Source organism: Ammospiza caudacuta, chromosome 5 (genome assembly GCF_027887145.1).
Source record: "Ammospiza caudacuta isolate bAmmCau1 chromosome 5, bAmmCau1.pri, whole genome shotgun sequence".
In the NCBI taxonomy this organism is placed as follows: domain Eukaryota; kingdom Metazoa; phylum Chordata; class Aves; order Passeriformes; family Passerellidae; genus Ammospiza; species Ammospiza caudacuta.
This window is the reverse complement of record NC_080597.1, coordinates 67728861-67800949: the sequence shown is the minus strand read 5'-3', so window position 1 is coordinate 67800949 and position 72089 is coordinate 67728861. Positions and strand designations below refer to the sequence as shown.

At 37.5% G+C, this 72089-nt stretch overlaps 1 protein-coding gene across 1 annotated transcript; it reads left to right on the top strand.

Moving 5' to 3' along the window:
* The first annotated feature begins 14120 nt into the window (after window positions 1–14120).
* Window positions 14121–58446, top strand: HGF (hepatocyte growth factor). The gene is made up of 18 exons (XM_058805963.1): window positions 14121–14163; window positions 14989–15154; window positions 19831–19943; window positions 20544–20658; window positions 24297–24439; window positions 26281–26401; window positions 31216–31334; window positions 39926–40100; window positions 41553–41680; window positions 43081–43183; window positions 44970–45109; window positions 47128–47166; window positions 47635–47731; window positions 50375–50449; window positions 51047–51193; window positions 51878–51984; window positions 53858–54003; window positions 56111–58446. The coding sequence occupies exons 1-18, from the start codon at window positions 14121–14123 to the stop codon at window positions 56279–56281; spliced, it is 2148 nt and encodes a 715-aa protein (XP_058661946.1). The 3' UTR covers window positions 56282–58446.
* The last annotated feature ends 13643 nt before the right edge of the window (window positions 58447–72089 follow it).

Here is a 72089-nt window from a genome sequence, read left to right as displayed (position 1 = left end):
CAAGAAGTAAAAAGCAAATATTTTGAGCAAAAGTGTTGCTTCACATGAAAGATGCTGTTTCATTAAAAAAAAAAATTATTTGAAGCTAATGGTGACTTAATATTATTTTGTATACATGTAAGGATTCCTGCCCAAACTGTGAATATCTAGCATTTCTGAACAACAAGTTACATCTGAAAAACAGATTCAACTGTGGTTATGGTCAGAAAAGAGAATATAAAAATAGCAGTTTCCATGTGTTTGGTCATGTCTGCTTACTTTTCCAACCAAAATAAAGTTTTTTGAAATTTTTCACTCATGTAGGCAGTCCAGAGCAAATACATCTTTGGTAAAGTGTGCAAGTAACTCTTTTCTTTTAAGATAACTTTTACAGAAATGTTATGTTACTTTCCTAATACAGAGCTGCACTGATTTGAAAGCCAGGTTATCAGAGCAAGTTTGCAGAGCTGCCAAAAAAATTAGAAAAAAAAATCTAACCAAAAAACCCAACAACCCAAAAATCCCCACTCTCAGATAAGCCCCAAATACGGAAATAGGGAAAGGATTTATAGGTCCAAAAACGTCCCCTCAAATGGTCAGAAAACAATATTCTTGCATAAAACCTACAACTTTTGAATGTTGTATTTTAATTTTTAGTTAGTCTATGTGTAGGCTGAAACAGAACACAGAATTCTTTCTGACAATTTATTTCATAAAAAATGAAATTTTTGCAGCTTTCCTTCATATTGAAAACTCATTTCAAGATAAAATTTGATTGAATTGATAAAATAATATGCTTCCACTGCAAAACAGATGGGGCATGAAGACGCAGAAAAAGGCTCATGCTACATTTTGCAGCGTATGATGTGGCACCATAAAGAATTTTCCTTTCACAGATCCAGATGCAAATCTCAGTCTTGACTGCCTACAAATAGAACATCTGAATACAGAATCTGTAGGATTGTCATGGTTTGTCAAACCACCACAAGGATCCTTCCTTTTCTAATGTACCTGCTGTCCCTGGCCCTCTAGTCCTTGTGTCCTGACCTCCTCTGAGGGGAGATATACAATGGCCTCTGTAAAAGGCAGAGGCATCCTCAAGCAGCTCCCCAGAACTGGACAAATGGAGAAGCAGGACTATGGAGTTACACCTGCCCAGCACAATATCTGCGGCTAAAGAAGCTCATGGCCAGCACTTCAGCTTTCTTAAAGAACTGAGACACATCATGAATAATCCACAAGATTATGTATTAATAATAGGATTCCATATAGCAGAATATTTCCTCCATTAAGGAGCACTCCAGACCTTAAGAGACACAACAGCAATCTTCCTAAAATTTAGGAGGGATGTGAGTACAGGCCAAATATTCTCCTCAGAGTAGTCAGTGGTAAAACACTCTACTTGACTTTAATGGTGCATGATTCTGCCCTCGGCAAAAAATGTCACTCAACACATGCATGGCCAAAAGTCAAATACATCTGGTTAGCAGAATGTGGCTATTTTGGGCTCAGAATGGTGATATGATTATTTTTGTTGCTTTTTGTTTATACTTATGTCTATCTTTGGCAGGGAGTAAAACAGAAAACAAAAACTGATAAATCCATGTTTTATCAGTTGCACTGAACAAGGATTCCACACAAGGTTGTTGGCCAGTGGAATATATGTTCTCTGTTTCTCAGGTAGTACATCTCCAAGAAATTCCTATAAACTAACATTTACTCTTAGGAGAAAAACGAGGACAGCAAAAAAAAAATCAACTAAAACCCCTAGAAATAATGCTCATTCTGAAACAGAAAGCATTTTTTCCACACAAATGTGTTTTTCCTGTAATACCAAATGTTCAAAATATTTTCTTAACAGACTGTCTTTCAACTGGCTTTTGTCACCTTACTTTCATTTAGTAAGGCAGTAATTCCTAAATGGAAATTTTAACTTTTGCCACTGAGCAAAGATAACTGGGTAAAAAGTCCCACTCATATATGTTGGAAATACTTGATCAAAAATTAATTGTGAATTGCGAAAAATCTATTTTTTAAATACCCGTTTCACTCTAATCATCAATATGGGCAAAGGAGTCCAGGCTGGGAAGGAGCCTGGACATTTTTCTGTCTCACATGGCACGGGGCCACATGTGGGTCTCTGGTTTTTCGTGGAAAATGGAGGGAAACAGTTTCCGCTGTTGTCACACACTCCTGCCCTAGATGGTAGGTGGATGCATGGGAGAAAGGAACAGTTTAAATTACAGCAAAACTTTTCCTCAAGTGTTTATTTTTGAACACTTGCATGTCACGAAGGCCGGTCTCATGACTTTAAACAAAACCCAATGTCATTGCTTCCGTGAGGTTAAAATGAAGTGCAAGAGAAAAATTACAATGACTTTGTCTGCAACAGAAGGAAGGTCAGGCATCACTTTGGACTGAAGATCGTCTCCGTGGAGCAGCGCCAGCAGCTGATACTTGACCTTTAAATTCCCCAGAGCTGCCACAATTTTGAGGAAGTGGCATTTGTCAGATGGCCAGAGAGGGTGATGGAAAGGCCAGGCTGGTGGCTGGGGGCGGCCATGCGCAGGTCAGAGGAAAGGTGTTTCCTTACAGCGAAACTGTCCGTGTGGTGGGAGAATCCCAGTGAAATGGCAATGGATGGAGGCGCTGTCTGGCGATGAGGCCAAGGGGCAGGTGCAGAAAGCGGGACGCCGTGAAGGGACAGGGAGGAGAGGTCTGTTCTGGCTGCAGGTGAGATGGCAGTGGGGACTGTGAGGGAACCCTGCCGCAGGAGCCACCAGCCCCGGGGCAAGACCTGAGGGACCTGGCCCGGCCCGGCTGCTCCTCCCGAGCTTCTGAGGGATGGAGAGAGGCGGGGGGAAGGAGGGGGGAAGGAGGGAGGGATGAGGCGGGGGAAGCCCTTTCCCTGGGCTGGTTGAGGGGTGGGAGGGAAGGGAGGCAACTCCTGAGGAGGGGAGGAGAAGAAGAGGCAGAGAGGGGATGTTGTTAAACAGTTTCTTACCGTAAGAGGGAGTTGGGACCCAGATCTTTCCAGTTAATCACACAACAAACTTAGATCATCGCAATAAAAAGCTCGGCTCACTCTGCCTCCTCGAGTGACCGGCGGTGCACGGGGTCCCTCCGAGGAGCCATCTCCCCTTCTCCTCCCCGCCAGCCACCGGGGGGGCCGCCAGCACCATGCGGGCCACCCACCTCCTGCCAGCCTTGCTGCTCCACCAGCTGCTGCTGCTGCCCACCGCCATCCCCGCGGCAGGTCAGTTCTTCTATCACTTCGCTAGCGACCCCCGGCCGCCTCGCAGCCGCAGCACGGCCCCTGTCCCCCGCTCCGCCGCGGCGGGGAGGGCGCTGGGGCGGCGCGCCGGGCGCTGCCCTCAGGTCTGAGCTCGCAGGTCTGAGCCCGCAGGTGGGGCTGGCAGCGCCTCGCCCTGCGTGTCCGGGCGGGCTGGCAGCGCCGCGGAGCCGAGCGGAGCCGGCCGGGACGAGGCGCGCAGCCCTGAGGGAGGCGGGTCCCGGCCCGGGGCTGCGGAGGGGCCGCCGCTCCCAGCGCCTGCACCGTGCGGGAGTGGGCGCGGGGCTCGCTCAGGACTGGCAGAGCTGGAAAGCGGGAGAGAGGGGAAAGCAAATCGCGTCCTTGCCCAGAGGTGCTCCCTGCCGTTATCAGGATGGGACCGTGTATCCTTAATTTCCAGTGGTAGAATAAATGTTAAATAACAGAAGTTGACAAGGAATACCCAAAGCATGGGATAGTGCATTGCTGAACGGGAATGTCCTTGCTGAAGTTCAACAGCATGAACGTGCTATTTCCAGACTGAAATACTTGTAATTTCATTAGATGTTCCCGCTGAAATCCGGGAGATGGAGGGGGGGGCAAGGAACGAACAATAAGTAATCAAGTGCTGGATGCTCTTTAGCTGAATTTCTTTCCTGAAGTGTCCCCCCTGGACTGATTTTCTGAAGAGCCAACTCTGTGCTTTCTATTGGCCCTCTGGGAAGACGTTTAAGGAAAAAAGTTTGTAAAGGTTTCTACAAACCTTTCCTTCCTTCCTGCAACATTGTTAGGGTCAGACCTTTGCACAGACAGAAACAAAGGACAGGCACAATTCAGGGAAAGAATCTGCCAGGAGCAGGCAAAGCAAGGGCAGGGAACTGTGGCAGCGGGTTCTGGGGCAATGTCTGAGGGCATCAGGCACAGTATGGCATGCTCATGCCTTCCAAGTCATAACTGCTTTCTAGTTAAAGAATAAATACTTTGAAATGGAATTTCAAAGTGGAATATTTTGTGATCTGAGTGGGCAAGTCAAAAACAGACTGGCAGCATCACGTGCAGTAAAACCTGTTGTTTTCCCCCTGCAAGGAAGAATGTGGTTCTGTAGGATGCTGAACAATCTCATTACGGCTTCTGTGCTCAGTCTGCTCACTGAGGATATTGTTTTCACAGGCATTCTTTAGCAGGTGACACAGAGATACAGACACTATGATACTATACTTTTCTGAACTCCTTTTCCATGTACATGGGAATTTCCAATTTTTGGACATGCAGCTTCTCTGAAAAGTGATGACTAGAGCTGGTTAGGAATTTTCTGAGAAAATGTTTTGGGTTTCTTTGACTGGAAAATGCTGATACATCAAAACTTTTCACAAAAATAATTCCTATTAAAGAGAAACTTTCCTGGGTTTGTTTCCCTCAAATCAAATGGCAGAGAAATAGGCAGCAGGAGACCTTGCCAATAGCTTGTAATTGCCAATAGTGGTAACCTGCTGTTGAGAAACCCTCACCTGTGACAGAAGCTCATCAACTGATGGGCTAGTTAAGAAAAAAAAAAAGAGCAAAATAAACACTGCAGACATAATCACACACACACTTTATTCCTTGGGCCAAAAGTACTCAACCAGTCCACAGTCAAGCTCATAATAAGCTAGGTCATGCTTTGTTTTCCTGGTAAGTCAGGGTGCTTTTCTTCAGTGAGAGTCCTTGTTGTCTCTGACCGTAGGCTCTTAGTGCTGGTCTGTGGTTTACCAACTTCAATGAATGTTGGATCTACTTAATATTTTGTGAGGGAGACTGAGACACCTTCTGTACTGCCTGTATCAGTACTGGGCTGATGAATAGGGTGGTGCCTTAACCAATGGCCTCTCCAGTTTGGGGGTGAATGGTTCACCTGGATGAGAAGAAAAATCAGATTTCCAAAACTTCATAGTTTTTAGAGTAGGACTTGTTTTCTGACCTGCTCTCGTGGTGACAGTATCTTGACAGCACTGCCTTTCTTAATTTTCCTCTCCCATCTTCCTTAATATTAATTAATCCTGTTGTTTGCCTTATTGACAAGAAAGATGACTCTTAGCACACAGTGCCATATTGCTTGCCTTGTTTTTGAAAGCACATGGTCTTCAAAAAGAATGTCTGTATATTTACATGTAGGCATGGGAAAGTTGTGCTACTTCTTTATGAAAATACAAATTTCTGGTCAATTTCTGTAAATGATTGCCTTGTAAACATATATATTGTCTTTGTTTGGGATGTTGGATCCTTTTTACTGGGATGTATTTAGGAAAGATTAGGATTTGCCTATATATGATTATTTTTGGATATGAAAAACAAGCTAAATGATGAAAATAGAATTAAAACACAAGAAGTCTTTTTTTAATGCACATCCATACTTCTAGTGCTGTTCTGTCAAATCTGATTTCAAATGTACATAAGGGTGAATTTAGTTTCTTCTGTGAATGAATATTCTGGGTTTGTAATCTCATGCCCTAAGTTCTATGGAAAGACAATGTCCTGTGTAACAGAAGTTGCTGACTAATGCAGTTGGGTTATATTAAGGGGTAAAGAAAAAGGAGGGTGAAGAAAACACAAGAAATTTAAATGTCAGCAAGCTGTCTATGCTATCACTTTCTGAGTTCCTTTTTAATATATAAAAGATAAGACTGTGATTGATGAGAGATAAATGTGCATGGTTCCTACAGACTGCTTGCCTAGTCATTATCAATATCCTGTAAGTCTCTGTCACTTGCACAAAGAAATTAATCTGTAGTTAATAACTTCATCAAGGAGTTTTCTTTCTTGATCAAATGCTCTTATTATTCAGTATTCTTGGGAAGAATCTCTTTAATAATGTTCATTTAGTGAAACTAAAAATGACTCTTTAATCAAAGCAACAAGTAGATTGGCATGTTGCAAAAGAGTGAATGTTAAAGATTTATTTAAATTAAAGATACATTTTTCTGTGAGAAGACTGTCAGCCAAGTGTGTTTATTCAAATTTATTTAAAGCACATTCTGTAGTTTGGATGATCTGAAGAAGTTGCTAATGAAGATGTGGGAGTTGCTCTTAGTTCCTATATATATTATCACTTAAAGAAAAAAAAAATCAAATCCCATAGCCATAATCAATTTTTGAGTGTTGTGTATTCCTGTGGTCTGCATAGCTAAGTATATTTTTAAAAATTAATGTGATTTATACTTTCCCATCCCAGCTGTAGATAATCATTATACTATATACTGTCAACAAAGTGCAATGATACTGTGCCAGTTGGAAGAGTGTATTCCTTCTGTTTAATGGAATCCTTTTGGTACTCAGTGCCAGGGGCTGCTTGTTTTGCTCTCACATGTAATACAGCTCTTACCCTGCTTAACAGATTTTCTGTTTCTATTAATGCCATTTTCATAACCAACATAGCAGGAGAATATAGAGTTGAAAGACATGAGATTAAAATGTTGCGTAAAACTCTGGAAAATTGACCACTGAAGTCAAGGAAAGGAAAGCCTCTTATTGGAGGAGCTCATCTGTCATTATTGTAATACTTCAACTGAGGCCAGGGTTGGAAGGGAAATGTGCAGTCTCCCTCAGAGAGCAGAATATCTCCCTTTTGGATCTTTATGCTGAACATTAGTTTGCCACTTATGCATTTCAGACTTTTCCAAGGAGGTTTAAAACCAGGATAACTGGGCCTCTTTTTGAGTAAAAGCATGATGTGGAACAAAAAAGCATCACCCTGGATGTTTGCAATTACTTGTACTGGATGAGTATGGAATTTCACTTTCTCCCCATCAGCACTAAGATGGGCTGGAATGGCAGGGACTGGAAGGCAGCACAGAGGTGACAATGGATTGATCATGGGGGTGAGAAAGGATTGCTCTCCATGCTTACTTGGGAAGCAAGGATAGTAGGACAACTGCCATAATGCAGGCAACATTTGAGCCTTGCTGGGCAAAGTATGGCAGCTAAAAACCCTGGGAAGAAGGGGTGGGGACATGCTCCCTGTTACCCCATCTTCTCCTGTCAGCTTTTGTGGCAGCGCCCAGAGGGTTTAGAGCTGTTCCCGAATGTGGTTAGTACCTCCATGCAAAGCAGCACTGTGGTGAAGCAGAGCTGGGAACATGCTCCAGATTAGTCAAACGTGTTGGCAAAATGTAGCTGTAGTTTTCAGTGGCTTGTGGGCCTCCACCCATGTGCTGTCTGGTGAGCCCAGCCGTGCCTGGCAGTGCTCGGTGCTGCTGGCCCAGCTGGGACTGGCTGCTCCCTCTGTCCCCCCTCAGCTCCAGCTTCTCCTATGACTCGCTGCCTTGGCCAGCAGCACTATTTTCATGTATACAACATGAAGCAAGGCTCTCATCACTCCTCACAGGGGCTGCTTTGCTGCTCTCAGCCATCTGGCATTCTTTGTTTTGCCCAGTGCCTGCCCTGCCTGCTTGTGCTTTTCTCCTTACCCCTTGCTGCATGCCCGGAATTCCGGTTGACTGGGACACCATCATAGGGTTTCCCAGTCCCACAACATGCTGGGTGCCTCAAAGGAGACACCAAGTGCTTGTAAAGATTGTGGAATGCAGTGGAAAATGGTGGGGATTTAATACATGTGCACAATGTGCAAGAGAGCAAATCTTACCAGGGAAAATCCTCTCAGTCATTTAGCCAGAGGTTAGATACAGTAAGTCAGAGTACAAACTGCTGCACATTTGTTACTGCCAGTGGGTTCCAGCATCCTGCTGAGCAGATAACCTTTTCTTGGAAGGAAAAGATCTGTCCATTTGCAGCTACCATCCAATTTTAGAACACACTATCAGTCGTTAGCATTACCCTTAGCTCCTTGAGTTTCCATGCTGACCATAGGAGTGGATTCCAAAGGCAGGACTTAGCATGAACATGAAGTTGGGTTCCCAGTTACCTGGCAGGCTTTGCAGTTGCTAATAAGGGGGTGTGGGTGTGTGGTGTGAGTTGCAATGTAAAGCCAAAAAGAAATATCTTTTTGCATTTCCTGAATCTGCTCAACAACTAGACTGAGAGCCAATGTAGAAATACGGAAACCATTATCTATTATATATAGATATTGTATGGATAGTTATATATATTTCAAACTACTTTCTAAAAATTGTGTGGTTTTTTTCCCCATAAGGCTCTTGTGCCAAGAAAATAAATGTCAGAAGTTAAAATATTCACATCATCCTCCAGGTACTTCTGAGAAACTGTTTAGTTTTGACAAGCTAGAGATGCCTCCTTGGACAGCTGCTTTTATTTTGGTGACTTTCCATCTCTACAGCTGACTGCAGATTTTCTGGGTATGCTTGATAAACTTCTTTTACGCCAAATTATTGTCTTACATAAATAACTGCATTAAACTTAATCTGGCATTTTAAGCCTATCCAATCTACAAAGTTGTTTTCTTGGGCACAGCTCAGATTGCTCCAGTTTCTCATGTTGGTCTGCCTTTCTTCCCTTATTTTTCCTTTTCCCTCAAATGAGAAGTCATTTGGAAAAGGTGTTCACTGTTTGCATTCTAGCCAGGAATCTGGATATTTATGATACTGAAACAGGCAGAAGGAAAAGTCAAAGTAAATGAAAGTAAGTTAAAAGTGTTGAGCACTAATTCTTTTTGTCAGAGTGATTCTGTTATGACTTGATTTGAGACAAAATTGCCTTGAATGTATTTATTGAAGAAGTGCTTTTGAATGGTTTGCACAGATTACAATCCTGTGATGACCCTATTTATGATGTTAGGATTAACATTCATCTTTAACATCCTTTCTTTTATTTCTGTGACCACACCGTTAACTTAAGCACGTTGTATCCAAAAGCATTTAGTAACACCTACTTTCACCATCTGGTGAAGATTTGGTTTGTTTATTTTTTCTTTCTTTCTTGATGAAGCCAGTATATTTACACTATCATACTGAGGAACACACCAGAATACAGTTTACCCCAATGTTTTATATCATTTAAGAAGCATTGTCTTGGAAAAACTTTATTAAAGCTATCCTTTCTATCATATTTTATAGACAAGTTAAACACCTCACTGTATTTGCATACTGGTTTCAACCCATGTATGATGAGAACTGTTGCTTTTTTTCAAACCCCACTCACTGATTTTTTTTTTGTTACACAAGTTCTGCCAAATTCTGTTTTATGTACATAAACATACTTTGTTTTTAATTTTCTTATTAAATCATCAATGTTTACACTGGGATAAGCATTCTGCTTTGATATATCTGACACTTTGATAATACATTGTTTTGCAGATTTTTGCTTTGCATTTTTTTTTCCCATTCAGAAACTTATGGATATAAATTACCATGCATTTTTTGTCCATTATACTGTCCCCTGAAAAAATGTTTGATATGTTTACTGTATTGAACTGTGCTTTCCTACATTTATTTCAGGTGTGTTTAAAGTTGAGGATTTTTTTTTTAATTAAAGATCTTTGATATGATGGTAGATTTCTGATTTCCCCCCACCCTGTGCCCAAGTTTTAAATCACATGATATTCCTCTCATAATTTTTTTTCCTAGCTCATTGGGAAAATCCAGTTTTCTTTATCTTGCAGTGATGATTATGATAAAAATTAAATTAATAACTAATCTCATTTTAGCATTCTGACCTGGTTATCAATTATAACATAAATAAGTCAATCTCTAATTAGTCCATCTGTTAACTTCTCAAGGTCAAGTGGCTTAATTTCATTGCAAACATGATGCAAAATATTAAACAGAGATCTAATATTCCAGTTGATACTAAAAACAGCACCTATGTCTGTTTTATATTTCTGATGTAATTGTGTCACTTTATATGACCATTTTTCTTCACTGGAATATATTTTGAATAATCAGCTTCTCTGTGCTTCCTGCACAGCATGTGGATAATTTCCCTATTTTAAATATTTCTCCTCATGTCATGTTGTTTTATCTTTCATTCTCCATTTGCAAGGACTGCAGTTGATTCCTGCAGTTCTCTGACAGCATCTGCTAGTCTAAGAAATTCAGGTATCTTAATTATCTTCATTTATTTTCCCATAGATTTAGTTTATTTCCAACATCTGACAAACAACAGTGATGATTTTAGGTGAGTGTTTATATTTCTTAAAAACTGGAAGTTATAAAAGGTCCCCGCACAGGTGAAAGTTTAGCTCAAAAAAGCAAATAAATATTAAAATGCTCAAGTTCTGCAAGTCTAAATAAACAGAAAAGGGAAATAAAACTCAATCACAAAGAACCAAGTTTTCATTAAGAACCTCAATTAAAACATAAACATTAATTTAAATGTATTTATCTTCCCATTTGGAAAACCTGTTGTTAAGTTTGGATGGTTTTGTTGTGTATAACAAAGTGGGATGTAAAATTAAAAAGAAACAAGAGGAATAAGTTTTCTTACATAATCAGGAAACTTCAAGATGTGTTTCTTTAAGAAAGTACCAACTTTTGCATAGACTAGAGGGAAATTTGAAAACCCTGGAGCTGACATGCTGAGTGCATCATAACTGATATTTAATAAAAGATTTCTAGAGCCTGCAACATGTCCATAGAAGTAGAAATTTTTCCAGGGGAAGCAGCCAGTATGCTCCAGTTGTGCTCTGTAATACCATAACTTTGCAGCCTAAAATGTACATCTTTATTAGAAAAAGCTGGAGTGGTGGAGGAAGGAGAAAGGGATTACCCATGAAGCAGATAAATTCAAGTAATCTCTTTGTAAAAAAAAGTAACACAAGTAATGTTTTGATCTCATTGTAATGAACAAAGATGATCTTTGGGCCTCATGACACCCTGTGTGCTATTTTGATTACCACAAAAGTGGTATTGTATTTGCTGTCGCAGGTTTTTTACTACTACATAGATAATGCAAAACCAAATACTTTTTGTGATCATACTAAGACCTGAGGGTGTAAAATGTGAGTTGCTTAGGTGTTTGAACTCTAAAAAACCTGGAACTACTGAATTTCTATACTCTCATATAGCTTAGTATCAGAACAGTTTTGTTCTGCAAGGTGTAAATTGGAATTTGAGACACAGAACATAATCAGGTGGTTACAGAACTGAGTGATGTGGTGCTTTGGGAAACCAGAGCCCTTTTTTGGTGTGGGACACATGGCCAGAAGGGAAAAAGCTATACTGCTGACATTTTTCTGTCAGCCCAGTGATTACAGAATACCTGGAGAGAAAGAGACATCAAAACACAAGCACCTTTGCTGATTCAAACCAGTTTCTCTTGTTAATCAAGAAACTTTCTTTCCTTGTCATTGCATACTGTGGCCTCCATTGCTCACAGTTCTCTAGGTTACTGGTTCTGTTTTGTATAAAGATAATTAAAATTACAGTGAAGCAGGTTCTAGAACACAGGCACTGGAACTTGCTGGTGAGTTTTCTTACAAAAATGCTGTAAAATGCCAGTTTTCTTTATCTCTGATTATTGAGACTATTTGACATGGACTGGAACTGCTCCAAGAAAAGGTATTGTTGGAAATCTTTCCTCCAGGTGCCCCATAGCAGTCTCAGTCAATGATTCTTATCTGAGAAGACTGTTCAGAAACTTCATTTGAAAATCTTATTAAGGGAACTGAAAGGTGAGTTCTTGTAGCTCCAAGGTAAATGTCTTTCCCTGTGAGGTACGTCTTAAGTAAATATTTAAAGTCTTTTATGAAAATGGAACACCAGCAGGGAGACTGGAAATCCCATATGAGGTTATGGAGCACTTGTCCAGTGCTGCATCCTACTAGAGCAGATGTGTAATTTCCAATTTCCTTGGGCACTGACTGAGCTTATCTCTTTTCTGTTCAACTTCATGTTAAGAAACACGAAAAAGGCACCATCCTCACCATTTTAAGATTTTTTTAAGTTGACTGGAGAAATATTTTTGGTTAGTGGTTGTTTCTGTTGAAGAAAAAAATGTTGGTTCATATTTGACTGGATTCCTTTGTGTTTGAATCAGCTGCTAATATTTTCAAATTTAAGTGGAATGTCAGACTTCCCTGGTAATGTGATATGAAACTACAGAAAACATCAGAGGACATGGCCCACAAAATGAGAAGAAATCCTGATTAATCAAAGTTTAAAAAATTGAAATGAATGGCAATCACCAATTAGTTGCATTGTATGCATGCTGCATACTAACCTTTAATGTGGGGCATGCCTAAGACACTGTTTGAGTTAACTTTTTATTAATAAAGGCACCTAATTTGACACAAAAAGAATATTGTTTTCATATATTTTGTTAGGAGAATTGTTAAAGTAGTGCTTTGCATTATTCTGATGTTTCTAACAGTCACACCACAGATGCACTTGGCCCTTTGCCTCTTGGATTATAGGCAAGACATAGAATGTTGTTGTTTGAAAGCTAAACTAAATCAGGCTGTTATGAATTGCTAAATGCAAGATCAAACCCATAATCCTCTTTGGACAACTGCTAGGAAAAGAAGGACAAAAAGAAAAAGCAGAACTCTGCACCATATTTTTCAGGCAGAACAGAATTTCTTGATTGTTTAAATCATATTCTTGCATGCTGGCTGGTGAGTTTAAGAAGCTGTTATCTTGGGAATTAAGATAATGACACTTATCAGTAGATGGGAAATGTTAGTATCAGGAACTGAAAGAAAACACTTTTTGATATTTCTCTACAGATTCTTACCACCACTTGACATAAAAGTCTTGACTGAGACAACATAAAAACTAACAAGTATGTCTTGGAAGATAATAGATTGAGAAATGCATCACAAAAGCTTTATGGAAGATTTGTTTTTCTGTGGTTGACTTAAGGGGTAAATGCAATTCTTTTTGAAGCACTTTGTTTCTATCACAGGTATAACAAAACAAAGAAAAAAAACAAACAGCTTCAATGTAGACACAACCATTTCCAGTAACAGGTTCAGGATCCTTAAGATGAGAACATTACCATAACATTTCTCTAAGCAGTGATTCATTTTGGGTGCATGTGCACTGCACATATAGAAGGCTGAAAATGCTTAAGAGAGCTGATAGGAGTCCCTAACACAACACCAAAATTATTAGCATTGGATTTTTTTATCAAAAGCATCTTCATATGATAATAATAGTTATATTTAAAGATAAATCAGTTATTTTCTTAACTTTTCTGTGATTGGGATTAAAATTGTGAGTTGTTAGATGCTGCGGAGTGGCATGGTTTACTTTCATCAGTTCAAAATGAAAGGAGGATGAGGGAAAGATTATTTTATAGGAATATTATAGCAGAGTTATTCTGCTCCTTTGTTTTTCTTCTTTTTTTAAAAGCTGAAAATTGATGAGGTCTAATGTAGATGTCTTTGTGATACTTCTAGATGTTTTAGGGATAACTCACCACTGAGAGGTGTGATTTAGCTGAATCCAATGCAAATGTGAACTCAGTGATCAGGATGGAAGTTCTGCAAAGGGAACACTCCTAAGGTCTCTTTGGGTTTCCATTACATGGGTCTGGCAGTGACTCCTGTAGAGCCTCAGCTATTGCTATTTGCATTTATTCTGGGCTTCTGCAGAGTGCACCAAGCAAAACTTTACTGGCCTAAGTGCACTCTGCATGTGCCTGAGGATCTGTTCAGAGCACTGGGCTGAGGTTATTGGAAAACCTCTGGTGAAATTTAATAAATTGAACCTGAGCATTTGTGTTCTATTATTGTTGCAGAGTCTGTAGAGAAAAATGAAAGGACAGCTGTGAATACAGTTACATGGGAAGAAGTTACGGAAAATAATATTATCTACTCTGTAAACTAAGGAGGAATTTATTCACCTAACCTTACGTGGATAAGCCATCTAATCCAAAAAGATCATCTGGGATCACTGAGTGAAATAGGAGAAATAGATCCACAGGGCAATTTATTCTCTCTATGTTACTCATCTGACAGAATAGGGACAGTTATCGCCAGATGTGCTCATCTGTCTTCAGAGACAATGGAATAGCCTTCACTGGTAGACTGGTTTTCATGGAATGTAAAGCAAAAATATAAATAAATATTGGGAAAATTCTGGAATTTTCTTGCAGATATCAAAGACCTTTCCACTTGCACTTTAGCCAAACATCTTTAGCCAATCTTCCTCCCTCCATTCGATACCTCTGCCTCTGGGCTTTTCAATAGAGACATGGAAACGAGATCATTGTGTTCATTTTTGCAGGAATCTTTGCAACACTACAGACTATTTCCATGCTATGGCCTCTGTCTGACCTTATAATCTTTTCTGTGAGCTACAATTCTAGATCAGTCACACTTATACTGGACACAACATTCACACTGAGACTTCACTGGAGCAGTGAGATGATTATTTTGTGTTACTTCCAGAATCCAATTTTTTCACAATTTGTGATAAGTGTATTGTTTTAAGAACTGCTTTTTGCATTCAGCAAGTGATGTTCTTTTTCACTTGAGCTTCTCATGGAAATATTTACAAGATCTCAGGTAATTATTTGGCATATTTTGCAGGTTCTGAAAAAAATTTACAAAGCATGAGAACTTTTCCTTTTACCCTTTTACAGCATTGTGCAAGTCTTATTTGAAACTGGTTTTGCTATATTTCCTACTATTTTGGTTTTTAAAATGGAAGTCATTGTCTAAAATAATCAATTCTTCTGCAGTATATACTTATACCCTATTTTTGTGAGATTGTCTATGCTTTAGGTTCTGAAGATAATTCCTAGAAAATATTATTCGTATCTAATGCCATCCTTAATCTCAGCATTCTTCTTAAGAATATTTTTTGTGGTTTTTTTTCTTCTTATTCTTTGTTTCTTTTTTTTAGAGGGCAAAGGCAAAAAGAGAAATCCTCTTCATGACTTCAAAAAAACAGGAGAGTTGATGCTCATTAAAGTAAACAAAACACTGGAAGTAAAAACGAAGCTGTTAAATACCACAGAGCAATGTGCAAAGAGATGCAGCAGGAACAAGGGCCTTTCCTTCACTTGCAAGTAAGTTATGTATCTCTTTTGTTTGTTTTTTTTTCCCTAAGGAAACAGGTATAACAGGCTTTGACCAAAGATCTCTCTGTGATTGTCATCAATGGTAGCTTGTACTGAGAACAACCTAGATTGTGATTTTTGATTTCAGTGACCTTGCTCTACCTGTCCAGAGAGTGTCAGTCTGAGGCTTTATCTGAGTTGTCTGTCTTCTTAGCTTGTCCAATCAGTAATCTTTTCCATAACATAGCTGACAAAATGTACTCATGTTAAGATGCTGATCACTTGGGCTGCAATGTAGCATTAGGTGAACATTTCTGAGATTTTCAGGTTTCTTATAAAGTAGTTATTGTCACGCATCATAGCTGAAGTGTTTCAGCACCACTTCAGACCATATTCTGTCTTCATTCTTTGCACATTACTCCTGCTGAAATCAATGAGACCCTCACACATGGAGCCCAGATACATGCCCTGCAGAAGTTCACTGGCAAGTACTGTGAATCTGATACAATGGAATCAAACCTGGGCTGTGGATGGCTATCCTTCAGCATCTGCTGTCTCTTAGAAACATATCATGCAGCTGATCACTTGTCTGCCTTTTACACACTCTCCACTATTTTTTGGAACAAATCAATATCATTTTTCTGACATATTAGACCTACATGATCCCCTGGCCTCTCTTAGTCTAGACCTTTAGCAGTCAATGAAAGGAATTGCAGAAGATCTTGGAGAGAGTGGATGACCTCTGTACTGGTGAGTACTGGGCTAAACGTGAGCCTGAACTTGAAATATAAAACAATTTTGACAATTGGCACAAATGGAAGCTAGATGAAATAAGACAACAAATATTCTTCCTTGGCAGAGAAGGTTCTCAACTGTGATTAAATCCTCCAGTAAACCTGTAATACCATTGTTGCAAGATCTCATTTGTATCATTCTGTACTCTGTTTATATGTGTAAATAATGAGCAGAGGTAACTTTTTTCAGATAGAAAATATTTTCCAGGCACTAACACTTTTCACCTGGTACACCTGGAGGCCCTATTGGCAGGGCTTCCACTGATGTCATTGCCAAAAGGATCAGGTTGTATTCAATACAGCAAAACATCCTTGAGTTCTGATGAGCAGCAGCAAGAAGTATTACAAAATTAAGTATCACAGTATAAAGCAAATTCTGAATAACTCCAAGAAAACAACAATTTTATATTCTAGCATCAGTTTAGGAAAACTGTCTCAAGCCAATTGTAGTTGCTCCAGATGCTATCTTTTGTGTTCTGAAAATAAAGAGCAAGTTAATATATGTGTCTAGTCTCTTTTACAATACAATTAATTTAGAGTCTCTCAGAATTTTTAAAATGTTTTCATGTTTTGTAGCTTTTTTTTTTTTTTACAAAGTGTCTGATGGATATCTCAGGGGGCAATTTCTCCCTTAATGAATCAATGCAACAACATAAAGGAGACATGAGGGACTTTGAGAGTACAGCTTGGAAAAGCCCTGCTCGCAGATAACAGAATGGCAATCTGTCATGCAATTATGTTACACTGAGTCTGGAGAAGAATTGCAGATCCTGATGACTTACTCTCTGAATTCCTGCTTTCCCTGGTGGGCTTTTAGCAGGGAAGGTGCTAAAAACCTGCTTTAGCAGAAGAGATGTAGGTGATGAGGTCTTGCCTGTGCTACCATTATGCACAGAGTGCATGGGATTTTCTTTACAGGGATTTCAGAACATTCTTGTGGTTTCCCTTTTGGCCCCATATGGATCCTTTTGCAGTGTGAACTGTTCTTTGATGCTACTGTAAACACATATTTTGCATGTGTTCCCTTTTAAAGGATCCAGTGTTTACTAATGTTTCCCCTTTATTTCTAGGATCCCAGTCTTTAACTTTATACCAGTACATGGTTATTACAAGGTGAAATTTGTTGCCAACTTAAATGAAAACCAATTAGCTTCCTGCCTGCTGTGGGAGCATTCTAAAATAAGAAGTAACACAAAATGACATTTTAAATGCTTGAAATATGAGACTTGAAACTTCCTATGTTTATTGACATTTTCATGGCTTGATTCTTATACTCCACATCTACACCACAGTTCTCCATCACTTGGGTCACAGCACTCATGTTTTATTTTCTGTGTGTAAGCTTTATGTAAGAATTAAAAATGGAACTGCTTTGTAACATAATTGGGACAGTAGTATTGGGAGCAACAACATCTGTGTCTGTGCACTGTGAGGTACACAAGCAGGAACAGTGTTAAGTTTCTTTTTTGCCAGAAAGTGGTAAAAGTAGCAGATTTCAGGCGCTACAGTCTTGTAAAGGTTCAGGTACTCCTTATTTTCTGGAGGAGGGGAGAAATTAAGACAACTTGCCATTTCTTCTTTATAAGTTTCTGTGTCACATGTAAGTAAATTTTGAGTATTTTATTGTTTAATCATTAATCCTTGATGATTTTAACTCTAACACTTTTTGTTGAAGCTAATATATGTAACTTTTGAGAACAGATACTTACTCTATTCCCTTTGCTGTCATGCTTACACAGATATTGTTCATTTCCAGCTGAGTTACCAGATCCTTATCTAGACTTGTTTCTTTTTCATAACATTATTCCTAAAATCCTCCATCAAAGAACTCCTGAGATTCACTTATACTGTGTTTTTGACTTCATAAATCTCTGAGCCTTTTTTTCTGCCTTCCCTATCAGTTTTCTCAAGCTGCTGCTGAACTGTTCTATTCCTTTGTTTCACCACCTTAGCAGTGAAGCTCCCTCTGTTTTCCTACAGTCATCCTTTAGGTTTTTCCCAAAACCTATGCCCTATGGATGAAACCTAAGCCCTATGGATGAAAAAAAATCACTACAGTTACTCTTTTATTTACTATACAGGTGACTTTTGCAGGTGTGTCCATTCCTTAGCTGCAAAGTTGTCACTGTCTTGTCCTTTGTTATCTGGTTATCTGCTTGGAGTGTCTGTATTTACCCAGGAAGGGATTTCAGTATAGACAACAGAATTTCAGCACCTGCAAGAAAATCTACATACTACCTCAGCACAAAGAGAAACCAAAAAACAAAAAAAATTGTTGTGATCGGCAGTATCAGTAGAAGAAAGTCCAAGAATTCGCTCAAATATGTTGACTTTGGAGGTATAAAAACCCTCCAGATTTGGGTCCAAGAAAAGATTGTTGCAAACTTTTATGTGCAGAACTGGTTGAAGCCAAACTGGAAAGAAACCAAACGGCAACTGAAAGGCAAAAACTGGAAGAATAGTTTGTAAACAGTGCATTCTGCATTCCCTCTTTAGGAGGGAGGAGCGGAAAAGAGAATGTAATTGGAAAGGCAGGAAAGGTCAAGGATATTTTTGTGAGTGATGGAGTTAGAGGCATTTGGATATGCTCGAATTTGAGAATCAGCCAGAAGAGAACAGAAGGCTGCACAAGGGCAGAGGGATGAAGGTTAGCAGGTTGGAAACATTTGGAGTCAACAGAGTAGAGAGAGCAGTTGGATGAAAAATCTGTTTGGTGATGGAAACGATAATGAAGAAGATGTTTGAAAGAGAGAAGACTGGGGAGATTGGATAGGACCTTGTAGCATTTTCAACTGAAGCCAGCAAGATCTCACACAGAAAGCTTGTATGGTGAATTAAATGAAGATCAAGGAACTTTTTGTTGAAGGATGCAGTGCTGAAGAATATGGCATAGCCGAAGTATGGATGAAGTGTAAAAAATCTGTGACTCTTGGATATTATCAAGTAGTGTTAAAATGCCTTCTCAGATCAGAATAAAATATCTCAGAAGGTATGGGATGAGTGACAAAAATGTAGAATTTATGGTAGACTAGAGGAAATAATGTCAGTTATTTTTTATTTTGTTCAAATGAAAAATTAAGGAAAAAAGTTGCCCCCTCCAAGGCGGTTAATTGTGGTTTTAATATCCTTTGAAATATTTTACCTCTAGTTAAAGACTATCCTTTCAAAACTGTTTTAGGAGAAAACGGTCAGCATTTTTAATTTCAAGTATTGAAATAAAGTGTTTTTACTCTGTGGTTTTGTTTGTCTTTCTTGCCCTCCCCCATATCTAGTCAATTAGGCACATATTGTATTCACTCCTGGAAAGCAGTTTGATAAAAAGAAAAAAAAAAAAAGAAAACAAAAGTGAGCAAGAAAAATTCTAGGTACCCTATCACAGTTTATTTGTTAAATAAAAATACAAATAAAAATAATCTTGTTTTTAAACAGCTCTGTTGTTCTAGGCAAGAAACAGATTCCTTATGTTGAATTTTCCTCAATCCATCAGTGTGAGATACTTTAACTATTTCAGAGGCATATTGTAAGGACAGCAAAGATAATGTTTGAGTCTTCACAGTTTTGGTTTTTTTCCCAGGGAGCAGCGTAACTGAGGACACAAATGCTGTCTCAGTCACATTTATCTAAGTTTTAAAATAAAGATCTTTAATGACAAGGGAACTCTTAGATTAGTGTGACAACCAAACTGGTATTTAATGTAATGACCACATCAATTTAATTTCTTTGTTTCTTTGCTCTTGTCAGCACAGTTGTGGGTTTAAATAGTAATTTGGACTGTTTCTCTGACTTTCCCAGTAAAAATAAATCTGATGTCATTGCATGCTCCTTGGCAGGCCATGTGTCATTATTATAAACCACACAGAGATTTTTTTCTCATCCAGATTTTCTTTGCAGGGCCTTTGCTTATGACAGAGTTACAAAACGGTGCCATTGGTTATCCTTCAACAGCTTGACAAATGGTGTGAGAAAGAAGCAAGACCATGCGTTTGATCTGTATGAAAAGAAGGGTAACTGATTTATTTACTGATTTTGTTTTCCCAGCTAGGGAGGGGAAAAAAAACCCCTGAGGTCAGTCAGTGATTTTTTGGCTGTAGGAACATCCTAGGCATGGATGCTTTCATGCATTTTGAAAGCTGCATCCTACAGTTTTATTTACACATATCCTGAGTTTGCTGTCATGCAAACTTGTCTATATACTTGCTGTTGGTACCAGTTTTCAAATCTATATATTTTCCTACTGTCATACATACTAGTTTCAGTTTTCTACTTCAGTTTGCTACTGAGCAGCTCAGTATGAGCTGGTATGAGTTACCATTTATTAGTTAATACTGCTCTTATGTACTAATGAGTAAAATACATAAGTCCTCAGACATGGAGTTTTTTTCCATCAGATACATTGGAAACTTTTCCAGAATTTTTTGGTGGTCAGATAGTGATCAATATTTGGGAAAAAAAAAAAAGATAGGCATCTATGTCAACAAATAAACAGTATTTTTAAGATTTAGGAAGGTAAATGGTAATAATTATTTTATGTGAAAGCAGAAGATGAGCTTTAGTTTTTCATACATAAACCAAATCCCTCATTTTCTTCTCTTTTATTTCAATAGATTATGTCAGAAATTGTATCATTGGAAAAGGAGCAGACTATAAAGGAACAATATCTGTTACCAAAAGTGGTATCCAGTGTCAGGCCTGGAATTCAATGATCCCCCATGAGCACAGGTAAGAGTTCAGGAGCAGAGACAATGGGAATAGTGCTCAGACAGCTTCCATAAAGCATAAGAATTTATGGGAAAACTAACATTAGAAAACAAAATCTCCTAGGTATATTCTTGCCTTTCTCCAAGAGATGCCATTCTCCAGATCCCAGAGAATCCCTATCTTGGACTTTCTCCAAAAAGTTCTCTCCTAATGCCAGCCTGTGTGTCTGTATCTCTTTTTTTCCTGTGTTGTTTTTTTTTTTTTTTAAGCTGTTTATATCCTTTTGATCTCTTAGCTACTGGCAGAAACAAAACATCTGCGTTATTTCAGCCCAGGGTCTGGAAGTTCATCACTGTCTACTAATCAACTCCCAAGGAATAAGCAATTTTGAAAACCACTTTATTAGGAAGCAGGGGATAGTAGATCACCTATTTGCTTAGTGTATTGTTAGTATATTTTGCATAGTTACTGTCAATTCTCTGTTATTTATGAAATATGTTAAACTCTATGAAGCACTTAGGCCAGGCAAAAATCCATGGAAAGGACTGAAGAGGTTTTTCAAATCCTTCCTTTCAGATTATACAAGCTAAACACTGAGGGAGCATGTACAGGACTTATCTTTTCAGAGTAGGATCTGGTACAGTGAGAAACTGAGGCCAAACTTACACCTTGAGAGTAAATCCAGTTGAACTCTATTGGCTAAGGAAAAAGAGAAGAAAGCCAAAACCTGAAGCCAGCAAGAGTAATGGTAAAAACAGACTCATCCCCAGCAAATGTTCCCGGAAACCAGTTAAAGGACTACAAAATACTGGTGTACTCTTGAACCACTCCTCTTTAAACTCTTTTGTACTGGCTTTAACCATGTAGATAATAAAACTTTAAGAGACAAAACCAAAATGTCCTTTCACCCATAAGTTTGCTATCCACATTGCCGCCTTTTGCTCCAGACTCCCAGGGTCAGCAGTTTGTTTAGGAGGAGCCAAACTGGAGATGGCTGCTGAGGAACTGGGCTGTGCACTGCTCAGTCCTGTCCTGACCAAATCAATCCAGTGTGCAAGAGGATATCTTGGAACAACATTAAAAGGCAAAGGATAGTTGAATTCTGTCCTCTTATGATGTGTTACAAAGCTGAGCCTCAGGCTTAGACTTACTGGACTTGGCTCTTACAGTATAGACAGCAGTGTCTGCTCCTCAGTTTGGGACCAGACCTGTTCTTAACTGGGAGCAAACCATAAATACCACCAGATCCCACAGCAATGACTTCTTGAGACTCAGCACCTTGAATTAGATATCTTCACATTTCAGAAGTGACAGAATTCTTAATCTTTATAACCTAAGCAAAAATGAGCATTTATTCTACATAATATACATGTGACTTTATATAATAAGAGAAAGGAAAGTGTCTAGATAGCACATATTATCACTAAATTGCATTTTAATACCCAGCATACACAGTTTTATCACATTCACAGTTGTATCCATTGCATTTGGACAGCCACTCTTCTATGATGAATTTTATGAGAGTGACTGTTCTCCTGCCTTGTGCAATGGGTTTAATTTTTAAAAGGTCACCGGATAAATGAGGTGGCTGCATGCTAATTTTGTTTTTCAACATCAGAAAATATGATTTCATCATCAGAGACATGAGGGAGGTGGAAAGAAGCAGACAGTAGTGATGTGTTTGGAACTTATTAGTACAAAAGGCTTAGCCTTGTAGGTTGGTTTTTCTCAACAGTTGATTATCACAAAGTGCCATTGGAAAATAAATTCCTTTTTCATATTTAAAGGAGAAATGTATTTTAATGATTTTGAATTATATTTCTAGGAAGAATGGAAACATCTTGAAACTTTAAACTTTTGCTTCAATCTAGCAAGTCATATTTTTATTTGTATTCCATCAGAACACAGAGATTCCCAGCAAAACTCTGCTTTCTATTATTGACATCTCTATCCTAGTACAAATTTAAGACTCTAAGAGAGTTTTAAATTGAAAAGTCCAATGTATAAAGGTCTAAAAGAGAAATGGTCAAAGAGCAGACCAATGCTTTGTAGACTCTTGGCTAGTTTCCATGGCTTTTGTGTGGTTGAATCTGTTTATACCATTACTCCTACTGGCTTCAGTTTTTGGCTTTTTTTATTTTCTTTCCTTACTTAATGGAGATGAACTAAATCATCAGTTTTAGGAGTGGCCCTTTCTTCCATTTCTGGGTAGATCTTTGCTGCAACTCATCCTTTCCTGTCTCAAGATCTTTGCTTCAGTACCTGTTGAAGCCATTTATATATCTGACCCATCTTGCATCCCTAGAGCTAATAATTTAGACTTTTTCTTTTTTTTAATGCTCTTACAGTATATCTGATGTAATTTGAGATGCCTTTTCCCTATATTTTCTAATGAGCAGAAAAGTTAAATAGAATAGTCTAATAGGCACTGACATACCACTTTAACCCATATGCAGGTGTGAATGTCTCATCAAAAATGTTCACCTGAGAGTCTTTAATTAAAAAAGTTTAAGATACTTTCATTATTAGGATACAGAGGAGAAAAAAGAAGCACCACTTTTATAGGCAGCAGGAATGACATAAAAATTAATCTATTCAAGCACCAAAAATAAAATAGCATCTTTATATGATGTTTCCATGCTGCATTGACTAGAACCTCAATGTAATTAAAAGTGGTATTTTTCACATCAGTGAGTTCAAGTATTTCATTAATGGGAATAAAACTTGAATAAAATGTCATGCCAAAATTTTCTTCTTAATTCTCTCTCCCAAAGCACTCCAAATAAAATATTAGATACTTCTAGAATAAAAGGTGCATTACTATATTATATGAAGTGTGTGTGTGTGTCACTGTATATGGCATGGTTTCTCTAGATGTAAGCACATACCTTCACAGATACCTGAGAAGAAACCACCTTGATCCTGGACATGTTAAGTCAGCTGGAGTTTTGTTAAATGCCTGAGGTGCAACAGTGTGGCAGAGTATGAAGGAACATGCTAAAAGAACATGAACATTTTTTAGCTAAGAACAGCTAAAATGGCATCTGGGGAAATCTCTTGTGCTGAAATACAAAGCAGTCCCTGGTTTCAGGCAGTGAAAGCCTCTCAGTGAGGTGTAGCACAGACTTGGTCACACTTGCATGCTGCTGATCAGTTCTTGCTGCTGCCTGACCAGGGATGCAAAGAGGTTTCTCTACTTGTGGGTTTCACATTGTAGGTGAGCTCTGAGCCCAGCTGGACCTGTTGTACGTGCCAGCATGCACAGGACAGACAGCCCTCGTGGTTACAGACCCAATCTGCCCCTATGCACCCAGAGCTCCTGAAGGAGAGCACAGTGCAGGCTGGCAGGGAGTGTGTGACTGCCTCTGGCTCTGCCCTAGATAGCTGTCTCTGGACAGCTGAGGGATGGGAGTAAAACTCTCTTGAGCACGCTATGGGCTAGACAAATTGTCCCAGATTTAGGCCATTTAGGTTGAGTAATCCCAACTGAAGATGTGTATTTGTGTACGGACAGATATTTGGGTGTGTGCATTTGCTTAGACAGGGTGGAGGGAGAAGGAAGCAGAGATGTGCTTGTTTCTAACTGTTTGTAAAAATAGTATGATTAACCCCAACCTTTGCATGCTCTTATACTGTAATGATTGTCATTTTAAAACTAGCTTTTTGCCTTCGAGCTATCGGGGAAAAGACCTGAGGGAAAACTACTGCCGGAACCCCCGAGGGGAAGAGGGGGGCCCGTGGTGCTTCACCACCAGCCCAGAGACGCGCCACGAAGTCTGTGACATCCCCCTGTGCTCAGAAGGTAACCCAGCACAGCTCCTGCAGAAAGCTGCCTCTGCTCAGAGCTCTCAGCAATCACTTGCTCACAGCCTTTAGAGAAAGAATGGGTGATTTCTCAGTGAGAGTAACTCACATAGCAAAAAAAGAAGTTGTTAGAGGAAGAGGAGATCTTGTGGAATTCCAGTGTGCTGGAAGGTTTCAGGCTCAGCAGCTTTATTCAGGTTATGGAGGAGCTTGAACAATGAAGTTGTGCTGATCACACAAATGTGATCCTTTTTTTTTTTTATCTGGTCTAGTCTATAGTGAATCCATTACAATTTCAGTATTACTATGTGATAAAATCATCTAGTGCCATTCCATGGTAAAATCAGCTTTTCGTCTTCTTTTCGATGAAAATATAGATACTGGATTACAAGATGAAAGCTTAAGATAAGCATGCATTTTGCTTTTTGAATAAATACTGTAAATAAGTATAACTCTTAGCAAATCCAACCCCATTTGACTTTCAAGTCAGAGAATTTGAAAGACACTTTATATGCACCGTTGCATTTGTTGACTTTTAAGTTCTGTTAACCTCCAAATTAAGCTCTTATATCTTGCTAATCAGCCAATTCAGTTCCAGTCAATCAACTTATTTAAATTTTCAAGATAGGATGCCTTTAATTTTCCTGCTAATGTGTTACATGCAATAGCTGTGCTGTCCTTAGGAAAGAAAGAGGAGAGGGAGGGAGAGAGGGAGACTGGATGGGAGAAAGAAAGAGAAGGAGGAATAGAATAATTTACACAGAGCTTGAGAATTTGCTAAAAATCTGTCATTTAAAGATAAACTTATGTGAACTGCAAATGGGATATTTGACCTGGAGCTCAATTTAGGATGAGGACTTTGGTAGCTGATGGTTTGTGATATCTGCAATTCCTTAAAATAGTATTTTCTAAATGATTCTCCCTTACAATTACTGTAATTAGGGAGTACGTGAGAAGTTTGTCTACAGTAAATTCTGGTGATTTTTTTTTTATATTTTCAGACCTTTCATTCTAAATTTTGTTCAACAATGCTTTCAAATTCCTTTGGTAACTTTTGACCACTCTCCCTCCATGCACCCTATCCTCTTTTCCACACTGAAAATGTACCTTAGTTTAAGCTGCCAAAAACCATAATCTTCAAAAAGATACAGTATCATACATAGCTGGAAGTGCTGGATATATAAAGAGACATACTTTACTGCACTAAAATTGGGATTTCGCCAATATTCTGCACTTAAACTTGTACTGCAATTATACTGTGACTTAGAGTGATTTAGAAAAATAATTAGGTGCTAATTAGGTAATATCACCTTTAAAAAATACTTTTTCCATAGCTATGTGTCTCTCTTACTAACTGTAAGTTTAGTAAAAGAATGGTAGGAGCATGAATGCCTCTAGTAGGTCCCCTCTACCTGCTTCAAAACTGGAAGTGTCCTAGAAAGTGATATAAAATTTAAGCATCTGTATTAACATTAAAACATAAAATTATATTCCGAAGGGCATTACACATACCAACCCAACAGAAAGATATACTTTTTTAGTACCTCTTTAGGTTGATATCATTATATAAAAGCAATGGCACATTGGGTTTTTTTATGCTGATTTCTTTGGTTTTGTTTTGGTTGTAGTTTTTTGTGGTTTTGTTTTTGGTTTTTTTTGGGGGGGATGGTTTGGTTTTAATTTGGTGGGGGGGTTTTTGGGGGGGGGGGTTGGTTTTTTTGTTGGTTTTTTTGCTGTTGTTTTTTTTTGGGGGGGGTTGTTTGTTTGTTTGTTTGTTTGTTTTTTTATGGTGTAAGCATTAGTGTAGTAAATGACTAGTGTCCATTTTTTTTGTCCTAGTTGAATGCATGACCTGCAATGGAGAGAGTTACAGGGGGCCAATGGATCACACCGAGACAGGCAAGGAGTGTCAGCGCTGGGATCTTCAGAGACCGCACAAGCACAAATTTCGTCCAGAGAGGTAACCTCTCCTGCCCCCAAGCAAGACCATGTGGTCATAATTTGAAAATTACACACATTCTGGAACCAGCTGAGCAAAACTAGCATTAGCTCAACTGAAATTTATGGAGTTCACCAGTTTTAGATGCTTGGGCTCATGGCCCCTGGTGTAGGCTGGCTACTGACACAATGGAGATGCAGGATGGAGAGTAGAGGCTGTTTTGTGCAGTTCTGGTTGCATCCTGTGCCTGACTAGTGTGCTAATGCTGCTACTTCTTTAATTGATCAAAAATTCCTCCCTAGTTCATTGACAGTAAATAAATAATTTCTGAATATTTCTGTATGTATTGGTATGCAGCTGCAGTCAGCTTAAATACCTTAATCACATAATAAATAATGATTTAAAGTAATAAATTTTTGTTAGATCTCTTAACACAATTGATGAATGTAAACTTCCAATATTGTCAAATAACAATATCCTCCCTTTTGCAATATAGAACAGCTTTAAAGCTGTAGGTGACCTTCCATAATAATCACATTTAAGTATCCAATTTGCTTGACTGAACTGTTTGACCATTACATCTGTTTATTCACCCTGGGAAAGGATTTAATCATTCTGTTTAGCACTTTATGAACATGGATTTCTTTATTAGACTTGTTTTCTTTTTTTTTTTTTTTTCCTTTTTAATTTAGGCACTGATTCACAGTGCCAAAAGCTGAGTCAGAAATAACAAGACAAATTTCATCCCTGTTAGCGTTTGTCCTACAGGGCCAAATTCATCCAACTACAAAGGGTCATCTATAATACACACTTCTGAAAGTATTGTGGGAGGGAGAGGCTGGGAAGGGGTTAGGCCACACAGGAGGGGGTCTCTGTTCATCTCAAACTGGGCTACAGTTTCATTTTAGTTTTATTCTGGATTTTGGATTAATTCAATTTATATATTGTTTTGAATAAACTTAAACTGCCAGACAAAGACTCCAAGAATCAACAACATCAGAATCATTAAGACCTTCCACTGAAAGTATCTTTTTAAATGTTAAAGTGTTTCACCAAATAAAGCATTATTTTTGTTCTAAAAGATATGGGTACTGGTGGGTTTTAGAAAGCCTGATTATTCAACAAAACATTGAGGATCTGGAGTTTTGGAGCTTATGTGGTATAATCTCTTTTTTCCCTTGGCTTGGATGATCTGTTTCATGAATAATAGCAGTCTATCCCATTGTTCTGCCACAATAAATATTTTGTATTAGCAGAGCAGGACTGAAGATAATCTGTTTCTGAGTTCTACCGTGCACTTACTGTGTATTCTAGAATAAGTCACAGAAACAGTTTTGTTCCTTTGGAGTGAAACATTTATAGAACTCATGGGTACAAACAATAATAATTTTACTGTCAGGAGGAAATTTCTTTTTTTCCATTAATTTCTGATTGTTTTGCAAAATGACTTTTCAGACTAACCACAGTCTTACGAACAATCGTATTCCTCTTTGAAATAATTCCTTCTGAACACATCTTCTTGAAAGTTTTCAGACAGTAATAAAGTGCTTTTGTTTTTTTTTTAATCAAAAAGCAACCCGTCCAGATTGAACTGACTTCAGTGAGCTTTCAGAAGAGTAATGTAGTCCAGCATATTTCTGATACACTGATGTTAATTAGCTCTATGAATGGTCACTAAAAGTAGCAGCAATTATACTTTAATTATACCACATTTTTAAAATGCTGAAGGTTTTGGTTTGCTGGGTTTTTGGTGGGTTTTTTTTTCGTAGTTGTATAAATTGAAAATAAGAGAAAAGGTCTGGAACAAATGACCCATTAAAATATACCAGTCTCTAGAGACACTTAGAATATATCATCCAGGTGTAATGTAAATAACCTGTAAACCAGGAAGGATTATCTGGACAGATTTAAACCTATTTTCATGTATGGATTCATCAGTTACAATGATGAAGAAAATTGGTAAAGATGGTAATGTTTCCAAATGCACAGGTCTGCATGCTGTTGGACAGTGCTTTTCCTCAGGGTAAATACAACTCTCTGTCACCTCAATGAATTGTTACACATTTGCTCCCCTCAGAGGTCAGTTACTGAAGATATTTACTCTCTGCTGAGATGTGATTGAAGCAAGCAGAAGGAATTCTCCCAAACAATTCCTGTATGGCCCATTTCCAGCTTTTAGTGGATGCAGAATTATATTCTGAAACTCCACTTCTCTTGTATTCTCCTCAGGATGGAAGGAAGACCACTGAGGATAATGTCTTAGGCATAGAGCATCATAAGGGGAAAACTTTTTTGTCCTTTTCTGCTCAAACATCCTGTGAAAATATCTACTACATGGAGGAAAGTAGGGTTGAAGTGTATCATAGGAGGTGAATAACTGCAGACATCACTTTATTATTACCCTGATGCTAATAATTTACACTAATTAATATCTCTTGTATGAAAATTTACTTTATAAAAAATCAAGTTTCCAGTCCTACATGTCTTAAAAATAAAACAAAACAAACCCCAAAAAAAACCAAACAAAAAGAAAAGCAAACAAAAAACCAACCAACCAAACAACAACAAAAGAGGACAAGAAATATTGGTGAAGAGCTTTAAATACTAAGTTTCATTTTATTTCCAGAAGAGCTGGAGATCAGCATCTGTGTCTTTAAAAAGAATAAATTTTATCTCTTTGGCTAATACTCTCCTCCCTTTTCTCAAGAAACAGAGAGAAAGTCTTAATTTTGACACCAGATATGTGTCTTGATGCTTCATTTCAGTTCTGGCAGTGAAGTATAGCTATTACTGTTTTAAGGGGAAAAAAACCCAGAAATATGTAGAGTTCTAGAAGGTCTCTCACACCTCAGGCTCTTTCTTAGGTCTAAGAAAGGGGTCTGTGCCCAAATATACTGGGGAGGGAGGAGTGTGTACAGCAGAGAGACAGCTCTGAGGGAATCCTGCATAGCCTCGCTGTTGAATTGTGTGGAACAGTTTGAAGCCCTGTTATTTATGTCATTGCTAATATTCGTTTCTTAAAGGCATTAGTTGGCCTTTTTTATAGCAATTGTTGCTTGCTGGGTATGAAGGAAGATAGAAGCTTCCCTTAATACTGGGGTAAGAACCATTGACTGGGAAGTCTAGTTTTGCTCTAGAAATGGACAAGTAGATCTAGTCAGTGAAAAAATTTGGCTCACAGGCACCACACTATCCCATGAAGACACTCACGGCTTGATCATGGAAGAACATCTCTACCTAAGTTTTAATTAGTAAATAACCTTTATTTGATATACTCTAGGAATAGGCCATATAATATTAGGAAGAATGGAGCATTCAGTGCAAAGAAAGATATTTGTATACTAGAACATGGGTTCTTGGCATCAAGAGCTGTTTGAAATGCTTTTTGTGAGCTGTGACTGCAGATACTTTGCCATTCCTGGACTCACCTTGGTTCTTGGGTGGTAACATGTACTTTCCATATCATTTGACATGGAATGTGTTCCACCAGCATCAAAGCTCATCACTGCATCTACTGGGAGGCCAAACCCATATAATTTTCATCTGTATTATTAGCCCATTAATTATTTATTTGGGAAATCCTTGGACATAACTTGTTCTTTACAGATTTTTTTACACCTAATAGAGAATAGGGTACTGCTGTTAGATCTGAAATTACTACCAGCTTCTTGACTACCATTGAATTACTAGTTTGGTGAGGTTTCTCCTTGGTGGTTTTGTTGTCATTTTTGTTTTCTTTATTTTGAATTCTACTTAAACCTTATCCTTGTCCCTTGTATAGTTGAAGGAACCTGGCTTTTCCTAAGAAATGGGAGATCAAGTTGCAAATGAGTCAAAATTAGTATGATCATTTGACAGAAAAAGCATCCTAGCAAAAACATGCACTTGTAAATCATATTTTCATCTGCTTGTGTGAAGCACATCTGCTTGCAGTTGTAAATGGATTCAGGTTCCCAAGTAGTTAACTTTATTGCTCTCTTACATACTTTTCAGGCTTTCCTCAGAGGCAAATCTACTTTTTGTTTCTTTTGCAAGCACGTTTCAATAAAACTGGAAGGCCATGACAATTTGTATTCTCTAGAGAAAAAAAAAAACCCAACCTGATGCATTTATCTCCTTCAAGTTTACAGATGTTAGTACCATGTGTTTATACAAAAAAACCCTACATACCTTGGATATCTGTCTGATAATCAGTGATGCTGTAGGAATGTGGAAGCATTTAAATATAGCACAATATTATCAAGTCTTAATGAGATAAAGAGAGACTGAATTTATTTACTTATTTTACTCCTTCTTTCTCCCAATGCTTGAAATGAGGGCATGACCAAAAATAAGCTCTGTTACAAAAATGGAGTTATCATTAATAGCAAAGCTGCTCAAAATATCTTCCAGTTTGAACCCAGGGCTGTTGCACTGAAGAACCTGTTTTCTTAATGAGTCCAGCATGGCAGGCAGTATTTAGATAATCCACATTTAATTGGTGTGTTTTAAAAAGAAAAGAGTGGCTTAAGTGTCTGGTCATGGGTTGACAGACACAAGAGCAAGAGTTTTGCAATTAGTGGAGTTTGCCTATCCGGTACCCTGTGCATTAGCCCAGCAGGGAGTCCCCTCAGTGGAGGTCTGACTCTGCTGCAGATTTGGAAAGTGTTTATAAGTTATTAACTTTTTAACAGCGTTAGAAGGGTATTTGCATCCATCCTACAGGATCAGACCCGAGGTTAATAGGAACCAGTTCTTGTTTGCCTCTGCTGAGTCTGTCCTTTAAGTACCTTGCAGAAGGCAGTGCAGTGTTGCCAGGAAGACTTCCCTGACGCGTTTCTCGTTGTGGTTTGCAGATATCCTGACAAGGGCTTTGATGATAATTACTGCCGCAATCCTGATGGCAAGCCGAGACCGTGGTGCTACACTCTTGACCCTAACACCCCCTGGGAGTTCTGTGCAATTAAAACGTGTGGTGAGTTCAAGCAAAATTTATTACTTCCTTTTCCTTTCCAAAATCTGGACACTGATATTTCAAGCAGCGTAGGACCACCGCTAGTTCATTCATTGCCCTTCATTGGCTTTTAAAACACAGCTTTCAAAGAGGGTCTCCTATAAACACTTTATATTCAATCTGGACAGAAGGAAAGAAGAGTTGTGTGTTACTTACCAGTGGAATATGTATGTCTTATGTACTGTAAATTGCATTAAAATGTATGAAAATCAAGAACTAAAAAAGTGAGGCTGCAAAATCATGAGGATCTCATGTACAGTATCAGTTTGGCCATGTTGGACATTTGTGTTATCATTTGAGAGTATCAAATATCATTTGGCGCACACACACAATCCCTCCTCAGTGTCCTCTGCTAACAACTTTTTACTGCTTTGCAGTTCTAGGCCTTGGGACCTGCACATTATTCACTCTTGTGCTGAAGATAGAGTTATTAATTTCTGCATGTGTCTCTCTGTGATATTCAGCACTTGATATCAAAGCAGTCCACAGGCAATGAATTTCTTTTCATTTATCGGTTACAAGATGGTGGCATTTGTTAACCATACTGTAGAGACAAGGAATTGAATCAAAGTGACATTGAGGCATACAGTTGTTGGATGCTCACTGTGAGATGCTCTTGTTCAGCATTTTGGAGCTTACTACAGCATGTTATGTCTACAAAGCTCAGATCATCTTAACTTTTCTGACAGCTCTGAAAGCTCTATTTTACTGATAATTAGATGTCTTAAATGAAAAGTAAAGGGACAATAAGGGAGGCAGAACTCTTGGTCATTCCTTAAAAACTTGAGCAAATCAATTTTTCTATACTTTCATGGTAATACTGGGGCTAAGACAGATGGCAGAATCAGTTTTACTGAGACTTGCTTTAAATATTGGGATGGGTGGCAGGGAAGAGGTAATAGCCCTGACATGAAACTATCTGTGTGCCATTGCTGCCTGAAGAGGGATTCTCCACCTTCACTTAGAATTCTTATTAAAAAAAATATGACATATATTCTGCCTGAATCACCAATAATTCAGAATTTTCTCTCCTTGGCTCTTCACAGCTTAGGCCAGTTCCAATGTCTTGGAGATTCAGTCTGGTCTAATAAATTTGTCCATTTTTGAAATTCAAGGGTTGAGTAAGAATATTCTGTACCACCTGATGTAGAGTAATTTAACTTGCTCTATCTCATGTCATTGTAATTCCAGTATAAGGTAGTTAAATTATCAAAAATATTTCACTGTAAAAAAGGCAAAGTTATTTTGATACTTTGGTTAATGTCTAATCAGGTTCTCCAGAGACAGAAGAAACTTGGTAGGATTGCTGCTTGTTTTGGGTCAGGCACCCATTAAGTCACATCCATTTCAACATCTTACCTGTGAAATTAATATCTTTGTATCTAGGCTTACTGATAATCTTTGATAAAGGGGAAAGCTCAGACTATCTCCTTTGTGAACATGTTGCTTATCTGCGCAACTGAATCATCTTTCAATTTTTTAGTTGCTCCATTAAGTAAGGAGCTGCTGCTTTGGATTTTTGGCCTGTGTTGGTTTGGGTTTTGTTTTGGTTTGTGGTTTGTTTTTTTAAACTAAACTGTGCTTCCTACACTCCTCCAATTATTAGATAACGTATGAATCATGTGTAGCATACTAGAACTGTTCTTTTCCCCTGTTACTATTATGAAAAAAAATATTCCTAAGTTACAGCTGACTGTTTCACAAATGCAACTTTTATAAACCTTTATCCTTTGGCATTTCCTGAGCTGATGTGTCAGTGTTCTGAGGATTCACATCTGGCTTTGTTGGTCACGTAAGCTTACGCCTCATGAAACTTCCAGTATCTACAGTCTGGCCTCAGCCTTATAACATAGTTAGGTGGGAAGTCTCCTGAAAACTACTGGATTATCACCTTTGTCTACCAAGTCATAGCAGAGCCCTGAAGAAAAGGTAAAGATCAACATGAAATTAAAAACAACTCCAAAACACAGTGTAATGATTTTCATATTGTGATGAAAGCCTTTTGTCTCATTTCTAGGCAAAAGTTCACTGAAGGAACTAGAAATTCTTTCCTTCAGTTAGAAACTCTATTAAAATCAGTGGAAATTTCACATGTAAAACTGTATTTCCCCTGCAGAATACTGTATCTCTTTTGAAATTAATAGTGCAATCTCTATGAGAAAAAAGTTTAAAAGTAAGGGTCATGAAAGCTTAATCCAGCAGATATTTTCAAAGGATTTTTTCTCACAGGCATATGACATTGCCCTCTATGTAAGATGCAATGGTGCTCAACGCTTTCGTTTATAACCCACTGAGGGAATTTATTGCTGATGCTACTGTTAAATCACCATCTTGATGGCCAGAATACTAAAAGAAATTATTTCAGTTTTCTGTCTTTCTTGAGGCTCATAAAAAAAACTGTTTTCCCACCTCCTAGCAGGGAGCCCAAAACACTTGGCTATTCTGGGTTTCGGTGGCTGCTCTGTGTTTCTGATGCTGGGGCTGTTTGCAATCTCAGAACACTAAAAAGAGAACATCATGAGTTATAGGTCTTTATAGCTTTGTGGTTTGGATTCTCACACAGGTTTTTAATTCCTATGCTGAGGACTGTTTGTTTAATTTACAAGAAATACTAATTAGGAAAAATGCTTTGCAAATCCAAGTCCTTGGACCATATACAAAAATGTAGGTGTCCTCTCTTTGGGGAGTGACCACAAGGCAGCATGCTGCTTGTGGCTTTTTGCTACATGCCGTGAGTGCTAGTGTGCTTTATAGCCAAAATGCTGACAACAGCTCATATACAAAATTTTCAGCAAAGAAGTTGGTGGAAGGAAGCACTTAGAAAATAAATATGGTTTTAAGACTGAAGAGAGAGAGGGCATTGTAATTTTACTTCCAAGCACAGAATGCAGCATAAAACATTGTGGCTTACAGCCAGGGCTGTGAGAAAGAGATGACAGGAGCAATTAGGAATTAGAGATGGCTCAAGCTGCAAAAACTGGATTTGGATTAAGACTTTGGGGACCCCAGGACTGGTTTGAAGTTGCTCACATATGTGTCTGTGGTTTTGGCTTGAGACAATTTTTAGTTAGAAGAGAGGATAAAAGGACAACTAACAGCAATGAAGAAGTGTAGGACGAAATGAAGAAATGGAAGCAATGCCAGCAAACATGAAAAAGGAAAATGACTGTTATTTTGGCATAAATGAGAAGATCGATTACAGGGAAGACAGGAGTAGGGAACTAATACTGATTTTTTTAAAGCCCTAACGGGTAGCAGCTCCTCTATGGACGAGCTTTAGAGAGGTGCTGAGACTCATAAAGGAAGCTACATATATCAGTCATTTGAGAACTGCAGAGCTTTTTGGAATTATTGTGTTAAGGACAGTGTTTCATTGATGCCCACCTGAATTACTGTGTTAAGGACAGTGTTTCATTGATGCCTACCTGATGTCCAGCCAGCCCAGATGCCTTTACTGTGGATTCAGCCTTTGCCGCCAGTAGTCACTGACAGTAGTCAGGGGTGACCAGAGCTTGAAAAGCTTTGAGAAAATCCAACAAAGATCTCAGCTGAATGGGAAAGAACAAGTAATGAAACACCAAAATTGAGACTCTAGATTTAAAAATGAACTGTTGCAGTGTGCCTACGGCTTTTGGGAAGGCAAAACCCCACTAATATTAAATTAGTCATTCTTTAGAAACAGAGATTTCAACTGTCCATTTGAATGCGCAGTTCTGATTAAAGAGTTATTTGCTGAATCATTGTATGTAAACAAATAAAAGTTAGACTCATTTAAATTTAATATTTGTGTAAGATAAAGAAGTTTGTAGAAAGAGGCAGGGAAAAGAGACTGATATTTAGAGGTTAGAAAGTGTTACCTTCCATCATGCTTTACAAGGAGACAAAGAATAGGTCCAGTGTTCACTGTTCATGCAACAGCTTAATCCATATTGCCTCTAAAAGGATCCTTCTCAAATACTTTCCATCATTTCTGTGATAATTTGAAAGTGAAATTTAGGAACTCTAAATGTGAGGAGACTTTTTTTTAATAGATTTTAATATAAACGTTTTGAATTTAAAGCCTTGTAGACACTGGAACAGCCTGGAAAGATCTCTCTGCTCACAGACAAATGAATTGTACGTGCGAAGGTTATAGGTGACAATGAGTCCTTCAGTTCTGTGATTCTTAAGCTTGGCTATAATTGTTTTCTTCACATTCTCACATGCTTTTCCTGAAAAAAAAGCAAAACACTGAAAACCAGTTGGGTTTTTCTTCCATTCTTGTACTATGCCATGGTACATTGAAGAAAACTGATCATGTAACTGAGCATGAGAAGCTTCAAAATGCCACTCAGCTTTCTTAATAACATTTCCAGGATTGCATGGATCACGTTTAGAATCCACTTTCTAAATTGTTTTGCTACAAATCAGAGCACATTTTCCTTCTGTTGACTGACACTGTAGAAGAGACATTGCCTGAATATAAGCAAGAACAGGTATTTTCCTCATGATAAAATTTAGGACTCTGCTTCTTTTTTCTTTTCCAACTGTGTCTTTTTCCACAAATACGTAGGTTGTGTTGTCATGAAAGATCATATATTCTCTAGCAAAATCTCTACCTTCTTTTGAGTCAGTGTGATTCTCACCATTCACCTAAAATTTGTGCAGGATTTTCTTCTGGGTCAGTGGGATTAAAGTGTGAAACAGCGTCTAGCTGGTTACTTCAGCTGTGGAATGACTCAAGGCCCCTGCTGATTCCCTCATGCTGGCGTTGCTGTGAGAACCAGAACTGAGAGGACTATCTGTGGCTTTACACATAAGGGTCTGGATGATAATTCATCCTTTTAAGATTCTATGAATGCATGAGCTGGCCCATATTCATAAAGTTATGTATTTTGAAGTATCAAAAAAAGAGGGTTTTTTGGAAAAAAAAAAAGGACATCTTTGCATTATTGCCCTTTGGTTGGGGACTTTGGAGTGAACATGTGAAGATAGAAATACTGCTAATGGGAAATCCCCTCATGTGGCTGTCTGAGTAACATGTTTAATCTTAGTCATCCAGAATTTAAAAAAAGAAAACAAAAACCCACAAAGTTCAAAAGCAGCAAAATACTGCTAACTACCAAATTCTTCCATTCATAATGAACTTTCCTACAGGAGTAAGAAGTGCCACTAAATCCATAAATTAGTAGTCTTTTATAAGGTGGAATTTTGTGTGATCTTTCTTTAACAGTACTTTTAATCTCGGTTCAGAACTGAAGAAATTTGAACTAAAGCAAAAAATTCTGGGAACTTCCATTGTGAAATATTAGTAAGTACTTCAAAGTAAGAATTGCTTGCTGATTTTAAATTAATCTAGCTAAATTCATATTGTCTTCCTCATTGGAACACTCCCTTGGATTTTCAGATCTTAATTTATATTTTAGAGGATTTACTGGGGTAAGGATGGGAACTCAATTTTATAGATTTTGATCTTGATCTTGATCTTGATTTTGCCTGTAAGAGAACTGGTGAGTGTGGTCTAAGGGCTCTTTCACCAATGCTCTGCACATGTGATGTTCATGCTCAGAGTTATTAAATTTAGTTAATTTGCTATGTGGGTGATGAGTAGTTAGCCTCAACAACAAGACCAGTACTGAATGGAGATGAGTATGTAAGTTGTAGGCTTGGACAGCCTGGGCAGTTCTTAGTTTGGCAAGTGCTGCATAATCTGCAGTGTCTGGTGATGCAGGCACTGCTCCTCAAGCTCTTGCCTGTTCCTGTGCACACCCAGCCCAACTTTCATTAACAGGAATAGGGAGACTGTTCCCATCATGCCTGTTTGTGGAATCAGCAGATGAATGAAGGATTTCTCAAGCCTTTGTTGGTAAGTTTTGAGCTTTCTGTGAGACTCAATAGCTAGAACGGGAATTGGTTCTGAGGGCTTGTGCCCTCAGAATATCAGAATTTAAGTTTGGAAATATTTTGGAGTCTCATTTTTCATGTTTCAAAATAAGACATTTGTAGTATATGCAGGTGGTGCAGCAAGAAGAATTTGGGGAGGGCTCTGTGGACCTTTTGGAACAATCAAACTGGTTTATTAGTTAAAATAAGAATATTTTACTGATCTCTCTCATTACTCGAATTCTTATTGAGAGCTGCTTCAAGTAATAGCAGATAATCATGTTACAGATTTGAAACAATTTTCTCTTAGTCATTATAGTGCAAGTCTTTCCAGAAGTGGCTTGGCTGTGCAAATATGTGAAAGTTAAGTTCTTCTGATGCCTTTACATCGTATATTTTGACACGGCCAAGTTGTAAAATCTGATCCACAGGTAGAGGTCACTGTCCAGACACATAATGTAAGGTTCAACAATTAACTGTGCATGTGCAGATGTACAAGAAGGAATGCTCTACAAAATTACTATGGCCTTGATTAAATCAACTGATGCATCACTTATTTCATTTCAGGCATCTGATTTAAAAAAAAAAACAAGCCCACATAATATATAAACACCAACCTAATTACTTTTCCTTTAGGATGACTGAGTACCCAGTAGATGCCCTATACAGTTAATTGCAGTTGAAAAAGTAACTTTTTGTGTATAGATAAGGTCTTTGCAACAGCTTATATTTGATTGATTTTTTGTACATTATTACTTAAGAAGACTTTTTGCTAGAGTTATGAAATTTTAATTTATTAATTTAGTTAGGAAATATTATGAAGCCAGGGTATATGCTGAAATTTATCATCTTAGGGAATTCTTCTACCCCTGCCCCTTGAGGTCTTTCCCCAGATCTCTTTCATTTGTATAAAAAGAGTGTGTATATTTGAAAAAGACTAATATGTATTTGGATGTTGCATAGCAATGTTCACTCTAATCAGCTTAGAAGCTATTTTAGAATATAACTTCATTAACTTCATTTGTTTTCATATATTACTTATAATGGAAAACAAAAATATTACAGCTATTTATTACTATAAGTTGTGTGAATTCATCTTTTTGTAGTCTTATTATTTAAAAAGTGATTTTTAAAGACTAAATATAAAGTTCCTAGCTGCACGAGTGTTTGATGAGTTCCCCTATAAAGAGTGAATTTGTCAGCCTGCAGAAACGTCCTTGTGATACTTGCAGTGCCATACCCTTTTGACTTTGGAATGAGCTTGGAACTCAAAACCCCGTTGAAACAGGACAACGTTTGCCTTGGGAAGGAGGGACAGGAAATGAATTTGACCATGAAACACTGACTTGAAAACATCAACCAGATGAAGAGCTAAAGGGATGCATGGATACATGTATAATTCAACTGCACAACTTGATGTTATCATCTGACAGGGAAATGATCTTTAACGTCAAAGATCAGTCAGCAAATCAGCCAAAACCATCTGTTATGACATTTGGTTTCCTTAAGATCCATATTTTCTCCAAGTTCATGGAACTGGCTCAAGTTACCAGGAGGGAACTACAATATGAGTAACACACAAATACTGTTCTATTCATTGGACCATTTGAAGAAAACTAAATAAAGAAGTTTATTGACATATTTTTTGCTGGCAACTAATACTTTTAAGATAATATGAATGTTTAAATCTAAATAAAATTAGTCTTGTGAACCATAGCAATTACCAACAGATATGCAGTTTCTTTTGAAATATTGTATTGGGAACTTTTGAGGATATTGAAGAAGAATTGCTCATACTGCAGTGTATTTAGTTTTTGTACTACTTTGTATATATCTGATGCAATATCTGTGCCATTAATCTGCAATTATGAAAATTGCATAAGAAATAAAAAGAGACTTTCAAGTTATGTGAATGAGTCATTTCAAAACCACTGTTTTTCTGAATTTAGTTCAAGACAGCCCACACCAGGGTGAGTGCAGAGTATATCAACATCTGTAAGAGATCTTGAGTCTGATGAATTTGTTAGTCTTTAAAACATTTTTCTCTCTGTAGAGAATACTAATCTTTGATTTCAAAAGCTAGGGGTTTTTTTCACTCTTTCAACCATATGAGGCATAAAAACCAAACCAAACCAAAACAACCTTCTAGAAGAATTTAGCACATTATCTTATAATAGTATCTATAGTTTTTTGTTACTGTTTTTTATCCGCATCTTTTTTTTCCTGTGACCTGATATTCTGGGAATTCTTTCGAGAAACCCAATTGTATTTTAATCCTACAAATATGTGTTACCATGTTTAACAGTGCACATGTGGGTGGCCACTTAGTTTTTTAAAGTTGAGGGAATGATGTTTGCTGAACTTGAAAAAGTAACCAGGAATATCTTCTAACCTCCAGTGGTGCAGCATAGGCCAGGTGTTTCACACAAGAAAATATTGCAGACTCTTTGCATGCAATTGGATAAAATAGCATTAAGTCTGGCACTTATTTTGATTTTGGATTTTTGGTGGATGTTGTAAGTATGAAGAGGAGAAAATTAATCACATTGGCAATTTCACCAATAAAACTGCAATTACCATGATTCGAACATCATGCAATCCATGACTCTTATCAATAATGTGGAGTTCAAACGTGACATCCTGAGCCATTCTTAAGAGAATGAAAGAGCCCTTCTTGTCTGGGTCTGCAGAGGAGAGCGTGGTGAACAGCACAGAGGCGGCAGCCGAGACCACAGCGTGCGTCCGGGGACAGGGCGAGGGCTACCGCGGCACCGTCAGCACCATATGGAGCGGGATCCCGTGCCAGAGGTGGGACTCCCAGTTTCCTCACCAGCACAACATCACTCCTGAGAACTTCAAATGCAAGTGAGTAGAGACTTGTGGTTATTATTACTGCAGTGGGAAAAGAGCTGAGGTTTAAAATGTTTAACAATTCATGCCATCAGGGCAGAGCATAGGGCTCTGTCCCTGCCCCTTGTTCTGATGCCTCCACTCTCCCTGCTGAGGCTCAAAACCATTTGGGCCTGGGAAAATCAGTCCTTGAGATCTCAAAGGAACAGTTCTAGATGAACTTGTGTGGAACCCTAGGGATTTTCATGAACCTCTCCTTCAAGCATCTATTCACCAATATGATTGTGAAGTGTCTGGATGTGTTCCAGGCTGGGACCTGAATCCCAACAGCATTGATACATTACCACTGGATTTTTTTTCATGGAACTAAAAACTCCTTCAGAGTTTGATTGCTGACTTTAATTTAATATGTCCTAAATATTACCTGAATGTAATCTTCTTTGTAATAATTAACACCCAAAATATTTGAAGACCCTTCTTTAATTTTTCATATTTTAAATCCTTTTTCTATCTCATCACTACATAGAGATACATCAATAGGACTGCTTTTACTTGACTGACCACTGGTCATCAAACCTTTCTGTATGGTTCATAAACTCCCAAGGTGGGAATAATCTGCTAGTTTTAGGCAGTTACCTTAGTAATGCTCATTCAGTCCTTTTTTAACTAAGCCTAGAGGAAACCTTGCTGACCAGATTGGAGCCACAGCCCAGTTTGCACCAAATATCTTTATTGATGGGTAAATATCAGTTAGAATTACAGTACTAGGCCCATTCTTTCAATAGTCTGTTATCAGCAAGTGCTGCAGATGTAAAAAATGCAGTGAAATATGGAGATGCACAGAACATGGCAACAACTGTCAGGAGACAGGGAAATAAAACTTACATTTAAGAGGTTTGAATATTTCATGCAAGCTGCAAAAGACATTTAAAGGTTTTCCCTTGTGACTAGCTTTTACTTTAAAGGTAACAGCTGTACGGAATTTCGAGATACACTTTTTTTTATTTTCCACAATTCAGCTTCTTAAGTGAGTTACTGATAGTCTAAAGCACTCTGTTTATCCAAACTCAGCAGAACCATTCAAAGTACTGGAAGTTTTTAGCACTTTGGTAATGTTTGTATTTAAAAGCACTTGTAATATATTGCAGGTGTATCCAATGTCAGTTGCATGCAAATTTTGATGGAGGATCCGGAATGAAAATATTGTTAATCTTCAAATGAAATCTCATATCCCATCAACACATGTGTCTGCTGAAAATTAACTTCCATAAACACATTTCTATTACAATATTTTTTCTTTTTCACACTGTGTTCTTACAGGCTTCTCATCTCCTTGCACTTGACACTGATCAGTAACACAGAGACCTGAGTGAGCCTGTATTTTTGTTGATTCATGACAAAAAACAATGGACCACATTGGTGGGTTTAGGTTATCCCTGCTGCGAGCTAACATATTTATTTTTACAGGGATTTGAGGGAGAACTACTGCCGAAATCCAGATGGGTCTGAATCACCCTGGTGCTTTACCACTGACCCAAACATCCGTATTGGTTATTGCTCCCAGATTCCTAAGTGTGATGTATCAAATGAACAAGGTAACAGAGGAAAGGGTGATAACAAGATTTCAAGTGAATGCCATACTGTTCCAAACATCAAGTAGACAGCCTTGAAAATTGGAGAAGCTGTGTCTGTATTACACCTATGTAACTCTGCTTTGGATTTATTGGCATTCTCGGGGTTCATTGTGGTGTAAATGAGATTCCTTTCTCACTTTGTTTGTAATTCCAGCAGGGAAAGCTGCAGCAAAGATTTTATTTGACTTGATTTTTTAGACAAGGCTTATTTATATATCTGCTCTACTGTCTTTACCTTTCTTAGTTTGAAAGGCCTTTTTCCACAGCTGAGATGATTTCCTTGTTTCACAGTCTTTTTATAATTGCATATCAGGCTACCAAAAGCAATTTTTCCTCTTTTTATTTTCTTGCAAATATCTCCTGGTCTAGAAGGGATTGATGCTCTGAGTTCTTACCTTTTCTGCCTGTGAGGTTCATTCTGAGTCTTCAGGGAAATGTTTTTCCCATGAGGTTTTGGTATTACTGTAAGGAGTGATGTTGCATCCTGAATGGATGTCAGTCGCAGCATAAACTGAGGCTAAGACCTCAGACCTATAACCCTACATCAAGCTGCATTAGCATCTCCATCTTTAAATTTTAGCCAATGTTAACGTAAATTTAAAAAAGTTGCAGTTGTAAGACTTATGCCAGAGAAAGGATTAAACTTTTACATTCATTCTGTGTTTCTTGTAAAGTATCAATTATCAAAAAGTAAAAATACTGATGAATATGAAATTAAGTGCTTTATGCAAAATGTCTTTATAGTACTGATAATTTTAAACAATTCTCTTGAAAAGTCTCAAAAAGGCTTGTGATAAAAGCTTATGAATTAAACATGACTTCTGCTGGAGCGAACAAGCAAGTTTTTGAATTACATTAAAATTAAAGTCATGATGATTTTTTGATTTTGCTGAAGTACTTAAGTCTAGAATTATATACTGTTGCCAATATCTTAAAACTACACAAAGCTAAACCAAATGCCTATTCTTTTGTGGAAGAAGGAATAGGGGACCATTTTTTCTTGGTTTTGTATAAACTAGCTTCTGACAACTTTTAGGATATTCTATGTGGCCCTTCTAAATAAATCATAAACCAACTATTTATGAAAGAAATTTTCCAAGTCCATGTAAGTAAGGCAAAATTTAAAATACTGCTGTATTGGGAATGAAGGTATCAAACAGGATATTATCTATGTAAATTTGAAAACTAATTTCCATTTTTCTTCTGGTCTGATTTGTGTAATTGTCTTATTAATAGTGTCTAGGATTTGCTTAAAAGAACACTTGTCTTTGGTGATTTGGATTACTGATGGAAAGGAAGAGTTTTCTTCTTAATGTTGCACAATCACCCTCCACTTTTTTGTCTCATCCTTCTTTTCTCAGATTGTTATCGTGGCAATGGCAAGAGTTACATGGGGAATCTGTCCAAGACAAGATTTGGGCTAACTTGCTCCACATGGGACAAAAATATTGAAGACTTACGTAGGTGTGTACATATGAAACAGAAAGAGATGGTTCAGTGAGTCCTGAATAAATACTGCCTCCAGATGGCAACTCTTTTTCATCTGCATTGATTCTAAAGTAGCCCCTTATGTCCTGGAGCTTTTAATATCTTTGTTTTCCTAACCTTTTTTTTTTTTCCTTTTCTTTGTGTTTAAATATATTGCACAACATGACTTTTTTCCAGGCTAACCAGTAATTGCAGGCTTTGAGATGTCTCTTAGTGTTTAGTTTACTGGCCTATTTTACCCTATCCTTGTCCTTGAAAGTTTGCTATAATGAGTTGATATCAGAAATAAGAGGAAATTGTTGTCTCATCAGCCTCATCTCATTGCTCATGCTGCTTCAAGGAGGAGATTGGACTTGAATCCACCTAATGTCCCTTGCAGCCTGAAATTGACTCTTTAGTCTACAATCTAGTGACACTGACTTCAAATGCCAATTAAAAGCCCTGCAATGTCTGTAGTTTATCATTACTTTGGCTTCATATTCAAGTAGTAGAAATGGCAAATTAATTTATTTGTTGAAGTAAAATGAACTATCAGGACTACATATAACATGAGGGATTCATAAAATGTTTTGCTGTGTATGAGATATCACACACACTGTAGTATGTGTCTGTGATGAAAATAGTTTCTCCTTCATTTTCCTTTAGTTTCTCAAGCTGATGCAAATGTGCCAATATTAGCTTTGATATTTGCTGTAGAGCCACAGTGCTGAGCATACAAGCCATTGTCCTTTGGAAGGACTGTGTAGGTCAGGAAGTCAGCCTTTGGGGAAGCTGAATTGCAAAAGGCAGACTTCAGTGGCCCTGTCTGGTATCATCAGCTGGACTATATGTGTTTCTTCCCACAGATGGGGACAGAGAGGATGCATATCCAGTGTGCTGCCCAGGGAAGGGAAGCAGAGGTTTAAGCTCATGCTGTCTGAGAAGCATGATAAGTCCTAGTTTGCTGTAACTGAGGCAGTATAAACCTACTGGATGCTTGATGCAATGGCATTCATCTAATAGAGCACAGATCAGCCTTTCTTTTCTTACTCCCACCCATTTTCCGTCTGGGAAGTTCTTTGAGGGGTTATCTGTCTCACTCTACCAGTTTCTCAGGTTATGGTTGTTCTAGAGGCAGCATGAGTGGTTGGTTATGAACTGAAGGAGAAGTACAGCTGTAACTAAAGAAGCCTGTATCCTTGTATCTGACAAGCCAGAAATAAACTTCTTCTGCTTCAGATTTTGGCCTCAAAATTTCACCTCTACAGTGCTTCACGTAGGCTTGCAGCTTAGGTGACCTATCACTGTGGTTTGTCTGAGCCATTCATCTTTCTCATGGCCTGCTGCTCTTCCTTGCTTGCTTTCTTAGTTTGTCTTTCTTTTGCCTTTGATTCAGCTTTGTAGATTCTATGCACCCTTGTGCTGTTAACCTGCAGGAGATTGAACCTGTGCTACCCAAAGGAGGAAGGCATCACAGGCACTCTTCTAATCAGTATAATGATCCCTCCTGAGGGTATCTAGAGATTTTAGCTTCAGTAGGAGATCTAGAAGCCTCCCAGCTTTCCAGTGGACACAGTGCTTAAAAAACAGAGGAAAGTTGGACCCAGATCCAGAAAATATTTGGGTCTCATCTTCCCTTTGATTTCAACCAGCCCTAAACCCTGACCTGTAGGCTTCTCAATCAGCTAATAATACAATGTGGAGCAAAGCAACATTTAACCTTTGAAAATGTGGGCTATAGTATAAAGCTTTTCAACACTTTGAATTTTTTTTTTCCCTGTAGGCATATACAAATATTCAGAGAACCAGATGTTAGTAAACTGAAGAAAAACTATTGCCGCAATCCAGATGATGATTTTCACGGTCCCTGGTGTTACACAGATGATCCTCTTGTGCCCTGGGATTACTGCCCTATTTCTCGATGTGAGTACTTGGCACGCTGCTGGCACTGTCAGCTGTGCAGTCCCAGGGAAGCCACGGTGTCACAGGCCTGTGCACACCTTCCTATTGTCACTTGTGGCTGCAAAAATGTGTGATTCTATCAAGAATCAATTGTGCGTGACTGAGAAGGAGCAGACAGAAGCTGCTTGTGCAATATATGAACAAGGGGTTCTTTTCCTTGACCAGCTTGGAAATTTCAAGACTTATTTATGCAGCAGGAGCACAAAGGGGCTATTACAGATGGTCAAACATTTTCCAACAGATCTAGCTATTGAATGAGGGCAGGATGGAGACAAAGAATTGTCTAGCGGTCATAATGCTGGCTGTGGCCTCAAGAAACCCAGGCAGAGTTATCTTCTGGGCTACAGGCTTCAGAGACTCTTTGTGTGATCTGTCTTTGCAATGTTAGGATACCTCACTATATATATGCTGAAGTGTGTATGTGCTATAGAGATTAGATTCTGCTTTTGGATGTTTATGGGATGATTTAACTCCTGGCAAGAATTAGGAAAACCATGCCTCCAGAGTTGAATGTTTAAATCTAAATAGCTTAAATAAACAGAATTAAGAATCCTAGGGAATTCAGCAATAAACTGATGACAAGTAGAAAAAGATAGTTTTATGCTGAAAAATGTGCAATTCACATTTATGTTCAAAATCTTTCTCTTCAACTCTTATTTCTAAGTTATTCTGCAGTATGTCCTGGGAGAGCACTTAAATGGTAAATCAGGCTTTTGAATGCATGTCTGTGATCTCCAGAGGTTAAGGATAATGTTACACTCATTCCTAGAGGCAATCTACTGCATTTCCTCACAGCCTGAACTCCAGCAGCTCTAAAAAGTGGTATTTGAAGTCTCAGGTGATATTTTGGCATCTATGTGAAGTGTAAACAAAACTGTGAAAAAGGTTATTTGTGTCAATATAAATGAAGAATAGCTGAAGAAATATACTTTTTATTCACTCATTCTGAGTTCATTATTTGGATCTATGAATTCCTAAGATGTACTCTCAGCAAACATTTTTAGGGCCCCCAGAACTGGTGAGTAATACATTTCTGCAAACACCAGAGTGGGAATATGCCAGTTTAATAATTGTAACTCATATGGACTAGTGTTACAGTACTGTATAAATACATATGCACATACATACAGTTATACATAGAAAATACGTATGTGTGCACACCTATGCATACATCTGTACACACACATTTGTGCATATGTGTGTACATGCACGTAGAAATTTCACTATGGATATAACAGCATCTGTATATATGAATGTACCTCTGTTTGTGTGGTGTATCTATATATTCACACATATATTTTCTTAATGATGGAAATCTATCTGGATGAGACTGTTTAAATTTTCCTTGGGCAAGTTTTCAGCAGCTACCCCTGTACCTCTAGTTCATAATGCTGGGTCACTCTGTACGTGTCACTGAAGGTAAATATTTAGAAACAAGTTTAAGCAAACTTATTGTAACTGTTTTTTAATTGGAATATATGGACGTACTGAACCAGATTTTGGGGATCATGTTTTGATAAGAGTAAGTTTTTGCTGATGGGAACCTCAAATGTCTTTCAAGGTTTTTTAAGGAATTGAAAATTTCTTTCAGTTTTCTTTGGATTTAATCACATGACTTCTATAGTTCCTAAAAGCTTATATAAAAGTGATAACTTCATTTTTCAGCATTTGCTTGTTTGAATGAAACATGTAAATTGAACATGATAGGCAGCCTGATGTCTCCAGGATTCAGCCAAGAAGAAAAATGCTTGACATCCCTGCTCCAAAATGTTTCTTTCTTATTTCATTCTGTCGGAATGAAATTCTGCCCCCTTGTTAAGCGTTGCCGAATACTACTTTTGCAGTGTACTGAAGAAATCATTGAAGTTTAAAACTTTGTGAACCATTAAACTTAACAATATGTCATTTGCTGTTGAAATGTAGTAAATTTTTAAATGTATTTTAATTTTGTATTATGACTATCTTGTGTGTCTGTCTAGGTGAAGGTGATACAACTCCTACTACAACCACCGTGGATGGTAAGTTTGTGTATGAACTGTGCAGTGCATGACTATCCTCTAAATCTAGACATTTCTTTCCAATTGGGAAACCAAATAAAGATTAGTAAAGTTATAAAAAACCCACCATACAAACTGAGCAAAATTAATTTTACAAGAGAAAAATGGGGAATAGCTTTGTTATATTTCTTTATCTGTTCTCACTGTCATGTCTTGCCAGTAGTGAGATTTGGTAATGAGCTTCAATGTTTGCTCTTTAACTATGTAAATCTCAAAAATCTATTTAAATTTATGTATTTCATATTCCCTATGGATATTTAAATAGACCTACTCAGCTTCACTGAAGTAGTTTTGATGGCCTAGAAAGATATTTCACTAGCAAAGGAAAGTTAATACATAATAAATATTGACCTTCTTGTGGTCCTTATGTGCAACTGTGCAGGTTTCCTACTGCTTTTAGTAAAATGTCATCTCTGGACCTGCTTTCAGATACTGCCATTCCTTGTGCCTCAACAAAACATTTGAGAGTTGTAAATGGAATCCCAACACAAACTAACGAAGGATGGGTGGTTAGTTTGACGTACAGGTAAATATCACTTTGATTAGAAGGGCAATGCAACTACTAGGATATTTGTTTTAGAACTGTAGAAAATGTTGACCATAATAACAATAAAAGAATATTTATACATTGCAGTTAAGTTCTGTAAAAGCAGAAAATTATCATTCCTCTGATGTCAGGTGATGCCGTAGTATTCACTCTGCTGGTAAAATGCTTTATATGTTCATTATAGCTAACGTATACACATGAACCTGCAAAGTATTCATAGTCTTCTGTTCTTCCATTTAACTACTGCAAACCTTTTCATAACATTGGCTTCACATTCAGCATGTGAAGAATTCAGATTGATAGAACTGAATTTCAGATCAATATTTTCACTTTGATGGCAAAGCATTTATTTGTGAAGCATAGGATTCAGGATTTATCCCTGTGTCAAAGAAAGCTGTCCCCTATGACATGGCATGGAATTAAAATTTATTTGGTATTAAAAAAATAAGTAAGTAGGAGCTATAAGGAAATCCTTTTCATTCTGTAAAACAAGATCCGAACATGTACAACTTTTGTATAACACATGTATTATATTATGGCAGATCTTTGCTGCTGTGTAAAAGCCAGAACACAGAATGGCTGTTTCCTATGCTCTTTTCTCTGGTTCATAACTCATCAGCTGCAAGTGTGAATCAATAATTTATAACAGGATATATCTCATGCATCAGCCCTGCTTCTTCTATCATGAAAAATAAAAGTTAAAAAAAAATCCTTTGTCTGCTGGCCCAGACTAAAGGGAAGCTCAATTCTATTAGCTTATGATTCATCATCTCATTTAAAACTATGCTGTAAAAGAGGTATTAAATGAAAAATATAAGTAAAGGAAAAGAAAAAATACATTCTCTAAATGTATTCTTATCCCTGTAACCTTGGTATTGTATGAGATCCATCAGATCAAAACCTTTTTGGGAGTGTATTGGATGGTTCAGAAAGACATTCCTAGAGGAAGATCACTATATTCCTTGACCAAATAACCAGATTTTTCCCTGGAAAAGTTAATCTTTGCACTGTTTTCAAAGTAGCCTTGATATTTGATGAACTTTTAGGCAGGCAAGGTGAATTACATCTGGGTGTCTAAAATTGAAATAGCTCTTGTTAGGGTAGTTGAACCTGGATTTTCTGCTATGCAATAAAATTCCATGAAACATGAGTGCAGATCCTTTTATGAATAAGGGATTCCTGGAATACTCCAGCAGCAAAATCTATCTTGAAATATTACACGTGGGCATAAAAATGTAGTTTTATTTTGTATTATAACCAAGGAAGCAAATAGAATATTGTCTGTAACAAAATCTTAATGACATCTGATCTTTCTGCAAGAAAGCCTAACTGTAAACTCCAAAATGGAATTGCTGTGACTGAATGATGAATGCCCAGGGAAACTTAGAAGTAATTCATATTTGGTAAACAAAGCCCATCTCTAAATCTTAAATTTATCCATGAAATTTTTGTGTATATCCAATTCAGATTCTGTAATCAAATGTATTTAAGTGTATTTAAATGGATTTCATCTGCTTCATGGAACCAGCTCTAAATTTGCCCCATATTTAAGTGAAGAATTAACCTTTCTATGTATCCCAATGAATCTTCTAACACAGATGATGAAAGTCTGTATTAAACAATAATAATGCAAACTTAACGTGGAAGAAGATATCTATACTCCTGATTGTGATATTTTTATAATAAAATAAGCTAGCACCTACATTTTGGAAGACTCCAGCCTTTTGGACCAGATATTTCGCTCCTCAACCAAAATATGATTAAAAAAAAAGTCAAAGCTCTGTGTTATCCTGCTGTCTGTGAACTCCATATATAGTCTGGTATCCATCCAGTAGTTCTTTGCAAAGCTTTGAACATTTGTGTGATTTGAATTTATAAATTGTGAGATTTTAAGCTTTTCCCAAATTGCTGACAATTCTGATTCACTTTCCAAAGAGCTACAGAAAATAAATGTGATTTTGGAGGCACAGAGAAGGAAACTAATTAATCAACATTCCACAGTAATTTTTTTTTTACTGTCATGCTTAATTGCTTTAATTTTACTTGATATATTATGCTTCAGGTTTTCTATAATCACATGTAGGATGTCATACACTGCAGATTGTTTCCAACTGAAGTATGTGGGGACACAAATCTCCTAGGGTTTGTAATCAAATAGGAACTCTGCACCTTGAGGTCAATGCTTTGAATAATACTTACATGAATAATGACCAGAAGTTGTTTACATCTGGTGGCAGTCTGGGGACTTGCTTGAAAGTTTCAATCCAGTTTCAATCAGTTACAAAGAATTGCCCCCCCCCCTTTTTTAATTTTTTTAATTTTAAATTAGGTGTCTTATTACAAATTCAGCTTTGAAACCACTAAATGGACTGAGCAACTGAATTTGTCTTTCTTTCTTGTTTTTTGCACATTGGAGTAAAGCTCTGCAAAGTCATGTTACTGTAAGTGTTGAAACTTTGGAGCAAAGGGACAGAGACAAGTTTTTGAATGCTGTTAGTCTGTCACTTTTCACCAGCAAATGTGTGGGAACAAAACATTCTTTTAACTTTTTGATTATGTAGAAACTAATATTAGTGGGATTTATTTTTTTTTAATCTTTTTCCTTTTCTTTTTTTCCTCCAGGAATAAGCATATCTGTGGTGGTACTTTGATAAAAGAAGAGTGGGTTCTTACAGCAAGGCAGTGTTTCCCTTCTCGGTACAGTAGTCTGGAACTTTGCAATATTAAATCCATCTATTTTCAGGAACTTATCAGCACGATGCTTCTTCAACTTGAATGCAGCAGTTTTTCCTCCTGTTTGGCTTTAACACTGCTTTTCTGATATAAAAGGCCTGTGGGACCTTGCTATTTTCTGCTATTATTGCTGTAAATCTAAATAGTCCTGGCTATTTTACATAGAAGCATAAATAGATTTTCCAAGTGTCATGGTTAGACAATTGCCTTTTTATGAGAATAATCTCTTGCTTCTGCTTAACTGGACAAAATAAAATAGAAAACTTGGGTAAAACTAAAAAAGTTCAAAGGTTCATACTGTCCAAGGATTTAAATGTTTGGATACTGTTATGAAAAAAAAAAAAAAAGATTTTAGTAACAGTTAAAGATAAAATTATGTAATGGATTCAGGCCAAAACCTTACATCCAAGCATGTTGATTTTGGAATAGCAGTTGGCAGCATGAAGCCATTTCTGCTAAGGAGCATTAGTTAAGATCTTCCAGCATAATCATATTAAGCAGAGTTTTTCTGTTATTTTATTATGCAGTCAGCAAAATCATAACCAAATTTGCCTCATTTAGGTACAAAGATCTGAAAGACTACAAAGCCTGGCTTGGAGTCCATAATATCAAAGGAAAGGGAGAGGAGAAGCGCAAACAAGTGCGGAACATCTCCCAGTTGGTATATGGCCCTGCAGGGTCAGATTTGGTCTTACTGAAACTCAGCAGGTTAGTAGCTGTTATTGTGAATTTACATCTCTTCACTTTCATCTGCTGGGTGAGATTCTTCCTAAATGAGATTTGCAAGTTCACTGCTCTACTATCTCCAGTACTACAGTTGCTGTCTCCATAGGGTGAACTTCCAACTGAAAGAAATTTTATTTGATACATGCAGAAATGCAGGTACATCAATGTTGCTCAGAAAACAGATGTCACTCCTGTGAAATCATACCTACATTATTCTTCCTGTTAACCTTGTTTAGGTTTGTTGGGAGATTTCAAGAAAACCCACTAAGTGCCCACATGGACTAGGATATGGTTTTAATTTATAGAATAAGCACCAGATTGTAGCTGAGATCTTTGTGTATATACAAGCTTTCAAAATTTCTCCATATGAATAAACCTATATATCCAAATGAAATGCCATCACTGCTTACTTTTAAGATTAAAACCCAAGTTAAATAGCATAAAAGTGGTGACAGCATTTCAAGAATTTTTTGACAGTTGGCAGCTGTAGTACAAAAAATAGGTAGAAGAATCCATCATATTCTTCAGAAACAGAAAATGAAAGGAAAAGAATTGGCACAGTTTTAAATTGCTGTGGTCTATAATAGACTTAATGTAATTTTAAAAACCCAGTTCAGAAGGTTAAGTAAAATCCATTATATCTATTTACTTTTTTCTTCATTTCAGACCTGCTATATTGACAAATTTTGTAGAAATAATCCGCTTGCCCATTTCTGGATGTACCATTCCAGAGAAGACCAGCTGCAGTGTTTATGGATGGGGATACACTGGATGTAAGAAACTATTTTTAAAAACTAAATGAATACGTTGACAACTTACTTCCTCTTGTCATTATAGGTGAGGCTGCGGGTATGGCCTGATGCCACGGTTGTCCAAAACTTCTTGTTAAAAAATAGAGTTGTTTTTTTTTCTAATTTTGTAAATCTTTGAGCCTTTTATCCAACTTAATTTAACATGAAATATTTTCCACTAGTCTCTCCTTATTTGTTGTTATTTCAGGGACAGGCAAAATAATTCAAACATTTCGAGGAGTGAATTAGAGAAAAATACCAATCTACATGTTAAAGAAAAAATAGTAAAATTTCTCTGCAGAAACAGTTAGTTAACAGGGTTTTTTGACAAATCTTTGTTCATCTACGTGAGTAGTCTCTTTCTGTAATCCAAAGCAGGGCCATGTGGAAAAACTAATACAGAAACATGTAATCAAAGACTTTATTAATATAACAATAACAGCGAACTAGGCATGCACAGGCAACCCTAAGTCTGGCATTTCCTAACTTTTGAGTACTTGACTTTGCAACCTTTCTAATGTTTATTAAACACAGTTTTGTGTGAAGAAAATACAAATATGTGGGAGAACAGACATTTATTTAGTCTAGTAAATGCTATATCTGGCTAATTATGTGTTGATAAAAAGTTAATAGCTGCCAGTTGACAATAATTACTCCAATATTTACTGCGCTCAAATGTTGTTTTGCCACAGACCCTGAGTAAGCAGCAGCAATACACTCACACTGTCCTGGAAGCAGAGCAGAAGCTAGGCTGGAATTCTGAGGCTGTCTTCCTTGTAGCCACTACTCTGCCATTTCTTTGTGGGTGGCAATTAATCTGTACCAGCCCTCTCCCAAATGACTGCCTTTGATGTTCCCAACATGTCCATATTAGCCATCCTCTAGGGGCATTGGCTGTCTGGGGGACAGGGACATCAGGCTGGAGCACAGCACAGCATCACAGGAAAGCTTAGCTTAAGAGAACTGATAGGGAATTTGCAATGTTGTGGAGTTATGTAATACAGTAAATACATAACATCTGTCATCCAAGGACTTTGTACTATATTTTTTGCACTACTTTATATAATCCTCACAGAATCCCGGTCAGGAAGAAGTGTTACATCCATTTTTTTTTAAGAAAACAGGATTATAAGTCAGTGGAGGGCAAGCTTGGCATTTTTTTTTGGATGGCTGTGCAGAGAACGGGCAGGTCCAGACCCTTTATTTATCTTTGCAGCTTGTACAGGCTTGTCTTTCGACATGTAGAACAAGAGTAAGCTCCACAGGGCTCCTGCTTCCTGACCTTCACACTGATGAATGGAGATTGCACAAGTCTGTGGCTCTGCCCTTGCAGGCACAAAGTCATTCAGGGTAGCTGAGCCAGCACAGATTGAGAAAAACTCCACTCTGCTACAGTATTTTTCAAGTCACACATCCTTCCCTAGGCCATGGCAGGCACTGTTACACATTAACTCATGTTTAAGGCAGGGAGCAGAATCCTCCCTCCACTGATGGGAGTGATAACATTTTCAGGCTCTTTTTCTGATTTCTTTGATGACTGGGCAATTTGGTGGTGAGCTGTAGAGTAAGCCCAGTTACAAAGCCCTTTATTCTAGTACTAAAAAACTTATCCAGATATTCTCAGAGAACTAAACAGACTTGAAAACCAAACAAATGTCTGGTAAAGCCCATTTTCAGAAAATAAAAGAAATCCGAAATAAAAAAGCAGGATAACAGTGGGGATAGACAAAAACGTGAGTTTTGGAGAGAAAGTACAATAACTGAAATTACATGAATAAGTTTATGTGGACTGTGTCTTGAAATACTTTCTTTCCCTTAAAATACAATAAAAATTTTATTTTCTTTTTAATTGTAGTAGCTAACTATGATGGCCTTCTCCAAGCAGCAAACCTGTTTATTTTGGGAAACGAGAAATGCAACCAATATCTCAAAGGAAAGATTACTGTGAATGAGTCTGAAATCTGTGCTGTGGCTGAAACCGCAGGTGCTGGGCCTTGTGAGGTAAATATTGCACTTCCTAATACATTTTGAGGACCCTGGCTATTTCTTTCCCAAAAAAAATAAATTACTGGAGGTTTTTAAACTTATTCTCATTGCGCTTAACTTTTGCGTTGGAAAATGATTTGTGTTACAAATCTTCTGTTTTATGTCAGAGTGCAGAAATTACTTCAATTTCGCTGTGCTACCACACCATTGAAAGATTTCCAGGAATCTTATATATACTCATACACTAAAACACCTTCACTAGACTGAGGCAAACCTGTGTTCTGTACACTAAGGACAAAGGTGGGCTCTGTGGTAGCAGTAGCTGTGTGTTTTGATTGAGTAGAAATCAAAGACTGGAGCAAATTTACATCCTTATTTAGATGAGGCATTGCAAGCAAAATACATAACAGTCAGTACTCAACAGAGGTGATAAAGTTATGAGGAAGGAGAAAGATCCAGAAATGTACTGAGGTTTTTATGAGTCAGAAGGCTTGAGCATTTTGCTCTTCTGAGCCTGAGCAACATATTGATGAGGACAGGAGAACTACTTCAGTGATCAAGTTTGGTACAGTTGGTTGGTACAGTTGTTTTGCTTAGCACTACTTTTGATGATGGAGAAAAGACATCTGAGGAGAAAAGCTGTAAATAATTTATTACAGGAAGATAAATATTTTTTGATGGAAAATCTGACTGCAGATATCTAGAAAGAGGGAAGTCATGAACATTATTAAGTATTTATTATCTGAAATAGGATTGTTGATTTCCTAATACCAATGTTAACTGTGTAATAAAATTTTCCCCACCCAAGGGTACTACCAAACCATGGGGAAAAGAGGTCATCTTCATAAAGCTGAGTCCTCTTCCATTTGTTATTAATAATCTATGGGATCATTTTTTGTTCCAAAGTATTTCTTCAAAATAAAATGTTTAATTGTAAATGAGGTCTTAGACTTGTCAAGACTTATAAATGAAACATCTGCATGGGAGTCTGCTGGGGATCCTGCACTTTGTTTTCCCCTGCAAGAAGAAATGGAATGAATTAATATTAGCAATCAGTCTTAATCACTGAGCAGTTTCCTGCTCCTTAAGTTCTCCTTTGAAGCTACTTTCCTCAGCAGAGAACAGGCAGAGGAACAAAATCAGATTGGCAGGTGAAACTCCACTCCTGAAAGTGTTTTATGAGCAGCTCTCATGGCTCTGGCATAGTTCATTGTTCATGTGGGAACTAGTCTGCCATCAGTCAGAAAAAATCCCAAACCAAATAAAGGTCAAGCATTGTTGTTTCTCTGGTGATCCAGAGAAAATGCAATGCTAATTGTCAGCTTTGCTTTTTTTAAAAAATAATTCACTGTCTGATATAAGAATTTGCTGTCTAGTTTTGCAGCAAGTTTCCAGGGTCCAGTCTACCTTTAGCCTTGGTAGAAGCTGCAGCATCTGTGTTCGAGTCCCAGATCTGTGTGATTGTATCTAACTCTGATCTCAGTGGGTCACACTCCAAATTTTCATGTAATTCATAAACTACTGTATAGGTGTCTCGTTCATTCAAAATAACAAAAAAAAAAAAAAATTTTAACAAGTTATGTCTCAAAATAGTGCTTAAAAAAGTATTACCTTTTATCATGCTTTTTATTCCTTCTGCCTATTAGTACATACAGATTCTCATCCTAGGGCCTTGCAAGATGATTGAAAGAAATATACTAACCTGACTTTGTCAATATGTTTGACGCAAAGCCTGTCATTATAACAAAAATGTTTATCTGTCAACTCACATTTAGCTCATCTGGTTTATATTCACATAAAAAATATTAGGCTTGCAGGTAGCTGAAAGAGGTGAATAAAATCTGGTGGTCTGAAGTCATTAGAATGACATGTAAAGATGGATCACAGAGCTTAATTTGCACAGAAGGAACAAAAGGTCAGAGGCCAACTCTGACATTGTTTGTCATAAGTTCTGGTTATGAAAAAAAAAGATATTGTAACTTGGTTTATGTCCTGTGGCAAGAACACTATTGCTTAGTGCATCTTGCCATCCCCAAAAGAAACCATTCAGTAGCAGGCAGGTGGGAGCTGTGTCTTGGAGCATTTTGAGAAGTGACACTCATGCTGTTTATTTTTTTCCCAGCGAGATTATGGTGGTCCTTTGGTTTGTGAACAAAACAGGCTGAAGATTGTAATTGGTGTCATTGTTCCTGGCCGTGGATGTGCCATTCGAAATCGTCCTGGGATTTTTGTTCGGGTCTCATATTATTCCCGGTGGATTCACAAGATTATGATGACCTACAGAAAACCCTGAAAAAGTCAACAACTCCCACTGAAAGATTCTGGACAGCCTGTAATTAATGTGTAATGTAAAGAACGACAATTTTTTAAGTACTTGATAGTCAAGTTTCTTGAGCTTCTTTTAATATTTATGGGTGTTTTTGGTGTTTTTGTCTATCAGTGTTGTTTTATAAATGTTGGAGTGACTTACAGTATATGCAAGTATGGTGACATATCTCCTGAAGATACTTGAATGGATAAACAATTTTGCAAAGACATTACTGGATGATAAATGGTTTTGTAGAAATAGATCATATGACCTCCTTGATGCTGCTCTTCAGATTATCTTAGGAGAAACAAGTTATAGTTCTACTTAACACATCTTATTCTTTCTATGAGCCATATATTTCTCTTCATATATAACAAAAGCGCTACTGAGAAATATATGCGTCTGTCAGGACAGCATTTATGATCATATTTCTCTTTCCCCCTTATAAGAGGTCAAAGATTTCAGTACTTTATAAAAAAATAATATCTTTAGTAAGCAATCTTTTCATTTTTGATGGATTTTGACAAACCTGCCATAAGCAGAGTTCTCGTAGAAGTCACTACCACTTTCTTTTACACAATGCTTACAGACTCCAGTTCTGCACTTGGTTCCTTCACTGTATATATGGTCCTCTAACAGATATCTCAAACCCCATTTTGGTTAGCAAACTCTTGATCATTCCTTTACAATCTTACCGAGAAATAACTGTGGATTTGCAATGCTAAAGACAGCATCTCATACAGTTTGAAAAAGTAATCCTGAGTAGCTATTGGAAGACTTTGGGCATTGAAAGAAATTTAAATCAAATATGCCCAAATCTTTCTAAACAGACAAGTATTTAAAGTTTGGTTGGTTCTAGTTATTTTATGGAACTCTGCATTTACAGCAAGAAAAAGAACAGTTGAATCTAGCGCCTGGCTGAGAGACTTAAGACTGGGAAAAGTAAGTTATACGTTAATAGTTTTTCAGAGCCATGAGAACTTTAATAAAACCTTAACTAGATTTGGAAAAAAGTCTATCTTTTGTATAATTCACTTCAATATAATAAAACAATTGCAGAGATTGATATGATCTTGTATTTAATATGGACAACATCACCAACAGTTTAGTTGCTTGTTTCCTGTCTATGTATGGGACAATCATTTTCCTTTTTGCTGATAGGGAAAGGGAACACAAAATCATCATCTATGAAAAGTGCTTGTTCTTCTGTAGGCATTTAGTTTTATGTCTGGAAATTTTGTACAAATATGTTGGTATAGGTGGCACTGATTACCATTTAATTTCTGGAAAATTGATATGACATATATCCAATGTTAGTTTTACTACTGTACATGTAATGGCATAAATAACAGCACTGTTGCTTCACTTGTGACTGTGTAAATTGTAAATGTTTCCAGTAGTGTTTGGTCTGTGTGTCATATGTAACTGCAGAGCCACGAATCTGGCCCCGTGGTGTGGATATTTCATCCAAAAGGACATTTCATGCAGAAGATGCAGGGTTGAATTCTGCCCTGTCAGAAAGCAACCACTTCAGGGGAGATGTCATGGGAGACAGGCCTCGTCTTGGCTCACCAAATTTTCTTCAGCAGTGCACTTTGACTTCAGTGGGACTCAGTATGCTTACATCTGGTGAGCTGGGATGAGTTTCAGCCTGTGCTTAAGAGGCTTGGCTCGCTGAGATTTGTGTCACATTTCCAGCGGATTCTACTGGCACATAGGGCAAAGTGTTTCAGCAAGCAGAGCTTCTGAAGTTCCTCCTGATGTAAATAATCTCTTTGGACAAGATGTGACTTCTCTGTGCAGCACATTCAAGGTTGTGGATGCTATGCAGACAGTCTGTCTCAATCTATTCTGGCCACCTCTGAAGGCTTCATGCTCCCTTTAGCCTCTCTTACTTACCAGGCCTAAAGAGGGCAGGATTTAGCCTATTGTATTTACACTTAATTATTGTCATGTAGGTGAAGAGTGTATTCGTACTAAGTATATACTGACCACATCTTATTGAAAGGATTACATTTTTAAGAAAGACTTTTAAAAAACTCCAAGTGAGTTTTGTTCTCAGCCACAAGTAGAATGTGGATAAAATATACAATTCCATGTTCACTCTTTGTATTCGAAGAACTGTCATGTGCTCACTGTATTATGTATTTGCAGGCATTTTGTTATGTCTATCTAAAAAATTTGAATCCTAAAATATTTTACTTATAAGCTTCTGCTGTGCAGAAGACTGTGATTTTTATATATATATATATATATATATATATCTCACACACACACACACACACATATATATGATAAAAAATACTGTTTTTTCTTAGACAACGTGTAAGGATTTTTACCTGTTTGTTCTGGGCAGTGCCTCAGTAAAATAAATTGTTCAGAGTTGATGCTCCAGAACTTAACAAGTTTGTATGCACTTGCTTACCAGGTATTTTTGCTCCCCCAATCTCAGAATGGAGGGCACCTGAGATCCTGAAGAGCAAGGGAAGAGAAGAATAATGATATGTGGTAATGAATCTGTACTTCATTTATTCCTGTGAATATTTCTTGTTGGTACCAATGGTACCGTACCAGGCAACTGTTATAACTACAGGACTCTCTTAAGAAAGGACACTCTATAGATATTTTTTCACTGTTCTAATATTTTTTTTCTCTCTGTTATAACAAGGGAACCTGATCTAGTGCCCATCTAAATGCTGAAAAGCCTCTAATTAACTTCACTAGGATCTGAATTTTACTTCATAGATGTGATTTTAATCAGATTAGAATAAAGGGTACAGAACTTAAATTCTTGTTAAGGACATTCTTAAACTCCATTTAATTTCATTCTCATTCTCTTTGCTGTAAAGAGAGTTAGTTTAACTTAATTACTATTTTCTTTGGGCATTAGAACTGGCTAACGCATCTTCATTTTATTAAAGAAAACATTTTTCCCTTAAAAACATTTTCCCCCTATCTCTTTTTCTCTCATAAACCTCATGACCCTCAGAAAAATGTAGCTCTCATTGGGAATGTACTGGTCTAGATTTTTGCTGCTACTGCTGAAATCTTCTTCTCTCATTTAAGATTAAAATTCTCTGAGGCATTCTGCAATCGCTTCCTGCAGGCAATGCCAATGTACTTGACAGAGCTACTCACTTGAGTTAGAGCTTTTCAGATGAGGGTCCAAATATATTTCTGGGGGTCAAAATCTACTCAGGCAAAATGTCCCTTGAATTCAGTGAATGAGATTGTCAAAAGAGCAGGGCCTAAGAGTTGTTCAGTGCTTTTCCACATGGATCCTTGTACACATTCTCAGCTCCAAGGCAACCTCAGCAGGAGTTGAGGCTTTGTCATCATCCTTCTGTAAAGCTGGTTGTAAACCAGTTGACCCCCATGGAGACTGTAGGAAGCCTATTAGGTTGGTTATTTAGCTTTGTCTCCTTACCAATTATTTTTTTCCTCCCTCATGTGCACTGGTATATTACTGTTTTTGAATGTTGGGGCTGCTGGCAGGAACTGACATGGCTTTTCACCCTAAAGTTTTCTGGTGTTCCTTTTCAAAAATACCCTTGGGCATTTATGTATGGTGTTTTCTTGCATGGGATCTAACTTCAGGGAGCTGCCTGTGGACTTCAGTGTATGATAAAAGAATTTTTTTTATTTAAGAGGGAAGAATAATGCTCCCATTAAGTACAACTTGATGAATGCCTAATGAAAAAGGAACACTCTGGTTATAACTTGTAATACAAATCTTCTGTAATTAACATGTTCATTAGTTAATAAAGTTGGTATTTTTGTAACCTTGTTTACTCTTATTATTCTTAATAAAGTATTTTATAAAAAACAACAAAACTTAATTAGCATTACATTTCTTATTGAAAGAACAAGGCCACAACCCCACTGCAAGTTTCCCAGTTCCAATTCCAGTGAGGGATTTTAATGTGCAAAGTAAGGAGGACTGGTGCTGTAAAGATCCTCTTGTGTCCAATTGCAGAATTGAAAATAAAATGAAAGAAAGAGCCAAATACATGGTGATCTTCTTGAGAGTTCCCAAGACCTTTCTAAATTATTTCTGCATTGAGAATGGTCTAAGCATATTACAGTGAGATATTAGCAGTGGAAAGGATGTTCTCAAGCTAAATATAAATATTTTCCTTGAAGTTTTAGTTCCTTAAAATTTTAGTATGAGAGGCTTGGAATTTTACTTACTTGAATAAATACACTTTACACTTCTGGAAAGGGCTCCCCTCTCAATATCACTTTGTACTGAGGTACAAAAAATGATGCAAAGGAGAGCAATAACTTGCAACAAACCTTGGTGCTGCTGCTGCTTATTACCACAACCAGCCAGCAGCTACCAGAAAAGGAAATAAGCAACACCCTTACTAACCCCACCAGATCAGTGCCAAGTATTGTCAAACTCCTGTAAAATCAGAGCATTCTGGTGAGTTCAAATAAGGGACAGTAATCTCATTACTTCTTTGTCGTTATTCAGCTAAAATTTCAAAGTTGTAAGCATTTCTGGTTGCACTGTGATTTCGATGATTTAAATATATATTTGCTCCAGCTATATCCACAGTGATTCATTTTTCAAATAGACTCATGTGCAGAGTGTTTGAAGTCAGATTCTGAGTTTTCCATGGCAAACATCACTTTTTTGTGTGTGTGTTTTTTCAAAAAGGGAGTTTTCTAATCAGTCCATAAAACCAATGGATTTTATCAGGAACTCCTGAAAGCACTGGGAAGCTTTCAGTAATTTCCACCATGCAGGAGTGCCTCCAAAGTTATTAAAAATCTGTAAATATTCCACATGTCAAAACAATACTTTGCTACAGTTTTACATTCAGCTTTCAGTATGTTCAGGTGACCTGTGTGTCTTCTGGGAACCGTGAGAATTAACTGCTTGTACAGAAATTTGCACCACAAAAATCTCTAATAGGATATTGCCTTCATATTATATTCTGTGGTGGCTTTATCTTTTGTAGCTGCAGGAACACTGTAATCTGCAGATGATCAATGATGGAAGCCCACATTGATGCTCACTGCTTGTGTTCTGCTCTGTGTTATTTAACAAGCCTCATGTAAACAGAGCAGGCCATTTAGCAGGGCTCGGCTGTGTATCTACTCTGCCTTCAAAAGCACCGATTTCTGGACAGCTACGTTCCAATAAAACCCACGTGCAATAAATAGGAAAGAAAACAGCTGGGAGGGAAAAGGCAGACCATAAAAAGGTTAATAACAAAATAAGCCCTAAAATAAAAAAGATTTTTTTTTTCATGTTGTCTCAGTTTTTATAACATAGGCTGTATGGTGTGAAAAGCTGCAGTAGAATAGCTTAATAGTTAAATCTACTTCACTTTGTTGAGAACACTTGGGAAGATGCAATGACTTCTCCATATGGTCACAGAAGATACAGGACAAGTTGTGCTTCTATGTCCAAAGTCCTGATCCTACTTGCATTGAAATCACTGTCAAAACACTATTTTAAAACATTATTTAGCCCAATCTAGAGCTAATAGATATGTCCCAAATCTTCCTTCAAAACCCCTCAGACTTTGTCTTGACATTGTTTCAGATCCTGTCTTGAAGAAGTGCTCAGGACGTGTTCCAGACTCTTAGTGAGTATCAGAGGGAGAAAATCTACATTTTATTTCAATGCTGAGCATCAAAGTTCAACTTCAGACTATCAAATTTGCTCAGAGACTGACTGAAGATGAGAATTGGTTAATTTTGTTACTATTCAGATATTGTTCATTAAATAATAATAGCAACAATAATTTTATCATTATAAATTATTAAGAAGAAGAGGAACAACAACAACAATCTTAAAACCCATGATGAATGCACTTGCTATTAATTTAGCTTTTATACAAAAAATAATAAACTCTTTAGGGAAAAACTCCCCACCAGAGCAAATAAATGTACCACTTCAGAGTCCAAGAGATGTCATTTACTTGAGATATCTCACATTTTATCTGTTGAAGCTAGTGCTGACCTCAATTGGAGTATTTAATGCATTCTACTGGAAGAAATATTGTGTAGAAGACAGTGCAATTCATAACAATTTATCAAAAATAAGGCAAGAAAGACAACATTAGAGGTATGCACTCGATTAAATGAGGCTAGTATAAAATACAAATAAGGATATAGTCCTTCTCTTCCACAGAGAGAAGTTTTGCCTTCAGCAAAATATGACTTTATAGTATTTAATTCAGTTCATATAATACTGACTAAAAAAAATCCAGATGGTTTTCTTTTCTTGAGGATTAATGTCAGCATTATACACACAATGAGCAAATATGCATTTACATCAACATTGCTGTTTCAAGCCATGTCAACAACAGTCTCGTGTCTTGGGCGTAAATATGCCATCTGCTGTTCAGCCTTGTGTTTAACAGGGCTCTCACTTCACAGAGCACTTACAAAACTGCCATCACAGAACTCCTTCTCCAATTTTTTAAATTTACTTTTTTAATTGTTTATTTTAAATTTTTTAAAATGAAATCACTGCAAATTTTCTGTTCATAGCAGTGTAAGTTGTGGAAGATTTGCATTAAGTGTTCACTTGAAAGTCCTGCTTTCCATTTCTGTGCATACTCACAAGACAGATGAGTCCAAATTATTGCCTTTTCCTTCAATTCTTTGTAACCTATATTTCTGTTGGTTAAGTCCACACATGGCCTCAATTTTTTTTCTGTTACATATATTCAGAAAAAGTCCTTAAAATACCTTTAGGAAGTGAAAACTCATTGCAGCCCAGCCTTCAGCTATGCCCTGATGTTCCCAACTTGCCATCAAGTATATTAACTCATGGAAAGGAATATTCTTGTGGGCTAGATGGCTTCTACACTTCCCACATCAGCAAAGCCTGGGGAGGTGCTCACAGCCATCCATACCAAACCATCCATACATTGCCAGAGGTCTGGTGTGGCTGAGCACCCCAAGCACACAAATTACACGTGGACGCAGAAACAAGTGCACATCACAGCCACCCAAATGCACATAAATGTCTTCACAGTGGTATATTTATTAATCTAGAATTAATAAATTCACAATCTACACACATACTTCAGGAAAAGGATTTTAACCTGGGGTTTTCCTTGTCCCAGTGCTGTGATAACTCAAGTGCCTTGGCACAGGAATACAAGAGCGTGCAAAGAGAGGTCGTCCTACCAGGACAACTTATCTCACTTTCAAACTAACCAAGAATAACATGGAGAAGCTTTATAGTGCCAGCCACAGATATGAATTTTTGATATCCTGATTTGGCACATTTGTGATGACAAACATCTGCAGTGTAAGCCTGAGCTAGAATAAAATCTTATATACCTCTTATCCTTTGGCCATGCTCTGGATTAGCTGGATGCAAACCAATCCGTTCAGGTCTGTAGTGATTGCATGTTTGCATGTGTCTTTGTGGATGTGTGTGCGTGCCCATGTGTGCAGAGACACATGTGTATCTATTCTTCCTGGCACAATGTACAAGCTCTAGGATTGCTTTTTATTGTTCTGGAAGCAGACAAAGTAGACTTGGCTAATTTTCAGCCATCTGTGATCTAGTTTTTATACATTGGTATAACTGTAACCTGCAAGTGAAAGCTACAATATTTAGAAGTTAAAAAAGTTCAGCCTTGGCCCTTAAGATGCTCAAATGCTTTAGGGAATTAGTGCTAACCACCTGTATTTACACTGTTAATTGAAAGAGTGCATGGGCCTTTGGAGATCCTTCTAGATGGTTTCTTTTTCCTTTTATTCCACTTTAATTTATGGTCGATATCACCAGAGGCTGGCCTTAATTTTAAAGCTGCCTTAAAAGTGAATATTCTTCCTGTAGAAACCTGCTTCCTTACCAGAGCTCTTTCTAGGCAGTTATCTTAATTAATTTAGTTAGGAGTCTTTTCTAAAGTCCTATTTTGTCAGGCTGGCTTCTCACTTTATTTTATTTTTTATTTAAGCAGGGACACCAGGCTGTATTTGCAAGCATTGTGTTTTTTAATCCCCTCTGATGTTACTTAGTGTTAACAACTTTTTGATTCATATAACTCCCTAGCACTAATCCCTGAGCATTAATTCCTCTGGCTTTCTTTGTAAGTTTTTTTAAGTCCTACCTTCCTGCCTGGTTTATACATATGGTTGGAAAATAAAAGAAAAAAAAAATAAAAGGCTTTTCAGTTTTCTTTAACTGGCCTTTGCGTGAATGCTGCTAAATTTTCTTATCGGTACTTTTTCCCATCACGACATGCAGATCTTACCAACTCAGTCTGCAGGAACATGTCAGTTTTATTGGTATGTTTGACAGAGACCAGGCTGGTTTCCAACTGAAATCCATTTGTTTTTCCTCCAGCATGCTTGCTACACCTCCCCAGGCTCACTCTCTGTGTGGCTTCCTCCAAAGAGGTATTTCCCTGCCTGTTTGGGTATGTATTGCACATTGCCTTTCAAAATTGGCAGCAGAGTTTCTTATCTTTCCTAAATTACCCTGTGGAGGGTGAACTTTTCTTCCCATTTCCCTGTCAAATTTTTTAAGAGAGTAAAATACTTCTTACCTTTAAAGCAATTTCCACTAAATGCAGGAAGGAATTGGTGAAGCTGATGCTATCTTGGACAGACAAAGCTTACAGGGAAACACCTCACTTGAGCACAAAGCAAAACCCCTGGATGTGCTTCCCTGTTAAATATTTAAATATAGTCTTGGGATGGCCATATTCCTCTGAATGGTTATTTCAGACACTCAAGAAGAGTTTTTGAATTCCTTTCTTGGATTGGACACGGTGAAGCAGGGGTGTTTGCACAGGCTGCTGCAAAGAGTGATCCAAGGAACTTCTCAGCACTGCTGTCAGACCAGGTCACCGATTCTTTTTCTTCTCTACTGGGTTTCCTTGCTTATTTTCTTGTTTGCCTTGTTTGTTTGTCTGGTACTTTATTATTCTATTCTAACGCTGACAGGAAGAAAATAAACAGGGAAGAGTAGGGCTGGTGGAAGTGTTGTGTTTGAACTGTCTTCTGGGTGAGATTTATGGTCTGCTAAGGACAGCTTTTTGGAAAGTTCTCTTCAATCCTCTCTTGGCAGTTTTCTCGGCCTCCTTTGCTGTCTGAATACACTTCACTTTCTCTGTTTGGAAAGTGCTTTGCTCATTATCTTCCCTGTAAGGGTGGAAGTGATGAAGTCACTTTGTGTCTCTCCCCCTTTCCCTGCCCCACGCCGCTATCTGTGTCCCTAGATGCCAACTCAGCAGCAGCACATTTTCCCTCTGCACTCCCTGCAGGACATTTTCCCTCTGCAAAATCCTGACCCAGGGACACTTGAGAAAACTTGTCTTGGAGAGCAAAATACAGGAAAGGCACGGAGCAGAGTGGCATTTCTACATTTGCCTCTCCAGAGACCATGTCTGTAACGACAACTGTGGTGTGTGAGAGTAGACAAAGAAAACTCACTCTGGAAAAGAGAAGAATTGTTAGAAAAGAGTGTTGCTCGCACAGAAGGCTTTTGATTGCTCTTCAAGATGCGCGTCTGCCTGCACATGAACAGTGAATGGATGCCTGGTGTGAAACAGAGACATTCTGCAGAGACAAATGCAAAGGTTAGGGGCTACCCTCCGGGAGCTTTAGGTGAGAGAAAGCAGCACAATAATTTTAGGTCCCAGCCCATAGGAGTGGCCACTGAGGAGCTTGGGAACCACATAGCTTCTGACCACAACTCATGAGCTGTATTGTTTTCAGGTCTCTTTCTTTGAAAGATAAATCTAAGAGGAGAAATTCAACTTTGAGGGAAAAAAATTCAGCAAGTTCTGCTGAAAAAAAAATAAGCAGCACACCACTGACTTCCCTGAGATCAGCTTTTTGCACATGGAGCTGGTTTGGTTTGGTTTGGTTTTTCTGTTTGCTATGGGCAAACTGAATAAGTGGCCTGAACTAGTTTATGTCTGAATCTGAATTTAGCCAGTCTTTTGAATCCAGCTCAGAAGATGAAGATCAAGGGAAGAAAAGTTGGTTTTTTTAAAATGTTCTTTTTCGGGCCACATCCTTCCTATCATTTTCCCAATTTCACACAATCATTAAAAGAAGAAATGTACTCATGCAGAAAACAAACCAAGCCCTCCAAGTGAGAACATATAGCAATTTCATTCAAAAATGCTTCTTTTAAGGCACAGAGTCTATAAAAACCACACCAAGGGAATACTGTACTCTGTGGTCATTTGTTAGTAAAGCTGACAGGAAATCAAAACTGAAAGGATTCTTCTGTAACTGCCAACTTGCTGTAATGGAAGCCAGGGGAAATATATTTATCTGTTTACTTGACTAAGAAGAAAGAAACCAAAACATATTTTCCTCCAATAGTAAAAGGAGATTAGGCTGTTACTAGTCACTTGTGTGCTAGACTTCCCTCCAGGCCTTTCCTAATGTTTTGTCTCGCATTCAAAACAAATAAAATATGAGCTCTGAGGAAAAGAAAACATTTCACAGATTATAGGAACTAAAAAGATCTTTAGGTACCTAACATTTCACCTTATAGCCTAAAGGATCTTGCCCAAAACTACACATTATTCAGAACCATAATTTTGTAGAATTTTTTTGGAAAGAGATTTCATGCCTGTCATGTGGTACAAAACTGCATCTGCAAAGAAGGACAAGACATTTAGAATATGACTCACTAGGTTTGGTTTTCCCTCCAAAAGTTATTTTTATTGCATTGAAATAAATAATATGAAATATAATGGATCTGGTTCTGTCACCTTGCTTAAGGCTTGATGATCTTAAAAGTTTTCTCTCAAAACAATTCTGAACTTCTTGTAATGGATGATAAATCAATTGAATCATAGGATGGAGGCTACTACCAATCTGATAATAATGTGATATCTACAGTTAAATCTTTGTAAAAAACAGTTTCACGATGATGTGAAGAATAAAAATAGTATTAAATATTCCAAGGTCAGACTCAGCAGTGGATTTTATCATTGTTACATGGCTCTTATGATGTAGAGCTGCCATAAATGTCTTCAATTAATGTATTTGCAGAACTTTTACTGCCATGTAGCAGTCAAAACCAGATGGCAAATCTTGTCACAGATATTTCATTTGATTAATTCTTCTGTCTGGGCAGATTCAGTGCAGTCTGTCAAACCATGAAGATAAATAAAAAATTAAGATGTTTTTCCTAGAGCCTGCTAGTTGGGTAAAGCTTTAATAGCTGGAAGATGGCAAGAATCAAATGGATTTTTTTTTTCTAAGTATGGATATTTACCCTAACAGGGTATCTTTGATGTGAATCTTAACATAACTCTTTTTAGGGTAGTTGCATGAGGGAAATCAATCAGTTTATAGCATGTAAGATAGTTCCTCAGATAAATAACACTTCTGGTTTTGCCCAAGTTTAAAAACCCACAGCAGGAACCATCATATTTGTAGCAAGAAATGAATCTGCACATGTTACCACCACATTTCACATCAACAAGTTTTGCTGTGGTTTTTTGGGCTATTCAAATTCTGTCATAATGTTCAAAGTGCTGAGGAAGAATCTCTTGCATAGACATTATTCCTAAACACTGAATATATCTATGGAAAATCAGTAAGAGTAGGTACACTGTAATTTATGATTTATTTAGCACCATAATAGGAATATGAACATATTATGCTGTAACAAAGCACTTAGGTCCTTATTTGGGACCATAATTAAACATATGCTTAACTTCAAGCACAGACTTAAGCCCCATTGACAAATGCCTGCCTTTGAAGATGCAAATAATCCAGTGAATTTATAAAGCATTGTGACTTTGGCTGAATGTGGGCAAAGACTCCATTTAGGGATGAGACTTGTTTATACAGTGCCTAAGACAGGAACACCATAAACTTAAAAAAAGACTTCCAAAACTGACATTAAAAATGTTAATGGTTCCTTTTAATTCCTCTTCTCCTTTCAAACTAAAACTTGAAATGACATTCAAAGGCTCAACGATGGCAGCTATATGGGAGAGAACACATTGAAATTTACTTCTGACTTAACCACAGCTTGTGTGTCTTCAGTGAAAATGTAGTGCCATGGTTTAGCCTTCTTTTTAGATGCCTTGTTTCATGTCTTTGTGCAGTTGAAAGGTAATGCAGGGAACACTTTAATATGGTTGCATTTTAATGACATTCCATCCAATTACTTCAGAATCTGTGGGGAGCACCTATAACCGGCCTGTGCTCTGGAGCTGAATTTAGATTTTATATCTCTTCAGCATCTATATTACTTGTCTAGACACATCTCTTAGGATTCAGAATTACAAATGACAGATTGTATACCAGGCCTGACATTTATGTGATTGAATATAGAGATATATTTATAATATGATGATAACTGTATCTGATATGTGCTTCATCTAAGATCAGAATGAAGCCCAAAACATTCACAATGGCAGGGTCAACACCCCTTTATGATTACATCAGAGAATACAATATATCTGTATATGTGCAAATCACATGTCTTGACTTTCCAAACTTTTTTCCATAAATTAAAGTCAGGTCTATCCTCAAAGGCAGGAAAGATGATTAAAAAAGACTCAGAAATTATTTTTGAAATACTACAAATAGCTCAGTCACATGAATTTTTTTGATAAAGCCAACTGAATTATGTTCAAAAAGTTATTCTATGTTATTTAATAAAGCTCAATTCCACATTCCTACAAGCAAGGCAACTGCTTTGAGATTAGCATAGAAGACTTGTGGATTAAAGCCAAATGCTAATGACAAGTGAGGATTCTCATGGAAAAACTTGAGGACATGTTCCTCTCTAGAGGAAGAACAAGTTCTGAAATAGTTCTTTGCAATCAACATATGCATTGATTTTATATATTACTATTAAAATTTTTATTCCTTTTAGTGATTAAACTAGAATTTATTTGAGTTGTATTTAGTTTTTGTCTTTACCTCTGACTTTTCAAGATTTACTTTATCTTTGAGCATCTGTTGAGACCCTGAGTGCACTCATCTTCTCCTTTTACAGTTACCTTTGATCTTAATTCAGGAGCAATTTTAACTAATTCCAATAAAAACACTTCCTTTGTTGGTTTTGTGACCCATAGATCAGGGTTGAGATGTTCTGTGTGAATCCTCAGCAGGCTGAACAAAGACACTGAGCACGTGTCAGGGAACACTTATGTTTTACTATAAAGTTGCCATAACCTCAGCAACCAGCCCACTATTTAGACTGAAAAGATGTTGGTTAACAAGCCCTTAAATCCTTACAATACGCTTCCACTAGAGTGGAGGCAAACAAGCCCTTAATTAAGTACACTTCAGTAAGTTCTCAGCTCCCACAATAAACTCCTCAAAAGCTGCTGGCTCACAAGCTCACCAGTGTTCAAGGGCACTGGCTAAAACCCACAACGCCCTGACACAATGTCCCCACTCCCACAGTAAAGCCCACTAGGGAGCAGGGGGTAGAATATGGTAAATGCACTTTGCCCAGGCAGAAAACCAAGAATATGACCCCAGAAAAGGGGAAAGAAAAGGGAAGAAAACAAATATGACCCCTACACTGGCCCCACCATGTGGATGGTCTGTAGCTGGGATTGCAAGAGAAAAGAAAAAGAAAGAGGAAAAAGTCAGAGAGAGAGAGAGCCAGGGAGAAGAGAAATAAAAAGAAAGTGAAGGGGTCTGATCTGCTCCCTTCTATAGTTAACCTTATGCTTGCCTCTTATGTAAATTGGACTTCTCACACATTTTGTTCCTTCCTTGACAGCCAGTCCTCCTCCAAGGGGTGAGGTGGGGGAAGCGGACACAGCCCCAGTCTCTATGAGCAGGAATTTGGATCAGGACAGCACTGCCCCACCTCTGTGGGACCCTCTCCTGATCACACACTTCCTGTAGCAACACTCAGTGTTTGAGACAAAACATGCTTAGGTCTGGTCCTTTACAGCTGGACATCAGTGTTGAGTTCAAGGACACAACTTTGCTGCATCTCTGTTATGATTAATGCTTCAAAATGCTCTACAAGAGGCTGTTGCTTTCTCCTGAGTCCTTATGAGATAGAAAGGCAATTGGCAGATATTTGCTTTCATTTCACTATAGAAAACAAAGGTAGTTCCACCCTTCCAAGATTCGTAAGTCTTTTTGTCATTCCTAGATACTTACATCAAAAATTCTGAACAGAACATGAGAAACAAGAGAAAATTGGTTCAGTTTTCAAAGGTGTCAGATCTGAACATAAGGACCCCTAAATCCCTTACATGTGTAAAAACACAAGCTTTGCCTTTGTGTTTCTTCATGCTTCCCAAAGAAATATTTACAAAGTTGGGATTTATTGACTAGGTGTGAATTTTTTACTTTTAACTGTAATAAACTGTGTATCACAGTTGCTCAGTTGCTGTTATAAACATACATATACATATGAAAAGAATAAACCTACCTTTCCTCCACACTGGAGATTAACAGGCATGAAGAAAAAAAATTTAAGCACCTTTAAGGGAAAAGAAAATATACTACCACTGTTTTATTTTAATTTTATTTTATTCTTTCACTTTGAAAGTGGCTATAACCCCATCTATTTGATATTAGTTTGATATTGATGTCAAAAATTATGATAGATATTTCCAAATACATTAATATTTTAATTTCACATTAGGCTATTTTTACACATAAAATTTTCATCCTGTTTTCCTTATTATTGAAGTAACTAAACATGACAGTGGCTGTATCCACCCCAAGACAAAATGCACACATTTTTACAGCCATTGTGTACAAAACCTTGGTGCATGAAGTAATATACCCAAGCTGAATTGAAAGCGTAAGGGAAACTTTAAAGAGGTAGAATGCAACCAACATTGAAAGTTGGCAGGGATGTTACACAGTTTAACACAAGCTGTTCCTCTCTAATATCGTAGTGACAGTTTCATATAAATGACATTTCGTGAGTAATAAAATGACAAATACATCATTAAAATTAGAGACAGATTGCTAAATGGATTAGACTGCAAGTATCTTGGTTTTTTTCCTTATTCTTCCACATGCCTATTTCATCTTGCTGAAAAACTATATGCCAATGTTGTTCATATTGCCAGACCTTTAAATGAGTTTTTAAATTCATTCAGCTCTACCATGAAACAGCTCTTTGAAGAGAGGAAATTCAGCATTGATTTTTTTGGTATCCTTGAACAAGCCACTCCCAAGCTCTTGGATGCATGAAGTGCCAGGCAAACGCAGGGCCTTGTCCGTGTATCAAATAATTGTAGAACAATGAAAGGGCCTCATTTTTTATACTACTTTTCAAAAATAAAATCTAGTTTAGTGCTCAGGTTAGAGTATCAAAAACTGTTGCAAATCTTGGTCGGAAAGTACATATAAATTATTAAAATATTTAGGGTCTAGAATAGAAACCAGTCAAACCAGATTCACACAGGCAAATACAAGATGATAGGAAGAAAACCAAATAAAATAGACTCCTCTAATAAAGAAGCTAAGAGGCTAACAAAATATATATTTAAAAAAATAATTAGAAAGCTATCTAGGACATCTAACATAAAGACAGGTAGGCAGAGTTTCATAAAAGGTTGTCAGAATCTTATGGTAAGAAAAATACAATTTTGGGGGGGGTGTTGGGCTCATTAAGATTATTTACTGTAATATTAATTGTAGAATAACTTAGGAGCAGTTTCCTAGTTTTATTAAACTTCTTCAGGAGCCTACTGATTTTAGGGTCTATTTTTGTATGTCATTCCATTGTAGACTTGAGCTACTTGTAAAGGGTGGCTACAGGACCTCTGTAGCCCATGCAACAGCAATAAAAAGATGGGTTTTTTTTAATAGGGGAAATAAAGAAGTTTGGTTTCCTATG

Coding starts and splice junctions, on each gene's coding strand:
- HGF (XM_058805963.1), top strand. CDS start 14,121: ATGTGCTCATCTGTCTTCAGAGACAATGGAATAGCCTTCACTG. Junction 43,184..44,969: donor AATATTGAAGACTTACGTAG/GTGTGTACATAT, acceptor TTTTCCCTGTAG/GCATATACAAATATTCAGAG. Junction 51,194..51,877: donor GTCTTACTGAAACTCAGCAG/GTTAGTAGCTGT, acceptor TCTTCATTTCAG/ACCTGCTATATTGACAAATT.